Here is a 69,278-nt window from a genome sequence, read left to right as displayed (position 1 = left end):
ATGGGCCAAGGCCAGGGCTGCAGGCCCACGCGCTGGGCTAGGAGGTCAGAGAGCACCGAGGGGAGTCTCCAGGAGTCCACTCCAGCACTGAGTGGAGGCAAGGGACGCGGGGCCCCGGGCTGGTCTGCTTCAGCGAGCTCGGACAGGAGGCCGAGAGAGGCCCCAGGAAGGATGACCTGAGATGACCAGGTGGGAAGCCCAGAGGGAGGGGGTCCAGGCAGAGAGAGTCCTGCCTCCTTCATGGCACCCCAGAGCCTCCTTGCAAGGGCTGCTGGGACAGCTCAGGGAGCTGAGCCAGATGTGTCAGGCAGCTGCGTTCCAGGTCCTCACCCCAGCCCAAGGCAGGAAGAAGGCCTCCTGCCCCTACACAGGGGTGGGGCTTCCTCAACTTGCCAAGGCCAAGTAGCACGGGGGCTGAAGGCAGGGGATGGGGCAGCCCTGTGGCAAACCCAGGCAGAAACTGAGCCCAAGCACCTTGCTCTTGGGGCTGGTGCTGCCTGCTGTCTCCGTGGTGGGGGAGAACTGGGCTTCCTCCTTACCTCCTGAGGCCCACCCCCTGGCCCCAGGCCCACCTGGGCAGAGGCCTCGAATGTAAGGCACTGAAGTGGATTGAGGGTACACAGGTTCCCTGCTGTCTCCCTTCATCTTATCCAGGTTGTGGGGTGGGGGGAGGAGGTGGAGGTGGCAGCCAGGAGGGACCTGGAGTCTCCAGCCCCCCCGAGCCCTCCCTCCTGTCCTCCCCATCACAGTTGGGCCCCGCATCACCTCTGAGCCCCAGTCGCTGCTCGTGGACCTGGGCTCCGACGCCGTCTTCAGCTGTGCCTGGACCGGCAACCCATCCCTGACCATCGTGTGGATGAAGCGCGGCTCCGGCGTGGTGAGTGTGAGCTCAGACCACAGTGTCCTGTGGCCGCGCTTGAGGCACCTGCCTTCCAGGGCCCTCCCACTGCCAGACTGCGGACGTCAGCCTGTGGGGGCTTCAGCATGTCCCCGACACTGGTGCGGTGTCACTGTCTGCGTCCGGCGCTTTCTCCTGCCAGCTACCCCTTGGCTTCTTTTTCCTTCCTTTATTTTCATTTTTATTTCAAATTCAGAGAATGAAAGTGAGACAGGCAGACAGAGCTCTTCCACCCGCTGGTTCAATCCCCAAATGGCCACAACAGCCAGGGCTGTGCCAGGCTGAAGCCGGAAGCCTGCAGCTCCCTGCAGGTCTCCCAGGCAGGAGGCAGGTGCCCGTCATCTGTGTGGGATCAGGGGAGGGGTCCCAGGCACTGTGCCATGGGAAGCAGGCATCCCAAGCAATGTCCCAACTGCACACCCCCAAGTGCCCTTGGCCTTGACTGCGGTGCTGGCAACAGTCATCCACCCTGGGTCTGCCTCCAGGCCCTCTGGCTCCAAAACACAGTGAGCTTTCTGCTCCTCTTGGTGTCTAATCCTCACCGTTCTCCTAGGTCCTGAGCAATGAAAAGACCCTGACCCTCAAATCCGTCCGCCAGGAAGATGCTGGGAAGTACGTGTGCCGGGCGGTGGTACCCCGGGTGGGAGCCGGGGAGCGTGAAGTGACGCTGACTGTCAATGGTAAGACCCCCCCTCCACAGCGGTAGCCTGGGTGGGAGGCAGGGGAGAGGGACCCAAGGAAGCTGTCACTGGTTCTGGGCCTCGTGGTCCCCCTCAGCTCTGGGTCAGCAGCCGTTACACCCACCTCCTGGAGTCCCTGTCGAGGCCAGGCTGGCTCTCTCCTGGCTAGCTCTCTGCCTACCTCCTTCATTCCTTGCCACCTTTGAAGGGGGCTCAGCTCCACGGTGGTAACTGAGGAACCTTATCCTGGCCAGGAGAAAGGGGTCCAACATAGATCCCTATGTACCCTGAGACCACCCACCATGACAGTGGCCATGGGGTCCAAAAGGGGCCCTTTCCCATGGCATCAAAGCCACACAACCAGGGACACCTGTCCCCATCCCCATGAGACCCAACGTGAGGTCCCCTTGAGGGCAGGGAACGCATCTTGCTATAGATGATAAAGTCAGTCGGGCAGGAGAGAGTTCGCATAGTGGTCAGTGGCTGACGGTTCCGGGAGACAATGTCCTGTGCCATGGCATGGGTGAGGCCACCAGGCCTAGGTGAGGGCATCTCGGTACCAGGCATTGCCCCTGGCACATAGCTGCTCCTGGAGAAGCTGGGACCTAGCTCAGGTCTGCCTCAAGTAGACTGCAGCACCAGGACAGAGATCCCCAGAGAGAACAGAGCTACAGCTTAGAGAGAGAGAGAGAGAAAGAGAGAGAGAGAGAGCCCCTGCCCCCGCCATAGTCTGCCTCAGTCTAAGCCCTGAGCCCAGACCCCTGTTTGCAGGGCTTCGGGTCCCTGTCCCACAGCAGGCCCTAGCAAGGGGCTCCCTGGCCTGAGTTCTCACAGTTAGCCCCGCTCCCCTGAGGAAGCCGCCCACAGCCAGCCTCATTTGTTCTCCCCTGTGCTAAAGAAACATCAGCAGGTGATGGCACCCCACCTTCCCCTCCACTGTCCCCACCAGCCTACACCCCTCCCTTCCTATTCCATTACTCTCCACTCCCCCAGGGGTGCCAGCCCCCAGGCCCCAGAGCCAGTGTTCAGGGAGCACGTGCCCTGCACAGAACCCTGACTTGGAGCCCTCCTGCCTTTCCTGCGTGTCCCCAGGACCCCACCAATAAATTGGCACCGCAGGGCTAAAAATAACAGCATCTGATCGCACCTCCGTATATCCATGGCAACGCGGCTGCAGCCTTTTCCTGCCGAGCCGCCGCTGTCTGACACTCGGCTCAGCCGCCAGGCCACCGCTGCCCGCTCTGGGGAGGGCACTGGGGAGTTGTCTGTCCCTGCCCGTCCCTGTGGCCACCAGCTGGGCCAGGCACCCTCACATCCATGGGGTCCCTGCCCTCCAGGGCCCCTGAGCCTGAAGGTACTCCCAGAGCATCCTCATTTCTGGGCATGAGGGTGGATGAAGGAAGGGCTGCCATCTGGCTGTCACTTTAGACATTCCAGCGTTTCCCAACTGAGATTAAAAGAGGTGTCTTAAGTTGAGAACGCCCCCTGGGGAACGCATGCCTAACAGGGACATTTCTCCCCAAGGCAAGGGACAGCCTGAGCCCTGGCATCTCCCCAGGGTCTAATCTGTGTCCCCAAGGGGTTCCCATCCCCTCCTGTGCCTCCACTCTCCTTCAGGAGCTCCCCCAGGTTGCCAAGCAGAGAGAAGCCGGCAGCATCGAACCAAGTCAGGACACTGCTCTTGTATTGCTGCTGGACTGGGGCGGCTTGGCCCTGAGGCAGGGGCCTGGATGCTGTGGCCCCAGGGAGGGTAACCTCCCAGCCCCCACCAGTCTGTCCCTACTTTGGAAGATCAAGTGGGCAGCAGTCTGGCACCATAGCCTAAGGTGTGAGACTGGTCACCCGCCAGCGCCCTCTAGGGACGTCTGCGGGCATAGCTCTCACCTGAGCTGCCTCCAACCAGGCTTGAGCAAAAAGATGCACTTCCCTTTGTCGTGCTTTTTGTTTTCTTTGAAGAAGCCCGTGAACGCCCAGACATCCGCTGATAACTTGTGGAATCCTGAGAGCCCCTGGGGAATTCCCAGGTCCCGGGACGGGACGGGACGTGAGGGGCAAGTTTGCGTGGTGGCGTCACTTTTCAGCCTGGCAGCCAACCACAGCACCACGCTCAAGCATCGAGCCCTCAGGCCTCAGCCCACTGTTGGTGCCCTCTGCAGGCGGGCGGCAGTAGCCCTTATCTTGGCTGTCACGTGCCTCTTCAATCAGCAGCAGTCGCCAGAGTGTCTCCCAGGACTTTTCCTCCACTGGGCTGTGAGCTCCTCGTAGGAGCTGCAACAGTGCGTTCATGAAGGTGGCTGATAAACAGCACTGAGGTCTGAAGTACCTTCTGCTTTGTTCCCACCTGATTCTGCCTCTTCTCCAGACCCCCTGCGCTCACTCTGGGTGCTGCTGTCGGAGCATCCCACCCATCACCACGGGCCCTGAAAAGGGGCAAAAGCTTTGCATCCCTCCTCCTGTCCCTGCAGCCACCCAGCCCAGCCAGGAGGTTAGCAGAGTAAGTGGCTACGCCAGCAGCTCCTCCTGTCCCCTCTCACTGCCAGGGAACACTTAGGGTGGGTAGCAGGCAGAAGCGGGCAGGAAACGCTATAGGACAGTCTCCGCTCCAAGTGGACTCTCTGGGCTGCCCAGTGTGGCCAGCGAGATAGGCACACTCGGAACCTGATGCCCATGAGGTTGGTATGGGAATGGGGTCGGTTTCGGAGCCGTGGTCTCACCGGGGCTATCTCATAGGTGAGTGCATGTGGGCAAGGAAATGGACTTACTAAAGGATCTCCCGCAAAGGCACAGGATAAAGGCTGCAATTGTGCAAGGGCTTTCCTCCCAGGGAGGGTGATTCCAGTTTGGGTAGAGAAACATCACCATTCCTCTTCCTGATTGGCCTGCTTCAGCAGCCACTCAGTTTGTTAGGCAAGAGCGCCATCTGCTGGACGTCTTAGAAATGACTTGCGAGCCCGCGGGCGGCTAAGGCGCAGATTTGGTAGCGAAGCCTTGCTCCCAACACCTCCCCCACCCCGTTCCCAAGCTTACCACCTCCCCCACACAGAATTATTCTCTCTCCATTGAAGTCGGTTAGCACTCTCTCTGCACCGCCTTGTGGTGCTAACTCTCGCCACCTCTTATTACCGTTATTTATTTTTCCTGGGACTTGAAAGCATTCACTCAGGGCTCCTTGAGAGGTTTACGGCAGAATGCCTAATTCATCTTGGAGTCCCCTACCTTGCACTTCACCTTGCACACACAGGCTTTGCGTAAACATTGACTGAATGCAGAAACCCCGCAAAGAGGGCGCCAGCCAGGGGCCCACCCTTACCGGGTCCCTGACATGAGGCTGTCTCCCAACAGGACCCCCCATCATCTCCAGCACCCAGACCCAGCATGCTCTGCACGGCGAGAAAGGCCAGATCAAGTGCTTCATCCGGAGCACACCGCCGCCCGACCGCATCGTGAGTGCCCGGGGAGGCTGGGCCAGCGCCCCACCCCCACTCCCGTGGGCTCCTGACAGCAGGGCTGGGGTGGGGGCAGGCAGGCACACCTCTGAGCCTACTCCTCCTCTGTGGGGAAGACTACACCTGCTTGCCTCTCTTGGAAAGGTGTAGTGAAGACACAGTACAGCAGCTCCTGTCTCAGGACAGGCTGTGCTCACGGCCCTGAGCTCAGACACCAATGGTTCTAACCCGAGTCTGCACGCCAGGGGCAGGCATGTGGCCAGGGCAGCAGAGGGAAAGGCCAACCATTTCTGCCTCTCCTGGGGCCAAGCCGGTCTCTGGCTCCATCTTCAACAGTGCCAGTTACAGCTAGCAGCCCCGCTTCACATCCCCACCCTAACCCCGAGATCCCTGGCCATCCCAGAAGTCCAGCCTCGTGGATCAAGAGTTTCCAGGCTCCCTCCCTTCCTCCAAACTGGTATCCCTGCGGTTTGTGTGCAGCTGTGTGCGTCTGCATTTTGTAAAAGGGGGTCTTGCACTGAAATCCATTTGAAACTGGCAGAAATTCAAGCATGCAAACAAAGAAAAGTGAGCGTTTCATAGCACTTACTGGGGAAAAAATTATTTTTCATTCTCCCCAGTACCTGGACACTCCTGCTGGGGGGAGCCAGGCCGGGGATGGTGGGGGCTGAGCACCCAGAGCCTGTACACACTGAGCTGGGATCTTGTCAGAGTGTTGTTGCTGTTAGCCACTATATCGGGTGTTTGTTCATTCACTGTCTGGGAGATCCCTAGAAACACTGCAAGAAGTCAGGCCTCCAGTGAATGCCTGGGCCTTCCTGTGTTTGTATGTTACAACAATAACGGCTGTGAACCAGTTCACACCACCCTTCTCCCATAGATCTCCAACCCTGAACTCATGGTTCTCAACTGGGAGCAACTTCGTCCCCGGGGACACCCGGCAGTGTTTGGGGCCGGCGGTGCCACTGGGGTCACAACCGGGAAAGGCCAGGGATGCTGCCAGTGTCCTCCAGGGCACTGGCGGGGCCACTGCGGCCGGTCCTGAGCCCTGGGCCCCAGCCTTCACGGCCGGCTTCACACCGCATGTCCCGGCGGGGCTGGGGTGTGTGCAGTGCAGTGTGCCGGGGGCAATGCAGGCACACTGTCATCCTTGTGAACCAAGCACAGGAAGACATCACAAGTGCGGCTTGAAGGACACTCCCACGAACAGGAGCAAAGCCAGGCAGGGTCCTGGGGTGTGCAAAGAAGGCGCAGTACCAGGCACTGCCAGGTGTAGCGCCAGAGAGCACCTGTGAGGGGTGCACCTGTGAGCGGTGCACCTGTTGAGCGGTGCCTCCGCCAGGAAAAAAAAAATTCCTAGGGCAGACCTACCTCCGTCCACTTCTGGGGCGGGCCCAATCTGTGTGTGCGCGCGCGAGTGGACGCGTGGACCCATGAGGTGATGTCTGTGTTTGTAGCATGTGGTGTGCATGCATGTATCTGAGCCTGCACTTGTGGATGGGTGTGTGTGTTGCATGGACAGATGTTCGTGGGATGTGTGCATATGTGGTGCTGTCTGTGTAGGTGTGTGCAATGATGTTTGCAGCGTGTGTTGTATGTGTGAGTGTGTGTGCTGGTGGCGCGCGGCAGCGGGCGGGAACCTGGCCGTGGGCACCTGGGCAGGTGGTGGCAGCACTATGGTCCCTTGTGGGCGGCTCTGGCGGGGTGTTCTACTGATCTGCGCCACCCACCCCCCACTCCCCCGGCAGGCCTGGTCCTGGAAGGAGAACGTGCTGGAGTCGGGGACATCAGGGCGCTACACGGTGGAAACGGTTAGCACGGAGGAGGGGGTCATCTCCACACTGACCATCAGCAATATCGTGCGGGCCGACTTCCAGACCATCTACAACTGCACTGCCTGGAACAGCTTCGGCTCCGACACGGAGATCATCCGGCTCAAGGAGCAAGGTGAGGACTGCAAGGGCTGCCAAGGCGACAGGGGACAGCAGGGCCCCTCCTGGCCCAGGTCAGCCCCGGGGGTGCAGCATGCCAAGAGCACCCGCCAGCAGCTAGCGGGCAGGGCAGGTCCCGAGAGCAAGGCACAGGGCTCTGCCTTATTGGCCACACAGCCGTAGCCAGCGGGCTCTCTGCAGAGGGAAAGGACACTAAGCTCCACCAGGAATCCAGAAGGGGAGGGACACCGCTCGGGGTGATGGGCTCCAGGGCAATGCTGCAGGTGCAGCCGGGCTCACGGCAGGAGAAGCCACCCCACAGTCTTCTGTGCCTGCTGCCCTCCCTTGTGGGCCCTGGCCTGGCACCCAGTGAATGCCCTTAGCGGGTGTTCTGCCCAAGCAAAACGAGGACACACTAGTATGGCTGTGTGGGATCCTGACCCAGCTGGTCACCCAGAAGTCCCTGGGAAGATGCTCAATCGAAAGCTAAGGAGGGTGCTAGCCCGTCTCACTCCCTGGTGCAGGGCGCTGCGCTCCCAAGGAGCCACCGCCAGAGGGCAGCACTGGGCAGACAGCCGCAGAGCAGCAGGTGGGTGAGAGGGAGGGGCCGGAAAGAAGCCACAGGCCGCCGTGACCCCAACTGCCGACTGTCCCAGCTCCTGTCCAGGGAGATGCCGGGAACGCCAGTCTCTGGCTCAGAGTTCTTGGGCACCTACTGAGAGCCCATGATTTGCGCAGGGCAGAGAGACTCGGGAGGGGCGCAGAGGAACACGGCGAGGGGAGGGGCGGGCGGGGCTGGTCTCCAAGGAGCTCTGCCTGTCGGGGCTGCAGATCTTGCCCCTGGCAGGCAGGACTCAGCCAGGATGGACCAAGGATTCGTGCTCAGCGGGGCCTGACCCTCTGGACAAGAGGTTGTGGGCCGAGCGGGGGTCCCACAGGGATCACACTCATCTCCTAACACCTCCTCCGGAATGGGCTCTGCTTTGCATAACGCTTTGCACATAATTTGCATAACATCATCCACACATCATCCCAGACCCTCCCTGGCCCCCTGTTGCCTACCCTCCTGTCTTCCCCTCATCCCCCCACCGTGCCCTCCCCTCGGTGTTCTCGCCCCACCCCCACCCCTGCTGGAGTCTCTAAGTCAGCCTGAACCAACTCCAAGCGCAGCAGCCGGGCGAGCCTGGATCTGCAGGGTGGTCCCAAAGACGGGACTGAGGAGGGAAGCCCACCCCCACCCCACCACAGCCCCTCCAGGGGCCGATCCCCCGCCCCGCCCCGGCCTGGCCAGCCAGGCTCTGGCTGTGGACGCTTGCTTTATTTCCAAACAGGTTCGGAAATGAAGTCGGGAGCCGGGCTGGAAGCAGGTAGGGAAGGAGACGATGAGAACTGGCCCCTGGAGGGGGGAGGGGAGGGACTTCTTGGCTAGTGGGGGAGGGGACCCCAAGAGGGTAGGGAGGCCGTGCAGATGCAGGCCCCTCTGCCTTCCCACGGTGCCCGTGCTGAGGGTTTAGTGCAGTCAGAGCAGCCGGGAGAGGGGCTCCAGCCAGGCGGGGGCCTAGGGACCCCAGAGACCCGGCTGTTGTCTGCTGCCATGGCCCAGGTCTCCCTCTTCCCCGGGTCTCCCTCTTCCCCGGCCCTGGTTCCTGCACCTTTCTCTCAGGAGCCCTGGGTCCTGGCCCTGGCCTGGCCTCCTCTACTTCTGGTCTCTCCCTGCTTCTCAGCATCTTCACAGCTTGGCATTGGCTCCCAGGATGCTGCCTGCTTGACCCCCGCATGCCCGCTCACCCAGCTCCACTCCTGCAGCTCACCCCCTGCCCCAGACTGGGGCTGCTGGCAGTGCCTCTCTCCCCAGGAACAGGCACAGCACTCCCTGGTTTGAATTGCTCTGGCCCCGTGCCCCAAGCAAAAACCCAGATAAAGAATCAGGACAGAGCCAGCCAGATTCGGGGGGCACACTAAGGCCAAGCTGAAGACTTGGGTGTCTTCTGCCTTGATTCTCCTGCCACGCGGAGCCCTGGCCCCTGGGATCCCCTTGAATAAGCTCCATGGGGGACCCCTACCCCACCCCTCTGCAGGGCAGCAGTGCAGGACGGGGCCACACAAACAGTTGTCAACCCCTTGCTGTGTTCTCCCAACTCCCCTGGTGGCCACCTGGTGCCAAGAGGTGGCATGTCCCTGCCGTCTGCATTTCATGTGCGTCTGCTCACACTCATCCAGAGCTCCTGACACCTGCTTCCCTCCGTGGCTCAGAGTCCCCGCCTTGGATGGTGCTCAGAGTCCCCGCGCCCAGTGCCCCCGCCTTGGATGGTGAGGAGGCTAAGCAAGGGCAGCCCTCCCTGCGGTCCTCCCCAGGGAACGTCCAAGGTGCTGTGCTCAGGCAGAAGCCAGGCAGGGAGGAACCACACTGGGAACTGGGAAGGGAGGCTACTCCAGGCCCAGCTGCCCAGACAGCTTCCTCCCCTACCCCGCACCCTCCCCTGTGCACCTGCTGCGGGCCAGTCTCCAGCTGAGACCATGCCCCTCCTGCTGGCTATGAACACCTGGAAACGTGGGTTCAAGGTGTCAGGGAGCAAAGTATCCCAGACCTATACAGCTGCTCCAGCTCTCTGGTTTTCAGATGGGCCAGTGAGGTCTGACAGTTAGAAACTGTCCACGGCTGTGATTTGGCCCTGAGCTCAGCTGAGACCAGCCCCCAGTTTTCCCAAGGAAACGCTCTAGGAACCCAAGGAGAAGCTGAACCAAACCCAAACTGTGAACACTCGAAAGCGTAGAACAATGAGCTTCCAAAGCAAGTTCCTTTCCCAGTGGAATGAAACCCAGAGACAGAATCCCCTCTTTACCAAAGGAACTCAGCCGAGGGCAGGTCCCTCTGCTCGGTGCTGGCCACTGAGGCCAGCCCAACGCCGCTCCCTCCAGTCCTTGAGTATTGCCTCCTCTGTCGCCCCCTCGATGGCCTTGGCCACCGATAGGTAGGTTACAGGTGAGCTCGGGTGAGAGTCCTGGGGTGGCAGGGGGATGACCCAGTGTCATCACACACAGCCAACCAGGGGCCGCCGGCTCTCTCGGGCAAGTGTCCCCTCCCACGCCGCTGACACCTTCTCTCAGCAGCACCTCTAGGCGCCAGGGTTTGAGGGTTTCTTCCTCTCTTTAAAGGAAGCAACATTGAGAGGCTAGCCCACAGCGCCAGACCAGATACCTGCATGTTGCACAGGTCATTGTGCTGATGGCCATGGGGTGGGGAGGGGAGGGCGCTCAATCGTGCAAAGGATCTTTCCTCCTTTAAGGATTTGGCCTGACACAGCTCCCCCATCCCATGTGATACCCAGAGCAAAACACATTTAAATAGCGCAGGGTACCAGGTTCTCTTCCAAGGCCCTTATCAGCTCACTCATTCCACTCACCTGCAGCCCTCTGGGGAAGGTGCCATCACTACCCATGTTACAGAGAAGAGAGGTAAAGTAGGTCGCTCAGAAGAAGTGATGGAGCTGAAACCCAAACAATCGGCAGCCTGGGCTGCACGCGAGCCTTGGAGGATGCCATGGGACACAGTGGATGGCACCGGGCAAGACTGGAGAGGGCAAGCAAGATGGGTGGGAAGAGTAGGAGGCTGGCTGGGTTTGCCCTGACTCTACTGCAGCTGTGTGCCCTTGGCCATGTCTCTCGAGTTCCCTGGACTCCCTTCCCTCTGTGACGTGGGAGATTTGGACTCGGTGGCTCTCAGCGTCCCCCAGCCCCAGCACTCTCTAGTTCTACTCCTGGGCTCCAAAGGGTGTGCTCAAGCCCCCTGTGCAGCCACAGAAGGGCCAGGGCTGTCTGGTGCCCATCACCCTCCCCAGGGCAGGAGACAGAAACTCGGCAGGGAGTGAGGCCTTGTCCCTCTGGCTTGGGGAGGGGTGCCGGATGTTCAAGGGGCTAGCCTGGAAGAAGGAGTGGGCTGGTGGGGTTTCTCCCTAAAGAGACGGCAGTGGGGGAGCTGTACTCTTGCGCCCCCAGTCCCTGGGACATGGACGCCTGGGGGCTACAGCCCCTGATGCCCAGCAGGCCCGAGGAGGAGCTGCCCTAGAGCTGAGAGCTCGCCCAGCGCCAGAGTGCCCGTGCATCCCCCATGCACCTGGGGAAGGCAAGAGCAGGAAGCAAACCCGACAGGCAGGGCAGGGGCCTCAGCCATTTCTCAAAGAAAAGCCAGGACGTGCGACTCGCCAGCCACTGCGTGATGGGACAGTGCTTGGTTAACCCCAGAGGCGGCCAACTCGTGCCCGCCTCCCTCCTCATCTCCAGTATCCCTCTCCCTCGGCCCTCCCTTCTCTGTCTCTGCCCTCTTCCCCCAGTTCCTCACGCCCTCTGCTCCACCCCGTGTCCTCCACCCGGCTCTGCAGTCCCAGGAGACCTGACCCCTGTTGGACTCTGCCTGTGCCTGCCCAGGCCCCACCCAGGAATCTTCCCAGGCGGGCCCCCTGTGGCAAGTGGCCTGGCCCCAGCTCAGCAGGGACTGCACCTGAGGGACCTGGGCGAGCTGTCCCATTCCCTCACCAGTGTCTGTATCTCCCACAGAGTCCGTGCCGATGGCCGTCATCATCGGGGTAGCCGTGGGAGCCGGCGTGGCCTTCCTCGTCCTGATGGCAACCATTGTGGCCTTCTGCTGTGCCCGTTCCCAGAGAAGTACGAGAGGGAGACCTGGGATCTCGGGGGGAGGGGGGGCGGGGGGGGGGGACAGAGAAGAAGGCCAGGCTTAGGCTGCCCCGGAGAGCAAGCAAGCAGGAGTGAGCGAAGTGACCAGCGCTGTGCGCTCCGGGGGAAGGGATGGGTCTGAGGCACTGGGGCATCCGCGGTGCCCACGGGATGTCTGACAGCGAGTGGCCACTCAGTGGATGCTGACCTGGGCTAGGATGACCTTCAGCCTGCAGGGCCGCCAGCCAGCGCTTGGGGCCAAACTTACACTCTTGACTGGGAACCGTGCAGAGAACAAGGAGGGGGAAGGCTCGCCTTGACCCTTGCTCTCCTGGAGTTGCTGGTCTAACCAGAAAGGCAGGGCACCCACCCAGGAGGGAAGGCATTTAAGGAATCGCTTTGAACAGATTTTTAAAGGTCTTTAGTCATCCACAGTAAAACTCTAGTGTTTGCACGCTCTTGACAACTGGTGGGTAGCCAGGACTCTGATGTTGCAAGCCGTAGACACACATGTGCAAGGCCTAAGTTGGGTGGCAGAGTGGAGGGGACAGTGGAGAGACCTGGTCTCCCAGTCCCACCTCTCCTGCCATGTGACCCTCAGCAAGCGGCCACTCTTCTGGGTTTGTGACGTTCTGTGAGCTCCGTGCACACGAGGAATCAGTGGTACAAGTCTGCTTCTTTTGTCCTGCAGCCCTCAGGGGTCATGTGTGTTCCCTGGCATATACTAGGCAACCCTGGCTCCAGAGCCTGCCTGCAAGATGTGGTCTCCAGGCCCCCTCCCTCACAGCCCCCCCCCCCCGATCGGTGGAAATTACTGGGAAATGCATTTTTTTTTCTTTTTTACAGGCAGAGTTAGACAGTGAGAGAGAGAGAGACAGAGAGAAAGGTCTTCCTTTCCATTGGTTCATCCCCCAAATGGCTGCTACGGCCGGCCGGCGCACTGCGCCGATCCAAAGCCAGGAGCGAGGTGCTTCCTCCTGGTCTCCCATGGGGTGCAGGGCCCAAGCACTTGGGCCATCCTCCACTGCCTTCCCAGGCTGCAGCAGAGAGCTGGACTGGAAGAGGAGCAACTGGGACTAGAACCGGCGCCCAACCCGGAACTGGAACCCGGGATGCCGGCACTGCAGGCAGAGGATTAGCCAAGTGAGATGCATATTTTAGCAACACTCTTCCAACACGCCCTCCCACAGGAAACGGGCTGCAGGAAAGCTTCTGTCATCTGCGCACAGACAAAGCCACTGGACCCCAACGTGTGGGCTTCTGCTCTGGGTGGGAGGTTGGCCGTGGGGACCGTGAGGTCCTTTCAAACAGTGACATTTGTGGTTCCATCGATGGAGAGCCCAGAGCCTGAGAGAGTAGGTCAGAAGAGACTTCTAGAAGGAAGTGAGAATTCTGTAAGATGAGAAGGATCTAAGTCACTACAGTGGACAAACGGATGAGGACAGCCTCTCCAGCCATGGATGAGTGGCTGAGCCACGGGCAATGAGGAGCCAGGCAGCCCACGTGGTTGGCCTTGTCTGAAGCCCGTCAGCCCCAGCATACCCAGGAGGGTGACTGACTGGTTGGGGCAGGGTGGCATATGCTGAGCTCAGGGGCTGGCAGGTCCACTCTGGGAGTGATGGGGTGAGAGGGGCCGGGGGGCTGCTGGGCAGCTGGACATCTCAGGCCCAAGTGCCTGAAGGTGACCACTGAACTGGTCATCTCCACATTCCTGCCTTTTGTCCAGATCTCAAAGGTGTCGTGTCAGCCAAAAATGACATCCGAGTGGAGATTGTCCACAAGGAGCCTGCCTCTGGCCGGGAGGCTGAAGAGCACCCCACCATCAAGCAGCTCATGGTGAGAGTGCTGTCCCCGTTCCCACCCTGCCCCGGGCCCCTGCTCCTGGACGGACTTGGGCCTAAAGGCTTCCCGATGTTAGTGGAGCACCTGTCACCATGTACCCGCTACCATAGGCCAAGCACGCATGCCCAGCCACCGTGTGCCTGCTCCTCTGGCCTGGGTGTTCTGGGAGACCCAGAGGCACCGGAGTTGCAATCCCAGGTTTCAGGGAACCTGACTCCCCAGTAGGGAGAGAAGACTTATGCACACATCGCCATACTGTGTTGTCACACAACAGAGGGCCCAATGTACACACAGCCACAGGGACGATAGCAATCCAGCACATGGCTCTGTCTCACCAAAGTCTGCAGGTGGCAGTAGGCTCCCCAGCGGGGCCCCAGATAGCTCACCCGAAACAAAGACACCCACTCTTCCTCGTGACCCTTCATGGGCTTAACTCACTCAGCTGTCCCAGCAGAAACCTAGACATCTATGCCAGGAGCTTTGGGTGCCTGCCATACGTGGTTGGGATATACGCTGGAGTAGGGGCTACAGAGCAAGGAGTGAAGAGCGTGCGCTTCTCTGAGCCTCAGTGCCTTCATCTGTGAAATGGGCATGAAAGTGATAGCATACAGGGTCACAGCAAGGGGGAAATGGGTAAAACCCTGAAGAGCTTGGAGCCTGCAGAACAGAATAAATGCTCAAAAAAATGTCAGCCACTCTTGCTGCTCTAAAATCCCCCACTAGATGGCAAGCAGCGCACCAACACGGGCCCTGGGGGGCACTCGCAGATGTGGACGGAACCGAACTGCCCCCCCCCCCACTATGCTCTCTCTATCCAATTAATTTTAAAGGCCTGTCAATTCCACTTCAAAAACTGTCTCAATTCTGGGGGGAGAGGGGGTCCCCGGTTCTCCTCCACTGTCACTTCCTAACTCCCCTGGACAACAGCTGCCTCCTATGGGCCTCATCATGCTAGACCATTGCCACCTTTCTCAGTCCACCCTCCAGAGCCCTGCAGGGAGAGCCCTTCTACAGTACAGAGCCGGTCCTGTCACCATCAGCGCTCCCCCCCACCGCTTCTGCGGAACGCCCCAGGGCCCGGCGTGCCATCAAGGCCCTTCGCTGCCAGGCAGTGCCGCCTCCCAGCCAGAGCCATCTGGCCTCCCAGACGTGCCAGGGAGCTCGCAATTTTTTTCGGCCCTCAAAGGCCTGTGCACGGGCCCTTCCCGCCGCCTGTTGATGTTGTCTGTTGAATTTCACATTCTCCTGTAAGAATCGGTTCGGATGTCAGCCACCCCACAACTTTCCGGGCACTTGGGGCTCCCCATAAGCACTTTGCACAGGCCTCTCCTAGACAACAGTGCTCTCCGTGCCTGTCAGACCGCCCCCCCAATTCCAGCGCTCCTGCTGCCTCGTGCCCCCAGGGCTAACATGGATCCTGATCAGTAGAGGGAGGAAACCACAGCCCAGCCCCAGGAAGGAAAACGTGTCTGTACTTAAGCTTTATCACATCTGTCCTTCCTTCCCCTTGGGACATCCTGATCACCCAGGCTGTGCCCAAGCATCAGGAGACAGAGGGGTGCTGAGGAGTGGGGTGAGAGCAGGGGCAGAGCTCCCTCACTGGCTGAGAGCTCTGTGGCCAGCCTCCCCTTGCAACATCTTCGTGCCCCCTGACCCGACATAGCCCCATCCTCAAGGAGAGGCTGGCTTAGAAATGCAATCTGGGGAGAGAGAAGAACTCCAGCCAGACAGAGCCAGAGCAGGTATTGCAAAATGAAAACCAGCTGTCTCATTAGTGAGGCGGTAATGGGAGGTGTGGGGTGACCCTCTGGCTGCTACTGTGGGGCTCCAAAGAGACCAGGAAAGGGAGTCACAGGGTGGAGGTGCTTCTCAGTCCAGAGACAGGGACCTGGCGCAGACCACGCAGTTAGCAGAAGTGACTCACGGGTTACAGGCTAAGCACCGCTGTGGTTATGCAGATTAACTCACATACCCTCTGTGTGCCTTGGTTTCTTGTCTTACAGCTCACTGTTACTGTCAGTGGTTAGCACTAAGCCAACTCCTTCATTCATTCCCCACAAGCATAACATCTGGAACAGCCTGACTGTACCGGGCACTGGGCTAGGCCCTGGCAGGTCACAGAAGGAAGAGGTTCCATTCCAAAAGCTCTCTGATCCACCTCGCTCTCTGCCAGGCACCAGACCAGGTGCGGCGGGCACCTAAAGAGAAGGAGGAAGCGATCCTCACCCTAGCGCTCTTTGGTATCTATTAAGGAAAATAACTCCAGGCTTCCCGGTGGGTCCAAGTCACCGCTGGGAGTGACAGGTGTGGCCCATACGGGCAGCACCTCACGTCATTATTCCTAGCAGTTCCTTGTTGAGGCCTTCACTGAGCCCCAGCACTGGGTGACTGGTGGCTGGGAGGAGCCCGACCCGTGCCCAGAGGTTGGCATTTTACGGCTTTTTATCTCTGGGTCCATCTCGCTGCTGCACAGAGCTGGCTGCACCTTATCATGTCTTAATCTATGTAACCCTGGCCAGAATTTTACAAAACGTGCTCAGTGGCTGGAGTGAAACCAGATGAGTGAGATCTCTGGAGGTGATGTCCTGACCCGAATGCAGGAAGTATGGCCTTAGAGACCTGCCCCAGCCCAAGCCACACACACGCCCACCCCCGCCGCCTCTCCTGGACCTCTCTGTCTCTGGGGCAGTGGGGACCAGAAGCAAGGATTCGGTGTGAAGTTCACGGGGACGCTTTGCCTGCTGTCAGTGGCCCAGAGGTGGGAGGGGTGTGAGTGCATGTCCCCATCTGCTCCTTGGGGGCAGAAGAGGCCAAGGCCACCTCCTCCCCCCACTGAGTAGCACTGTGGGTTGTAGATGGACCGCGGTGAATTCCAACAAGACTCGGTGCTGAAGCAGTTGGAGGTCCTCAAAGAAGAAGAGAAGGAGTTTCAGAACCTGAAGGTGAGAGCCGCCCAGGTGGCAGGACACAGCCGCTGGCCGGACACAGCTCCCGTGACCCAGCCCCACTTCCGGAGACAGAATGACAGCCACTGGGAAGAAGGGCCTGTGGCCAATGCAGGACAAGTTCATGCCCCCTCCCTGAGCTGGGCCACTGCCTGTCCAACCCAGAGGAGGCTGAGCGAGTTAAGGCCGCGTTCCCACAATAATGCTCTTCCATAGCCTCCTAACATTAAATCAATTAAAATTAATTATTCATGTTCAGAACAATAAAAAAATAATTTCAAATGATCTTGCCATATCCTAACACAAGCCCAGTCAGGGGCCTCTGCTTACCGCCTCCCATAGCCCAATTCCACCTGCCCCCAGCGCCCCCCCCCTACCGTGCACCTGCCAGCCCTCCCCTCCTGGTGTCCCCACCGCTAACCCTCCCCCTCCCCGCCTCCTGTTCCCTGTCTTTGTGGCCCTCTCATTCCTCCTCAGCTGCCCCTTTCCTGATCACCCCGCCCTCAGTAACTCCAAACTCAGCTACAGCCAGGCCAGTGCTGGCTGCACCCGGTGACGCCTGTCTGGCTCTCCCCCAGGACCCCACCAATGGCTACTACAGCGTGAACACTTTCAAAGAGCACCACTCGACGCCGACCATCTCCCTGTCCAGCTGTCAGCCAGACCTGCGCCCTGCAGGAGGCAAGCAGCGCGTGCCCACCGGCATGTCGTTCACCAACATCTACAGCACCCTGAGCGGCCAGGGCCGCCTCTACGACTACGGGCAGAGGTTCGTGCTGGGCATGGGCAGCTCGTCCATCGAGCTGTGCGAGCGGGAGTTCCAGAGGGGCTCCCTCAGCGACAGCAGCTCCTTCCTGGACACGCAGTGCGACAGCAGCGTCAGCAGCAGCGGCAAACAGGACGGCTACGTGCAGTTCGACAAGGCCAGCAAGGCCTCCGCCTCCTCTTCCCACCACTCCCAGTCCTCTTCCCAGAACTCCGACCCCAGTCGACCCCTGCAGCGGCGGATGCAGACTCACGTCTGAGGATGACACGCGGCGGCGCAGGGAGCGGGGAGGCGGCCGGGGGCCCGGGGGGCCCGGGAGCCGGGGCTGGGGGCGGGGCGCGCTCTGGGTCTCCAGGGACCAGGGGTCGCTTTGCCGCGGGACCCCAGAACTGGTCGCCTCCGCGCCTCTGCCACCACCGTCCTCCAAAGCTCTGATCAAGCACAAATCCGGGTCCCCGGCTGCAGCGCGCCAGAGGCAGGCGGAGGGGCGGGGAACCTGACGGAGGAGGCCCTGAGTGCTCTTCGCTCGCTCGCTGGACACACTCGACCCGGCCCTTTCCTGGAAGGCCCCTCTTCCGCCTGCTCTCCCACAGGCACTAGAGGCAGCTAGAACTTTGCTTTCATGAAACTGCCGTCCACTCTCCCCTCTCCCCGGAGCTCCATCCCTTGCTGCCCTAAGCTCTGCCCCGTGCCTGTGCTCCTAGACAACCTGGGGAGAAGAGACGGGGGTGGGGGGGTGGGGGGGAGTTCCTCCCAGCACCGAGCGCCCCCAGAGACCCCCAGCTCACCCCACCTGCTCTTGCCCATACCTTGGAGGCTGAGAAGCCCCAAATGGCCCTGGCCAGAGGAGCATCCCTGGCACCTCGCTAGCCGGAGCCCACCCCCAATTTGTTTGGTGTTTTGTGTCCATACTCTTGCAGTTGTGTCGTTGGACTTGATGCCTCTGAAGCCTGGCTGGGGTAGGACTGGCCCCATGAGAGCCTGGTGTCCTCTGGGGAGCAGAGGGGGAGGGAGGGAGAGTGTGCGTGCTTGCCCAGACAGCTCCACCGCCTCCCAGGTCACTGCCCCCTGCTGCCTGTGTACCGCCCCTCCCCCGCAGCACAACCGGAGTTAACCTAAGGAGTGTGAGCGCCTCTCTGGCCAGGGCGCTTTGGCGGCTCCTTGGAGAGAGGATGTATTCTGGGAGGTGCCGGGTCGAGGGGCTGGAGGTTTAAGATGAGACTTGCGTTCCCCGACGACCAACGCAAGGGACGATGGCCAAGTTCTCTGTAAGATTGCCTGGCAAGAGAGCCAGCGTATCTGCACCTCATTTCTCCAAGTCACCACGCGAGAATAAACCCGAGGGCCGATACTCCAACTCCTCCGTGCTGTTCTTTTACGCCTGCACAGGAAGAGGTCAGGGACCCCCGGGGGGGGGGGGGGGGCGGGACGGGGCCCCAGGGCTGCCTGCCCTCCTGCGGTCTTATTCTCCTGAAGATGACAGCAGTTGGCAGGGCTGGCTGTGCTGCTCACAGCACCTAAGGGGAAACTCCTCTCCTTGGCAATGGGCCTGACCCACGGGGACACACACGGTCAGGACTTGCCACCCACCCGACTCACGCTAGACACAGCTCCCAGGCAAAGTGGCCATGCTGGACAGTAGCCAGGTCACACTAAGCCTTCCCTCAGTGGGGGTGGGGGTGGGGGAGCTCCTTCTAGGGGTTCTGGGGGGGAGGTCCTCTCGATGAGTCTAGGCTGCCAAGCACCGTAACAGTCCAGTGAGACTCAAATCACCGAGGAACGGCCCTGTGTGGCGGGAAGCTTGATGTAGTCATGGCAGACGGGCTGGATCAAGAGGGGCAAGTTCAAGTGGAACTCTGAGGGTGGGAGGCGCTGTTCAGCTCTGGACCCTTCCTCTCCATCCCCGTCTGCAGTCCTTAGCCCTGGTGGGCACCCCACCTGGGCAGTCTACTCTTCTGTCCGTACATTGACTCCCCAGATCACAGGTGCTATACGCAGCCTCTGTAGCTTTTCCACACAGGCGACTCTCCCGCTACCATCCTGGCTCCTAGTGCTTTGAATTCTCTGGGCTCCAGGGATATCTTCCACTGGTCCAGGGGGAGGGAGTAGAAACTGATCAAGAAACTACACCCCAGCCCCAGGTTCCGCTCCTGGGACTGTTTTGGCCTGGTATCGTGCCGGGATGCCGGCCTCTGCCCTCTCTGTCCCTCTTTTCATGTTAAGTTTTCCCTTTGCCAATCGAGAGCACAGACCTAAGACCCTGTGTATGCAGCATGCCTTAATGTGGTAGAACAAGCAAGAGAGAGGAGCACTTGGGAAGATCTGTCCATTATTTTCTCTCGGTCTTCCTTAGAGGTGGGTGGACGGTCTACCTCCTGATACTCACTGCACCCTGCCTTGGTCCGACACACATACACACAGAGCTAACAGGATGGAAGTACCTGTTTCTTCCCAGAGTTCAGGGTTATACAGAGTAACTGAAGCATGCGGAAGAAATCTTGTCCTGTAAAACAGAATGAGCCCTTCCCCTCTCTGTCCTGGGCACTCCTGGGGCAGGAATGTGGGCGATCGTGGGAGACGGGCAGAGAGCACCAGAGACGCCGCAAAGACAGCGCCTGACCCCCTGAGTTTTCTCCAATGCACAAATATGGCAAAGAACTGTCAAACGGACACGACGTTGCAAGCATGGGCTTTGCAAGACAGAGGAGCATGCTGGGAGGAAAAAAGCAGGCACAGGGTGCACAGCCTCAGAGGAGCCAAGTGTACAAAGCTCTGCTCACTTCTTGCAAAGGAGTCAGGGCACAGAAAAACCAGGAACGGGAGGGCCTTAAATCAAAGGCAGTGGGAAGCCCTGAATTCCCCTGGGGTTGATGTCTCATTAAATGACGTGAGGGGTTTCCCTTGTGATTCCATTTCACCTCCACTCTAGAAAGTATCCCTATTGTCTCCAGTTGTGGGAATGAGGCTTTACAAAGCCAAAAGGCTTTCCCAAGGTCACGGAGCTTACAAGTGGCAAGTGCGGATTTAAACACATATGCTTTCCACCACACAGGATTTCCAGCCCTCACTGCAAACACAAGGCCTCTGTCATCCTCAGATATGAGGGAAGTGGCTAACAGGAAAGGCCCTCGGCTTGCACCGGCTCAGGGGCTGCCTGGGCAAGGATAAGCCCCCCGGGAAGGTGGGCCTGGCGTGCTCCACAGTAAGTCCCTAAATGACCCGGGAAGCCCACAGCTCGCTGGGAAACAAAGCTGTTCTGTGTATCCAATCACCCCCACCCCTCCCAAGGCCGGGATCCAGTTTTCTGATAGCTTTAAACTTCATTATTGGCTCAGGTCACTGGATGGGAGCCCAGTTTCTAATTCTCAGGCCCACTATCAGTCTGCAAAGACCCGGGCTGTTTCCACCACTCCTCAGCTTTCATGGAACAGGAAGTGCTCTCGCAAGAGGAGCTAAAACGCCACCTCCAATCCATTTCTGACGGAGCCCATCTAAACACAGCCTGTAAGGCGTCGGGCCTCCAGGCCGCCATGGAGCTTCCTGACCAGAAAGGACGGGAGAAAGGAAAACAAACACTACGCAGTCCTTGGGAGAGTTCTCAGAACAGGAGAAGGGAGCCGGCTTCTCGCTTCCTGAGGCTAGGGTATTGGCGACTAAGGGCTCCGGACTGAAACTGCAAAGTATGCATCCACAGCTTCGTTAGCCCTTCCAAATCCACGTGTGTTGCCTGCACCGGCAACCAGAAAAAAAAAAAAAAAAAAAAAAAAAAAAAAGACAAGAGGGAGTCCTGTCATTTGTGTCTTCTCTAGAAACTTCCCCTATAAAGCAAGCATCCAGATGTAAATTAAAACTACCTTCACTGGCATTTAGGTTTCTAATCAAAATACCATTTAACAGAAACATTTAGACAGGGACCAGTGACACCTCAGCCAACTCTTGAATTTTACTTCCCCTCCAAAAGAGAGCTTTTAAAAGCCTCTTATCAAAGTTGTTTTTAGGAGCTGTAACCACATACCAGCCATTGCAACGTTAGCATCAAAACTAACAGCAGTCTCTGGGAGACGCTGATAAAAGGGCTCTCTGGCTGATAGCGGCTTTCTCATTCCCAGTGAGGCTCCAACTATCTTTTCCCCAGCCTCTGACCAGGTCATAAACTGGGGTGGGAACCAAGAATATTTCTTTCTAAAAATACAGATTCGTTTTCCTGGATGAATACATGTCTGCTGTAGGACCATCAATTCCTTCCTCCTCTAACTGCTCGTCTTCCTCAGTGCAAGCCCGTTCTGCTCCGACAGCTGGTCTTTGACTCACACCCAAAGCTCTCATTACTACCAGCCCTGTAGTTTGACTTCTACCACAGCCCTCCACTTTTTTTTTATTTAATTTATTTGAAAGGTAGAGTTGCAGACAGAAAGGGAAAGGGAGAGGAAGAGAGGAAGGGAGAGACAGAGACAGACATACCTTCCACCCTCTGGTTTACTCCCCAAATGGCTGCAATGGCCAGAGCTAGGCAAGGTAAAAGCCAGGAACCAGGAACTCCATCCTGGCTGGGCCATCTTCCACTGCCTGGCCAGAGGTATTAACAGGGAGGTGGAGCAGCAGTGGAGCAGCTGGGACTCAAATTGGTGTGCTTACGTGATGTAGGTGTTGCAGGCGGCGGCTAAGCCTACTGCACCAAGACACCAGCCCCAGCCCTGCTCTATCAAAGGCCTTGGTGAATGTTCACTGTGCATGAGATATGCTGAGTCCAACTGTGGTCTCCATTTATGCCTCTGTCTGCATCTGCCCATCACCCCATGTTCCTCGAGCTCTTCTCAGAGATGGCTGCTTCCACTGATTCCCAACCTTAGGGCCCTTAGCAAGACCCTGGAATGCTGTGAGAACATTCAAAGTGTGTGCCTTTCTTTTTTTTTTTTTTTTTTTTTTTTTGACAGGCAGAGTGGATAGTGAGACAGAGAGACAGAGAGAAAGGTCTTCCTTTTGCCGTTGGTTCACCCTCCAATGGCTGCCATGGCCAGCGCGCTGCGGCCGGCGCACCGCGCTGATCCGAAGCCAGGAGCCAGGTGCTTCTCCTGGTCTCCCATGGGGTGCAGGGCCCAAGCACTTGGGCCATCCTCCACTGCACTCCCTGGCCACAGCAGAGAGCTGGCCTGGAAGAGAGGCAACCGGGACAGAATCCGGCGCCCCGACTGGGACTAGAACCCGGTGTGCCGGCACCGCTAGGTGGAGGATTAGCCTATTGAGGCGCGGCGCCGGCCCAAAGTGTGTGCCTTTACAACCACTTTCTCCTAGGATGAATCTAATGTGAAGGAGTGAAAACAAGGCCAGGGGAGTCTCAGGAAGCTCAGGTCTTCAGTGAGAGACTTGGGGTCTTCATGAAGTGGGGCTTTTTAAAAAAGATTTATTTATTTGAAAGTCAGAGTTACACAGAGAGAGGAGAGGCAGAGAGAGAGAGAGAGAGAGAGAGAGAGAGAGAGAGAGAGAGGTCTTTCATCCAATGGTTCACTCCCCAGTTGGCCGGAGATGCACCGATCTGAAGCCAGGAGCCAGGAGCTTTTTCTGGGTCTCCCATGTGGGTGCAGGGGCCCAAGGACTTGGGCCATCCTCCGCTGCTTTCCCAAGCCATAGCAGAGAGCTGGCTCAGAAATGGAGTGGCCGGGTCTTGAACTGGCGCCCGTATGGGATGCCCATGCTTCAGGCCAGGGTGTTAACCCGCTGTGCCACAGCACTAGCCCCAAGGGACTTTTCTTAAATCTATTCCCAGTTACACCAAAGGAAAAGTTCTACTTGGGACAGGGGCTGAACAGAGGAAGTGATTCATCCCCTTAAAGATCACCCCCAATTAGGCCAAGACCAGTTCATGGTGGACTAAGTTAAATATGTCCACCTTCACCACCTCCACAAGGAAGTTCAGGAACCAACACTCTGTTAGTGGATTGGAAAGTCTATTCCTGGGGGCTGGCACTGTGGTGTAGTAGGTTAAGCCTCCGACTGTGCTGCTGACATTCCATATGGGCACCGGTTCAAGTCCTGGTTGCTCCACTGCTAATCCAGCTCCTTGCTAATGTACCTGGGAAAGCAGTGGAAGATGGCCCAAGTGCTTGGGCCCCTGCACCCACGTGGGAGATCTGGATGAAACTCATGGTTCTTGGCTTCAGATTGGCCCAGCTCCAGCCATTGTAATCATTTGGGGAGTGAATCAGTAGATGGAAGATTCTCTGTCTCTCTCTCTCTCTTTCTCTCTCTCTCTCTCTCTGTAATTTTACCTCTTAAAAGTCTATGCCTGACACCATCAGGCACTGCGTTTCCCGGATACACTGAAAGGTGGCAAATAGAGAACAAGGGATGTAGATACAGATTTGGGAATTTCAAAAACAGAATTTCCAGATAAGGACTTCTACCTGGGTTTTGACTGTTTCTCTAGCTCTCCTGCCATGCAAAAGGGCTACATCATGCAGCATAAAGCCAGAGAGAAAAGAGGACATGGAACTGGAGGGCACCCCCCTACCACACTCCACCTCGGACTCTTCTCAAGGAGAGCAGCTCTGGGCTTAGTAAGGAGAGAGACACATTTTTCGCAAATGAAGACACTGGGCAAGTGTTAAAGTCGGAGATGTACGTAAACAGTATTTTGAGAAGCCTCAGAATAATAGATGGTTCTGGAATAGTTTAGTTCAGTAATTCCAACTTTGATCCCCTACGGCTGTTTCAACATCTGAGCCTTCTCTCATTCTTTCCACCCAACTCCACCCTCCCAAGTCCTGCAAAGCTCTTGGGAGTAAGCAAGTCTCTGTGGAGGGGCTGGTGTATTTCAAATTGCATCTTCCCTGGGAACCAGAAATGGGGCAAGAAGTAGGTCTCGCTTCCCCAGGTCCGTTTCTTGCCCTAAAGACTTCTGTCAAACTCCCCCGCACTCCCGACACTGGGGTCTCTCCCGCCTGCCTCCCACTCTGCAGCTTCCTGAAGTACAGCCTTGAAATACACGTGGGCTTGCGCTCCCGTTGCTGTGGCCCGTCAGCTGTCGCCCCTCGAGATCTCCTGGCAGCTCGTGGTCACTGCCAGCATGGGAGACACCATCCTATTTCATACCGCTAGCCTGGGAAAAGAGCAACATTCAAAACTTGAAGGATGGTTTCAACCAGAGGCACGGTGCTTTCGCGCCATCATAAAGTCAGAAATCCTAAGTTAAACCTTTGTAACTGGGGGACCACCTAGCTATCCCTCCTTAAAATTTTAATTTGGAAGGTCTGATTTCCTGGAACCATGAATGTAGAGTTTAAGGGTGCTCAAGACTAACAGTTTTCTTAAGCTGTAATTAAGACTTCAGTAAGGAAGGCTGGAGGGCTTATGTCTCAGCCTTTGTTTAGGGACTTAGGGTAAGCCACATGCCATTGAAATGCATGATGCAATGGATACTGTCTCCCCAGAGACCACTTTCTCCAAGAACCCCTAAAGATGTCCAACTTCAGCTTGAAAACCGCTGCTACCCATCTCTTTGAACTCACTGCTCCTCTTCTGATTATGCAATGTGAGCTTGAGTCATTCCACTGTCCTACCGGCCCCTATGTAGCTCAGCAGGTGACTGGAAGACAAAGACTTTTCCGCGAAGGATAAGCATTTGGCCCCACGAACCCATCTCACCGGGGTGATGCGCTCTCTATTTTCCCACCATGCCCTGACAAACACATATCCCAGTCTATGCTACTTTACAGTCTACAAAATGTCTTCACGATCATATTCCTGTCAGCTCCTAACGTCCTCACTGTGAGACAGGCAGGCGCGATCACTATTTCCAGGAGGGGAAGCAGAGGTTTTTCGGCTCATTAAAGCAAAGCCGCGAGTAGGAGGCATGATCCAACCGTCCACGTTTTGTGTGCACTACACCTGCCTGCCTCCCAGACAGAACTCTGTAAGCTCCAGGTTCTCGTAGTCTCGGGAGGAAAGCAGCTGAAAGTACTTAGGTCCTAGGCAAGTGTAAGTAAAAGCCTACAGGGTGCCAAATTAAGGCACCCATGTGACACCAATACACAATAGCATTTAAATGTGTCCCCTGGGCTAAAGACCTCCGCTCTCGGCCTGGCCGACAGGTGGAGAGGAGGAGACACGTGCAGCGTCTCTGTCGGGCGGCGCAGAGCTCTCCAGTCGCCTAGAAAGTGAGGTCGGCTTCACCCCGGCTTTTGCAAGGGACTCAAAGCAGGTCATACGAGAGGAGGGGCGCAGAAGGGCACCCGCACACCGGGGGAGGCGGCGCGCCCCGCGTGCAAGACCCGCGCGCAGCGGCGACGCCCCCAGCCCACCCGACGCCCGGCCTCCCTCGGCAACAGTCGCCAGCCTCCGAGCTGGTTGCCAAGCCAGGCGCCGGCGCCAGAGTCCCAAGAGGCCCCCGCGGGCGTGCCCGGCCTCTCCCGCGACGCATGCGCGGCTCCGCCCCCGGCGAGCAGAGCCGAGCCGAGCGCGCGGTTCCTCCCGCGGCGCCCACCCGCCCGCTAGAGGAAGCTGCGCGTGCGCCTAATTAGCACGGCTCAAGGGCACGCGGATTAAGAAGAGCTGTACACGCAGAGCCGACCGTGGCGTTGAAAGAGGCCAATGAGCTCATCCTGGAGTCTAGACGGCTAGAGCAGTGATTCTGGGTGCTTGTTAAAATTCCAAATTCCTGGGCCCCATCCCCAGCGGCCTGGGGAGGAGCCAGCAGTCTCCATTCTGAAATCACCCCAGATAGCCCCTGTTGGCTGGCGCAACCCTCCAGTTTCAGGGCATGCAGGGATGGGGGCCTATTCGAGGAGAAGCAGTTGGCCCAAGATGGTGCGGAATTAAGAGGCAGAACTCAGCCGTCCTGCTTCCACCCAGCCGGCCCTCTTTTCAGGGCAAAGCTTAATCAGTACCAGGCAGGCTGGCAGGCAGCTCCTCCACATTGGTTGGGCTCACTGAAGGCTGAGCCTCTTTCCCAGAACACCAAAGAACCCCATCCAACAATCCCACACCAAAGCTCCACTCCCAGCTCCGACCCTGTGCCAGTATGGCCTCAAACTGGAACACCCTGGAGAAAGCAATGCCTGCCCCCCTACCCCCACCCTGGCCACACACACACACACACACACACACTCTTCTCTGCAGGTGATCACAGGGGCTTACTGCATATGGAATCACCAACAGCGCCCAAGGCTAATGTGAAATGCTGGTGTCTGCGTGTGCATGCGTGCGTGCGTGTGTGTGCAGTTGGAGGGCTGACCTGTTCCTTTGTGTTGGATTCTGGCTCAAGTTTAGGCACGTTTAGTAACAGACGGTGGCCTCGGTCCAAGACAGCTGGAGCATGTATGGAGACAGCCACTTTGAATAGCCCTGGATGGGGAGAAGGACACTCCCTCACATACTCTCCCCTAAGAACCTGGGGCCAGCAGAGCTGACAGTCTCCTGCCCCCACCCCAACCAACACACACTCCCACCTCTGTCGGGGTCAGGACAAACTGTGGAAGACAGAGGAGAGGTCCTGGGGGCTTTCAGAGCCCCCCTTCCCCAGGGAGAGAGCAGCCAGCCAAGCGTTGGCCTCAGAGAGAGCAGGCAATGCCCTCTCTGGGAAAGTCCTTGGGACTGTGTGGGATGAGGTCGTGTGTTCGCCAAGCCACTCCAGCACTGTGGAGACCCGGGTCATCCTCCTCCTTCCCTCTCAAATCGCTGCCCCTCTTTATCCGCCCTGTCCCAGCCTGGCTTGTCTCAAACTCACAAGGCTGCGACTCTTTCCGAGAAAGCCAGGAACACAGCTGCGAGTCTCATTCCCCATAGGGGACTTCCAGCTCTCCCTGCTGGCTCCAGATGTAAAGGAACAGCTGTGGGAGTGGCAGGAGGCCCAGTTGGCAGCCAAGGCGGGAGACAGGCAAACGGCAGGGCTGTTCGAAGTCTAGACCCGGGACAGAAACCACCCTGTCCCGCAGCCTGGCCACTGGCTGGGGGACTCTGCCAGATCCTCCGACACTGCCCTCCAGCCCTGCCCACACCCATGCTGACAGTCCAGGCCTTCCGTAAACTCCATTATTATTCCCACTGGATCTGAGAAGGAAAACTTGGCTTTCTTTGTCCGTCCCCACCTCTGAGCTTGAAAGACACACCTCCCGGCACGAGATTCAGATAAGTGAAGCTTGGGAAGCCAGAAAGACGGGCAAGGATTCTGCCCCTCCCATGGGGCATCTTTTAGTCCCCAGCCTCTCTGGGAAGGAAACCAGGAGGCAGGACACCAGGCTGGGTATCTGCAGACAGCGATGCGCTGGGCACCACGTGCTTGCCCACTGTGCCAGAGAGATGATGCACGGCCGGGCACCAGGCACCGCACTTGACAGTAAGCATTCCACGAATGGCCCTGCCCGGCTCTGATGGGCCTGCCACCGCCACACCCCCATCAGCATCCTCCCTGATCTGAAAGAACACAGGCCTCACCTCTGCTTCCGTTTTAGGAAAAATAGTTTAATGATAGGTTTGAAACCTCTTTTCTAGGTGAGGTCCCTTTCTGGATAGAACCCCCATACCAGTGCTTTTCCCAAGCCTGTTGGGAGGTAGCAGCCGCTCTCTGGAGGGCACCCACCCACCCCAGACGCCCCTGCCCCCCTGGGAGGCTGGCTCTGGGTGGGCTTTGGTGGGCTCATGACTTAGGTTTTTATAAAAAGTGGGTGGAGCACTGTGCTGTGCCCCTCTTCTGATGCCGTGGGACCAGCCCACAGCGCTTTCCTACCCCGTACTTAAATAGCCCATTAAATAATCTCTTGGTGCTGGCAGAGAGAGGCTGCCACAGCAATAAGCCCCCTGCCTTGGCCAGGCTCCCACGGCCACAGGGCCATCACCCTGACCGGGGATGGACTCCACAGCAGCAGCCAGGGACATGGCCTGAGGTCAGGCCTGGCCAGGCTCGGGACTCCCTCCCCAAATGGGGAAGTCGAGTTCAAGTGGTCCTGCGGGCCCCAGGCGCCCCACAGCCATGGACGGGGTGCCCCTGGGAGCGGCGTGGGCCACCGACGGGTTACAGTCCTTGCCCAGGTCAGAAGTACGTGAGGTTCTTGACGGCTCCAATTTCTAGCATCCGCTTGATAGCCAGGGCCTCTTGGGACACGTTGTGGCCTGACCCCTGTGAAGACAGCCAGGGAGGCAAATTGAAGGATGCCAGGGGACCTCTCTGCCCTTCCCCTCGCCCCACACCTCTTGGGAGCTCCCTCCCCTGTGCTGGCTCCTGGAAGAAAGAATCCGAGAGGCAGAATACGGGGCACCTGGATGCCTCAGTTCCAGTCCTGACTCTGGATGGCTTCACGGGGAGCGCCTCGGGGACCCCAGCATACTTCTCTGTTGCCCAGTGAGCCCGCCAGGCCCCCAGGCCCATCTGCCCACCCCGATCGTGGGCGGGGCCACTTACCGCCATGGACTTGAGTGTGATCTGCTCATAGTAGTGGATGGTCTGCTTCTTGTTGTAGGCATCCGGGTAGCCAAAGCCGGCGATATGCACCAGGTCGCAGAGGTGGAGGGCCAGCGTGATGGCCAGCAGGCCTGTGGTGGGCTTCTGAGGAGCAGGGGCAGGAAGGTGTCAGAGCAGCGTGCTCCTCCCCCAGGGCCAGGGCTGGCGCTCTGCGGGGGAGCTGCCTGCAGCCCTGGAAGTGCTCCACCAGGATGGCCACGTGCCCACTGAGCACCTGGCTGGATCACTTTATTAAACTGTAAGGAGCTGCACCTTAAGTGTCAACAGCCACACGTGGCTGGCATTGTGGCATAGCAGGCTAAGCCTCCATCTGCAGCGCCAGCATCCCATATGGGCGCTGGTTCCAGTCCTGGCTGCTCCACTTCTGATCCGGCTCTCTGCTAATGCACCTGGGAAAGCAGCAGAAGATGGCCCAAGTGCTTGAGCCCCTGCACTCATGTGGGAGACCTGGATGGAGCTCCTGGCTCCTGGCTTTGTCCTGCCCCAGCCCTGGCTGTTGCAGCCATTTGGGGAGTGAACCAGTGGATGGAAGATCTCTGTCTCTCTCTCTCTCTCTGCTTCTCTTTGTATCTCTGCTTTTTAACAAATAAATACATCTTTAAAAAAAAAAAAAGCCCACCCACCCTGCCCAGGAAGTGGTCCCAGACTGGCAGTAGGCAGCCACAGGGTGGGCATCTACAGCTGAGGAGGGCGAGGTTGGCCAGGTGAAACTGTCAGACTGCCCATCCCTGAGGAGGAATGAGGGGCGGGGGAAGCAGGGTCCCCATCACAGCCCGAAGCGGGGTGGGGTAAGGCCTTGCTGTCCCCAGTTTGAAGAAGGGGAGGGCCAGTGAGCATCGAGCCCCCAGGTCTTCTGAATGAGGTGAGGTTCTTCAGACGGGAGGGATGATCCCTTCCCTTCCCTTGAGGGAGTTGCTTAATATTTGTAAGCCTCAGTTTTCTCATCTGTAAGATGGGGCTAACAAAGTACCTACTGTCGAGTGTTTTTTAAAGGCTGGATGAGATAATGTATTGTGTGCGGTCAGAAATTCTAAGGGCGGGCCTCTTAACACTCGCTTTCACCTAGCATCCCTTTGGAGCTCTGCTGTCTTCTCATTTTCCACTCCCTGCCTGGGCCTTGTGTTCACACTGGTTGCTTTAACCACCCTGGACCCCAGTGGAAGCACACTGCCCTTGCCTGCTAGCCATCTCTGCCTGGGCGCAAGCCCCTTATCTCACCAGCCTCCTCTTCTTCCCTGTGGTCTCTGTGTGTGATGCACATGATACCATCCACCCAGCTGCCCAAGCTAGAAACCCAGAACTGGTCATAAATCTCTCAGTGCCACCCACACAACACAGGCGACAGAAGAGCATCGCCAATGGCACTGGCCCTTTTATTGCCTCCTCCTGTGGCAACCCAGGAGGAGGGTGGAGTCTATTACATTGTGTATGTCACATGGACACAGTGTCAACTGTAAGAGGGGCGACTGTCCTGACAAGCTTGGCCCAATCAGCTGCACCTTTTAAGTGTGGGTGTCAAGGTCAGAGATGGAGGAAGTCAGAGATTTGTGGCACAAGGAGAATTCATCACACTGTCCTTGCCTTGAAGATGAAGGGTACTGTGTGGCAAGGCAGGCAGGCAGCCTCCAAGAGCTGAGAGTCCCCACTTAGCCCAGGCTGACAGCCAGCAAGGAAACGGGGACCTCAATCCCACAACCACAAGTGCTAAATTCTTTCAACAGTACCACTGAGCTTAGATGAGGCCTGTGCTGTGATGCAGAGGGTTAAGCTAGCACTTGTGATCCTGGTTCAAATCCCAGCTGCACCGTTTCTGACCCAGCTCGCTGCAAATGTACCTGGGAAAGCAGTGGAAGAAAAGTGCTTGGGTTCCTGCACTTCATGTGGGAGACCTGGATGGAGTTCCAGGCCCTTGGCATCAACCTGGCTCAGACTTAGTCATTGTAGCCATCTGGGGAGTGAACCAGCAGATGGGAGATGGATCTCTACTCTCCTTCTGACCCCACATGTGTGTGTGTGTCCCTTACTCTGCCACTCTGCCTTTCAAATAAATAAATCTTGGGGGGGAAAAAAAAAGAATGAGGTTGGAGGGCGGGTGTTTGGCACAATGTTTAAATCACTGCTTGCGACTCCTGCTTCTATATCAGAGTCCTTGGTTGGAGTTCAAGCTACTCTGCATATGATCCAGCTTCCTGCTAATGTGCACTTCGGGAGGCAGCAAATGACAGCTCAAGTATTGGGCCCTGACACCCATGTGGGAGGCCTGGATGGAGTCCCAGGCTCCTGGCTTTGGCCTGACCCAGCCTTGGCTGTGGTGGGCATCTGGGGAGTGAACCAGTGGATGAAAGGTCTTGCTCCATCTGTCTTGGTCTCACTGCCTGCCTCCCTCCCTTCCTTTATTCTTTAAGACTGATTGATTTATTTGAAGGCAGAGAGAAGGAAAGACAGAGAGACAGAGAGATCTTCCATCTGCTGGTTCACTCCCCAAACAGCCACAAGATTCAGGACCAGGCTAGATCAAAGCCAGGAGTCAGGAGCTTGTTCTGGGTCTCCTACATGGGTGGCAGGGGCCCAGGTACTTGGGCCATCTTTGCTATTTTTCCAGGCCTCTAGCAGGGAGCTGGATTGGAAGTGGAGCAGCTGGGACAGAAAGTGGTGCCCATAAGGGATGCCGGCATCGCAGGCAACGGCTTAACCGGCTATGCCACAACACTGGCCCCCTCTCTGCCTTTCAAATAAAATGAAAATAAATTAAAAAAATTTTAAAAGTATAGCTTCCCCTTGCATCTGCTGGTCTTCAGAGGGAAACTCTATTCTTGTGATCAGCCTTATGATACTGTAGACAAGAACCTTCAGGCCTATGAGTCAACATGGGTATTATTTTCCACCTCTAACTTTGTGGCCTTGGACAGATAAGGACAGAAACTAATACAATGTGACAAGTGCTTATGAAGTCCTTCCCACTGCCGGGACTGGGTGTAGGTCCTGAACTTCTCTTCCCTTCCTCCCCAGCCTTCGCGTTGACACCCTGCCTGACCCATACAACTCCTTGTTGTCCTCAATGCCACTCGCAAACAGCATGACTCAGTACGGAGGAGCCCTTTGGTCTTGCCAAAGGGCCCACCATTCCCCTTCCAGACAGGCTGCCTTCCAGACAGCCCTCAGCAGAGCTGTGCCCCTTCCTCTGCCACCCCACAGCATTCGGAACAGTTTTGGCTTCTCATTCCTCCATAGGGCAACCTGCGTGTTTATTCTGCTAGAATGAATTTCCTAAAGGCAAAGACTACATCTCGCTCACCAAGCATGCAGATGTGGGCAGTCATAAAAGCAGGCAATCAACATAGGAAGTTGAAAAACAATAGATACTGAGTAAAGAATGAAATTGTCTATTCTGAATTCGACACATATTTATTGAGCAGGCACTGTGTACCAACCTCTGTGATAGGCATTGTGCTTAGTTATCTCTTTATAAAAGGCCAGCATGAATATTAGCCCCACCACAGTGACAAGCGAACCGAGGCTCAAAGTGGCTGACGTGCCAACGCCACCCAGGAAGGAGCACAGCCCAGAGTCTTCGCTAAGTCTGCCGCTTTCCCTCCTTGTGCACGCCTCCACCGAGCCCCCAAGAGCTTCCCAGACATGGGTGGAAGTACTTGAGAAGCTGCAAGGTGGAATAAAACCCACCTGCGGAAGACCACCAGGGCACTGAGTGCTGAAATCAAAACCATAACTCACAAAACTGTACCGTGACTCCCCAGATCAACACATGGCACCAAGCCATGACACACAAGACTGAAGGTTCAGGGCAGAGTTTTTAACTCAATTGGACCAATGTGTTCCCAGATAAGATCACAGACTAAGTGTCTGATGGCAATGCTACACAGGCCCAAGCTGTTCCAAAGACAGGTCCACTGGCTGTTCCAGCAACTCCCTAGCACCTGCTAAAACCATCCTGGAACTCCAGCCCCCAAGCTCAGTGCAGAACCTCTGTCACTCCCCTCTATGGTAATGCCCAGGATTCTCCCCCAGCACCAACAGTGCCCTTGCTGCAGATAAGAAACCTCACTTTAGTGTCAGGCGTGTCTGTGGGAACCAAATGTGAGCCACTGTGCCTGTTTCTCTCTCCCACTCCCAGAGGGGGTCCTCCATGGCTTCCCACTCCAGGACCCCAGCCCTCGGGCCATCACCTGCTTGATCCTGCGTGGCTGCTGCATGGGCAGGCTCAGCAGTTTGTCAGCGGTGATCTCCATGAAGAAGGGGTTGAGGATCCGAATCTGTTTGGGGTTGACGTCCCATATGAGGGGGGGCTGTTTCCAGAAACCCTTTCGCACCTAGGAGGATAGCGTTGGAAGACAGAGACGGGAGAGTGGGTGGAGACCTGTTTCTCAAGTCCACCAGCCCGTGACCCTCAGCCATGAGAGGGCTCCCAAGTGACGGTGGAGGCCCTCAGGGGTGCAGGGAGCAAAGGAGGGGCGGTGGAGCCTGCACCAGAGGAAGGCAGACCGGAGGGTAGTAGTCCAGCCACTGCCCACTCCTAAGGTCTCCCACACAGGCAGGAGAGGCTCATGTTTTAGGCTGTCTAAGCACTTGGCAAACTTGCCTGCTTGGATGACTCAGTCTCTGACCAGATAGCAAAGGGAAGGAAGGGACCCCATCTGTACGCCATCCGGGAGGGCAGGGGCCCCACTGTCCCAGCCTGCCCCTCCCACAAGCCTCCCTGCCTCACAGGGCTCCTCTGCCCCCACGTCTCTCTCAGGAGGCACACATTCCGCAAGCTTTCCTGTCCCACATGGCTCTTGGGCGTGGGGTGCCCTTGGCTGCCGTGTCTAACTCCTACAGTGTCCCGGTCCCGATGCTGACCTCCTGGGAAGCCTGCAGGCTGACCGACGGGCACCTACTCCGTGTCCTCCCCTCCCCCGCCAGCTCTGCAGACCTGCAGGACTAAGGTCCCGACTCCACAGTGTCCCCGTCCCCAGGCCTCATCGCCTAAGCCGTCCCCCCCACCTACCCGTCTCTTATCGCTCAGGATGGTCTCAATCCAGTGGAAGTCCATTGCCTTGAAAGCCACAAGGACCAAGAGTGTGTCCGGGTTGTTTTCCACTTTGGGGTCAAAGTGGGCAGATTCGGGGTAGAAGAGACGCATGGTGGTCTTGGAGCCCACGTCACCCTCATAGCCAGCCACTGGGGCATTGTTCAATCTGGTGGGGAGAGGAAGATGCCGTCACGGGAGCCCCTGGGCCTGTCTGCAGGGCCCTGTCTGGGATGTCAGATGCCAGTCACACACCTGATGACCACGTCATACTTGTCGATGGTGTCTCCCAGCGAGCTGTTGCGGAGCCGGCTGCCGTTCCCCACCACCACGCAGCGGCGGCACTTGAGACTGTCACAGGGAGAGGAGCAGTCAAGGCCAGCAAGAGCCCTGCACCTGCCCAGGCCCGTCTCAGGATGGCTCCCCAGGCTGCCCCTCGGGCCCCCTCCTCGTGGAGCACACAGCGCCAAGGGGTACTACTATGGCCACTTTGGTTTTGCAGCCCTGGGCCTTAAAAAGAGACTGAGCAGAGCAGGCAGAGGGAGGAGAAGGAGGGGAAGGACCAACCAGAAACCCCACTACCCAGCCCCCTTGCCTGCTGCCTGCCTGTTGCCATGGTGATTCTTGTCTGTTCTGACACCCGGATGCCCAGGCCAGATTGCCGTGGGGATCCGTGTACCTGTAGCCCCTGGAGACAGGCAGGCTGGGAGGGAGGTTAAATTGGCCCCAAGAGACCAGCGGCTGGAAGGCTCAGGGGGGTGGCGCTGGGCCGAGATGATTTCACATTGGGGCAGGAAGAGGAGAAGGGCCAGAGCTCAGCAGGAGGTGGCAGGGGGGATGGTATCCTTACCTCTGGATGCTGTCGGGTATGGAGTAGCTAGTGATGGCCAGGACCCGGAGGAGCAGGTCTTCTACAGGAAGATTGGAGGCAAGGGCCTGAGCCTGCAGTTTGTACTCTAAAGGCTACACCCTGACCCCCTCCACTCCTCCCCCGACCCCACAGAACAGGCAGCAGCACGGCCAAGGCGAGCCATTGCTCCTGCTGGGCCAGGCGGAACCTACCACTCCCCTTGGTCCCATAGGGCAGCTCATAGACAGATGGTGTCTTGACCCAGAAATAATCCTTAAGCTGCAGGAACACGGGCTGATCTTGGGAGTAACTGCACAGGTGGGGTGAGACGGGGATTACTCTTGATTCCAGAAGCAGGGGCAGGCCTCTGACTCATTCTAGAAGGCCCTTCCTGCCCTCACTGGCATCACTGAACCCATGCCCGGCAGCACGGTCCCCTCCCGCCAGCCAGCACTGAAGCCCCCATCCCGCGAACCTCTCTCTCCTAGCTGGCCTGCACCCCACTGCCCCAGCCCCTATCCTCCTGCACCTACTTGCCAAAGATCCTAGAGGCCTTCCGCTCTGCCTCGCCCTGTAGGCATGGTTCCTTCTTCTCTGGGATTGGAAAATAGAAACTGGAGACAGAAAAGGAGAGGAGACTGGAGCCTTGGTCAGACCACAGGGCCCTGGGGCCAGCATCCCACCTTCCCCTCTGACACCCAGGTTCAAAGCACTGCAGGGAGATTTGCAGGATGGCATTGTCCCGACATAAGTTCCACTTCCAACCCCAATCAAGGAGGGTCCAGCTCTTCCTGCTCCTGCACTCTCTGGGCATGCGCACCAGGGAGTCACTCAAGACCCCCATCCCCATTCAAGACCACCCCCATCTACCCTCACAGAAGGGTGGGGCCCTGCCCTGGCTCTCGAACCCTCCTGCCCCAAGCCCCCAGCCCTGGCAGGAACCAGTGGAAGGCCATAGAAGATGCACTCACAGCTCGATGTACCTGTCCTCTCGGGAGATGGAATACCACACCATGAGGACCAGGACCAGAGCCAGCATGGCCAGGAGCCTCCAGCCTGCAGGGCACATGCACAGAGGAGCTGGAGGCAGAAAGAGGCAGGTACAGCTCCAGTCTGCCTTCTCCCCTGCCCCATCCTAGCCCTCCCACAACCACCTCCAGCAGACCCCCGTCCCCATCCTCTCCTGGCCCTAAAGCAGGCCTTGGGTCTCCAGGTCCCCATCGCCCTCTAGGAGGAAGGGAGGAGCCCCCACCATTCCTGGATGCTGCAGAGGCTGGCTTCTGCAGACCCTCCATGCTGTGTGTGTGTGTGTGTGTGTGTGTGTGTGTGTGTGTGTGTTGAGGGCGAAGGGCTCCTGGCCGTACTCACGGGACTTGCTGATCATGTTTCTCAGCAGGTGGGCTTCCTGGGGGGAGCTGTCATCCCGGCTGCCTCGGGCCACCTAGGAGGTAGGAGGCACAGGTGTCTGTCCGGTCGGCTCCACAAACACTCTCACCTAGACCCAGAGCAGGACACACCCACGCCAGCCCCTTCCCTCCTCCAGGCAGCCAGCTGGGCCCTGCCCCAGAAAGGGAAACCAGGGCCCCAGCCCTCAAGGATTAGGTCCAAGCTGGACTCGCCTACTCGCGCTTCCTCTGTGTGGTCTCCGTTACCGACTTCTTCTCCATTTTGACGGAGAAGGGTCAGCTCCAGGGGGCAGATGGGGACCTCTACCCACTGGTGATCTGAAGGTCAAGCTAACTGTCCCAGGGCTTGATTCATGCTTCATTGATGTCCACCGGCTACACTCCCCAAGGCGTGCCCTCCTGTCCATTACCCATTTCCTGGGGCTCCAGCCAAGCTGCCTGTTCAGGCCACTGGCTGGGCCACACAGTGGCTCTCGTGGGGCCCCTCCAGCCTGTCTGGACTCTGATGTCTAAGTGCGCCACCCAGGACGTGAGCCGCGAGGGTCTGGGTGGCCAAGGAGGAGTCAGAGATGCTTCTAGTAAGGGCAAAGGCCAGCGAGGTCAGGACCAGGCAAAGGAAGTGGGGAGCTGCCCAGTGCCCTGCGCCGCCAGCTCAGCCAGGTCCATGCAGCTGAGTCCTGGCAGGGGGAGGCTCTGTGGCCTCCACAGCCACAGGAAGAGGCACAGGACACTAAGTGCCACGTTTTCCCGGCCATCAGCTGGCCATCTGCTAACCACACACATTCCGAAGCCCTGTCCCGGAGCCGGCCTGGGGTGGGCCTGTGACGGGCATGTCACCAGCTGCCCACGGGTGATCTCAGAATTGATCAAGGAAGGGAGGGAAGCACCAGGGCTGGGATCATCGGCGGATGCACAGAAAACCTTGGAGTATCTCTCAGGGGTGAGGGGCAGCATCGAGAGGAGCGCTGGTTTTATCCATCAAAGTCCTGAGCACCGTTCTGTCATGGAGTCAACACTCTGTCCCCCAACGAGGCATTCCCCAAGCTCCACTCCAAGCCCCAGAGGGGTTGGGGGCTGGCCCCGGCCGGTAGGTGACATAAACACTGGTGCACAAAGCAACAATCTGAGGAGTTAAACCTAAGGGTTTTTTATGGCTTTTGTTTTTTAAGGCAGAGAGATAGAACAAGAGAGATCTTCTATCCCTGGTTCAATCCTCAAATGTCAGCAACAGCCAGGGCTGGGCCAGACAGAAACCAAAAGTCCGGAACTTAATCTGGATTTCTCACTTGGCTGGCAGGGATCAAGTATTGAGTCATCACCTGCTGCCTCCCAGGGTGTGTATTCCCAGGAAGCTGGGGGCCGGTGCTGTGGTTAACGCCCTGGCCTTGAAATGCCAGCATCCCATATGGGTGCTGGTTCGAGCCCTGGCTGCTCCACTTCTGATCCAGCTCTCTGCTATGGCCTGGGAAAGCAGTAGAAGATGGCCCGAGTCCTTGGGCCCCTGCACCCGCGTGGGAGACCTGGAAGAAACTCCTTGCTCCTGGCTTCAAGTCAGCACGGTTTCAGCCATTGCAGCCAACTGGGGAGTGAACCATCGGATGGAAGACCTCTCTCTCTTTCTGCCTCTCCTCTCTCGGTGTAACTCTGACTTTCAAATAAATAAATAAATCTTTAAAAAATCAAAACAAGACAAAAAAAAAAAAAAACAGGAAGCTGGAGTCGGAAGCACAGCTGGGACTCAAATCCAGGCACTCTCTCTTAACAGGGGTTTTAACTGTTGCACCAAATGTCTGTGCCAGCCCACTCTTCCAGCGGAACTTTAAAAAATTTAAGAAGAATGAAAAAAAAATGCATGCATTTCAAAATTTTTTGCAACAAAATAAACTGACCTTTTCTTTCCATTTTCCACAAGTTTTTGGAAGTAGCCTCTTATACTGGGACCTGGGCCCCAAGATTTTTATCTAATTGGTTAGGAGAAGGGCCTGGGCATGAGCAGTAAACAGCAAACAAAATAAACAACAACAAAATGCACCCTCTCTGTGATTCTGACACTCAGCCAGATGGAAGCCACTACCCCAGAGCCCGCTCCACAGCAGCCGAAACACAGACTCAGTCCCTTGTAGGATGGACCGGGTCGGGTAAGAGACTTTGACATGCAGACGTGAGCAGCGTGGACCAGTCCCAAGCCACAGGACAGCTAGCCCTTCCCAGGGCTCTTTCTAGAACAGTTCTGTGTTGCATGTCTTTATTCCAAAACCATGTTGCTACTGGACTACACTCACTGGCCAGTCCTAGGACATGGGCCAAGGTACCCTATCTGGGAGCCACTGAACCTATGCCCCTGTTGGTCAAGTCCAGCCAAGAGCACTGCTCAGTGGCCCTGGGTCCTCCAGGGGCTCAGTCTCACTGGGCTAGCTGCTCCTCGGGACAGTGCAGCCTTCTGGCTGTCCCCCCAATGTGGGCCTAGCCCCTGGGTATAGAAAAAGGTGAGAGAAGAGTCACAGTAGGGTGCCTGGGCATCAAAGTCACACCTGATGCATTCCTGTCTGAGTGTACCAGCCTCTGCCTGTGACCAGCTGCCGAGACGACTGGCTCACCCAACCTGCTGGGCAGAGCTGAGCCCAGGCAGAAAGTGGTCTGCCCTCTTGGTGCTCTGCCAAGAACCCTGGCTGAAGTGAGCCGGTGGATGCCTGCCAGGGAACTCGCCCCAGGGCAGAACGGGGGCCACAGGGTGAAGAAGTAAGGCCTAGTGGGAGTGGGAACCCTGCCTCAAGCTGTACCACAGCTCAGCCTGAGCCCCTGGACCCACGGGAGGGACATGGTTTAATGTTCCAGAGAATGGGTGGGGAAGATCAGTGGGGACAGAAGCCCAGGGGTTCCTTATTGATTCTGGGATCCTGAGCGAATCACTGGAACTCACTGTCCCAGCTCTGTAAGGAAAACCTGGAGCTGCCTGACTTTCATCGACGGCCTTACCTCTGAATCCTTCCCTCAGGTACCCCCGATGCATTCCAGAATCATCCCCAACCAGTGACCCTTTGTCCTGTATCTTCCAGTGTCCTTTCTTCTCCACTCTGACTTATAAATACACCTGCATCCCCCGCTTTCTAAAATCCATCCCTCCCCTCCCGCGCCCCTTCCCCTTCAACAGCCAGACATCTTTCTCTGCACTCCCTCCCTCTGCCCGTCCACCTCTCCCAGTGCCCTCATTTTCGTGCTGCCATTGCTGCTGCCGAGAGCGTCGGTGGCCTCCTACATGGCCAAGCCTGGGAAGGGTCCGTTCTCCATCTCCATCATTCTCTGAGGCTCTGGATGCTCCTGGCCATGCCTTCTCCTTGGCTTCTAGGTTCGGTCCACAGGTTTACCTCCTCCCTCCAGGCCAGTCTCCTGGCTGCTGGTGCTCCCTTGCCCATCAAGTGAACACCGGCGTTCTCAAGGGATCTGTCCTTGAACTTGGCCACACATCTTCACAAGGGCAGCTCATTCACTCTCGGAGACTTAACTGCCATTCATACACTGAAGATTCAGGTTCTTTCTTGTTTCCACCCCTAATTCCTCTCCCAGATCCCATCTTAATATTTCTAATTTTCTACCTGGATGATTTTAAATTCTCCTATCTGTACATGTCCAACACTGGACTCATCTCTCCTTGCTCTCCCAACCCCCTAACATCAACAACCAGGTCTCCCAACACTTACCCTCTCCTTCACGGCCCCTCCCACCTGGCTACTAAATATTATTGATTATTTCCTCCACCTGCTCATTCCAGCAAACATTCGCTGAGCTCCCTGCCCTATGCCTGGTATCACAGGGGACACTGGGGATGTCAAACTTTATAACAGCCACAGTCCAGACCCTCAGAAAGACTTCAGACTACAGCCTCCACTCCCCCACACCACCTTTTTTTTTTTTTTTTTAAAGATTTATTTACTTGGAAGAAAGAGAGTTGGAGGTTGGGGGAGATGCAGAGTGAAGAAGAGATCTTCCACCTACTGGATCACTCCCCAGATGGCCACAAGGGCCCAGGGGAACTCCACCCAGGTCTCCTACATGGGTGGCACAGGCCCAAACACTTGGGCCAATCATTTGTTGCTTTTCCAGGTGCATTAGTAGGGAGCTGGATAGGAAGTTGAGCAGCTGGGATTCGAACAGGTAATCAAATGGGATGCTGGCATCACGAGCAGCGGCTTATCCCGCTGTGCCACAACATCAGCCTCCCCCTCCCCCACTGCATCCCCTTTCTGAGTCACAGCCTGATTCCAGATCCCACCCCAAGTTGTGTGCTTCTAACTGGCCGCTTGACCACAAGTCTTTCCGCTCTCAAGCCACTTCCTCAGATCAGCAAGCGTGGTGCCTTTCTAGGAAGCGATAGAGATCAAACCACCCTCTTGCTTCCATTGCTCCTGTTCCTTAAATGAAAGCCAAGCCTCAGGGCTACTGTTGTGGAACAGTGGATTAAACCACCACCTGCGATGCCGGCATCCCATATGAACGTTTGTTGGAGTCCCAGCTGCTCTGCTTCTGATCCAGCTCCCTCCTACTGCACCTAGGTGAGCAGTACATGATGGCCCAAGAACCTGGGCCCCTGTCACCCATGTGGAAGACCCAGTTGGAGTTCCAGGCTTTTGGCTTCAGCCAGACCTAGCCTCAGCTCTTGTGGCCATTGGAGGGTGAATCAGTAGATGAAAGGTCTCTCTCTCTCTCTCTCTGACAATATGCCTTCTAAATAAATAAATATATTTATTTATATATATTTAAAACTAAAACAAAATAAAACAAAAACCAGCCAAGGCTCCTTAGCAGACAACCAGAGCCCTTCAAACTCCAGCCCCAAGCCCTGCAGACATAACTCCTAATGGGGCCTCTTTTCCTCTCCACACCCTACCCTTGCTCATCCCCACCTTGGCCCAGGTTCTCCTGCATTAGGATTCCTGCTACGGCTTGAATGGGCCCCCAAGTTCATGGTTTGGCAACTTGATCCCTAATGCAGTGGTGTTGGGAGACAGGACCTTGAAGAGGTGTTTGAGTCACGAGAAGAGACTCAAAGGATGTGGCCACTTGGTGGTGGACCTGCCGCCTCCAGAACTGTGAGCCAAATAAACTTTTCATTATAAATTACCCAGTCTAAGGTATTTCTGGACTAAGACAGAAAATTGGTGCCGAGACATGGGCATGGCTTTAGAATTGGGCAATGGGTAGAGGATGGAAGAGCCTGGAGGCACAGGCTAGGAGAAGCCTAGACGGCTGTAAGAAAAGCATTAGGGGAAAATCTGAAAAGGGCCCAGAACGGCGGAATGTCTAAAACTCCTTAGAGACCATTGAGTGGTCACAGCCAGCATGCTGGTAGAATTATGGACAGTGAAAGTCATCCTGAAGAGCCATCTCAGATGGAAATGAAGAACAAGGAATCGGAAACTGCAGGAGAAACCATCCTTGTCACAAAGTGGCCAGGAGGGCAGGTGTTTGGCACAGCAGTTAAAAACCTGCTTGGGATGCTTGCTTCAAGTCCCTGCTCTGCCTTTTAAAAAAAAAAAATTTTTTAAAGATTTATTTGAAAGAGTTACAGAGAGAGATCAGAGAGAAATCTTCTATCAACTGGTTCACTCCCCAGGGCTGGGCCAGGCTGAAGCCAGGAGCCAGGAGCTTCTTCCCGATCTCCCATGTGGGTGCGTGGCCATCTTCTGTTGCTTTTTTCAGGCCATTAGCAGGGAGCTGGATCAGAGGTAGTGCAGCCGGGATGCAAACCTCCAACCACATGGGATGCCGACGTTGCAAGCACCGACTGGCTTTATCCTCTATACCACAATGCCAGCTCCCCCTCCTCTGCTTCTGATTGCAGCTTCCTGCTAATGCACACCATACCAAGCAGTAGGTGATGGCTCAAGTACTTGGGTCCCTGCCACCCACATGGGAGATCTGGATAGAGTTTTGGGCTCCTGGCTTTGGCCTGGTCTAGCCCCAGCTGTTGCAGGCATTTAGGGAGTGACCCAGCAAATGGAAGATCTCTCTCACTCTCTCTTTCCAAATAAAACAAGAAAAGAAATTTAAAAAGTTACAAAGAATTTGGCTGAAGTGTGTCGGTAGCCTAATAATTTAGAGAGGGCAGAACTTCAGAGGAATGAACTAGCATGTTTGACAGGAGAAATCTCTGCGCAGCAAAGCATTCGGGCTCCTGTGTGGCTTCTTTTAATTGCACACAGGAAAATGCAAGGAGAAAGAAATGATTTCAAAATGGAATTCATAACTAAAAGGGAAATGGAACTCAGGGATTTGAAGGATTCTGCTTGGCCAAGCAGAAAGCATGAAAGAGAATCTTAAGAGGCATCAAGGGTGTGGTAAAGCAAGGCCCCGGGTGGATAAGATTACTCTGGACACAAGCAAGCCAGGTGCAATGGGAGAATGACTTTGAAGACATCTGGGAGAATGTTGGTGAGTCCCTCCCATGGCAGGTCTGGAATGCAAGCCCTGGGGGAACGTCATAGAAACCTAGGGCACCTTCAAGACACTGGGGCTTGCTGCCCACGAGCAGCCTCGCCTCATCCCCCTGAATTTGGGTGCAGGGCTCCTCAGGCACCAGGGCCATGGCTCAGGTGTGCTCAACCCAGCACTACAGAAGGTGCAAGCAGTAAGCCTTGGTGATGTGCATGCAGGTGCAGACACAAGGCCTGTGGAGGCCCCGGCTCCCTCCACTTGGATTTTAAAGGATCTCTCAGACAGCACTGGGGCCCAGGTAGAGCTGTGTCCAAGAGGCAGTGCCACTGCTCCTTGCCTGCAGCAGGGTAGAAGTGTGGGGTCAGAGCTCCCAGAATCCTCTGACTCTGTGACGCACTGGGACAGGGCCATCCCTAAGACCTCAGCTCTGCAGATACCAGAAGGCAACACCAGCCTGGAAGAGCTGCAGGCCTGAGACCCCAACCTGGGAGAGCTGCCCCGTGGGCTGAGTCCAGCAAAGCAACAAAGACAGGGTCACTTGAGGCCTTGGGGGCTTAACCCAACCCCAACCCCTGTATGTTTGCAGGATGGGACATGGCATCGAAGAAGATCATTCTTAAGACTTAAGGTATTGTCCTCCTTGTCAAGGTTTTGACTTGCTTGGGGCCAGTTACTCCTTCCTTCTCGCCCATTTCTCTTTTAGAATGGGCCTGGATAACTTGGTTGATTTCACAGGTTCATGGCTGCAGGTTGAGCCTCACCCATATCTGCCAGGACTCATACCAGGCACTCCAATACGGGGTGCAGGCATCCCAGCTGACAATCTTTGCACAAACGCCCACCTTCAGGAAGATTTTCTGACATTTCTCAACAAATGATGTTTTTGCTTCCACAAAATACTGTTTTTACCCTGATTTTAGCACTTGGCAGGTAACAGAATTTTATATTATATAATTCCTGGTTTTACATCTTGCCCACTATGCCCTGACCTTTGCATTTAGAGACTTATTTCTACCCAACGTCTTTTAGAGTACCTGCAATATAGATGTTTTATTATACACAGTAATTTGATATTAAATAATTATATATTTTCTTATCTTGCCCAAGAGACCATGACCTCTTAGTTAGAACTTCCTATCTCCAGAGTCTACGATAAGACATGGATGGACTTAGATGTTTCTATAAATGTTTGACAAACAAGAAACAAGACAGCAGAGATATAGCATAGGTCTTATTAAATAAGGGAAGTATATTGTACACTTACTATATGTGAGACCAGCAGCTTCAACCTCTGCATCTCTGATTTGGGGGGGCACATAGTTCATTGTTGTGGGGTCACCTTGTGCACTATAGCATATTTAGCTGTGTCCTTGGCCTCTACCCACTAGGTGCCAGTAGGGCACCCACACCCATGTTGTGACAAACAGAAGATCTCCAGACATCATCAAATGTCAAGAACTGGTATGCTAGACACTTTGAAGGGTTGTGCAAATTCTTTCTTGAACCTAAGCGTTCACACTATAATTATCTTCGTTACAGAGGCAGGGCCCTTAAGGGTGACAAGAGTTAACTATATGCCCAGGTTGTACAGCTGGAGATGAGTGCAGCCAGGCCTGGAACTCTACCCACGTTTGCTCTGAGCCCCACGATTAACCTCTGTGCCCCAGCGTCTCTAATACAACCATCCTGTGAAGGAGTGGCTCCCTAAGCCCTGAAATCTTTGAAACAACTACGGAGCAAGCACAGGAAGTGGCACTGCTGGCACAGCAAAGCCTTCTAATGCTTCCAACTGTTGGAGCCCTGTCTCAGGCCGGCTTTCTCATGAGGCACGGTCTGCGGCCCCCAGCCTGGCACTCCTCTAGAAGCCCTCTAGATGTGCACACAGCTACAATCATGGCTGCCAGCTGGACACCAGACTTCCACAAATGCTGTCGCTCTCTCGCAGCCACGTCACGCTAAGGGCATGGCACTGGACCCTTCCACTGGTAAGTCCGGTCCCGGGAGCATGGCTGCCCTTCTGAACCCAAGCACAGGCCTGCAGCCACCCATTCGACCAGCCTGTCGAGGCGTGTGGTCCGGGTGGTGTCAGCTCATCCACAGCAGTTCCTTCCATGTCTCATGTTTCACGTCCACTGTCAATATTCCAAAGAGGACTCAAGCTGGACTACAAACTGAATGACATGAATATACCTGCTAGGTAAGGCAAGAGCAGGATCAAGGCCATGGGGATTCTCCCATGGGGTCATAATCCACTTGATCAACTGCTCTTGGCTAGAGATGATTGATTAAACGCAACTGCCCAGAGTGAATCTGTTATCTCTGTCATTTCTTGACTCAAAAATCCCCATGGGCTCCCATGGCCAGCACCTTTCTTCCCCTTTTCCCAACTTCCCCTCTTGTATTCCACACCACTCAAGCCACCACACCTTGATGAGGCTGGCAAGGTACATCCAGCCCTCCCCAGGGCCCTTGCACCTACTGTTGGCTCAGTCTGGAATGTTTCTCCCACAGACATGGACTTGCATATCTGTTTACCCAGTTCCTCACTCACCTTCTCTGCTTCCCAGCAATTCCACACATACCCAACATTGCAGATCCCGCCCTGGCTGCTGGAGGAAAAAAAAAAATGTTTTGTTGCTTTCCTAGCTGCTGTATCAACAGTGTCTATATAGTTCCTGGGACATGGTCAGCTCACAATGCAAACCTGTTGAATTAATCAGGGGACCTATTCACTGGGACATCACTGCCACAGTGCAGGTGGAGAAAGAGGGCAAGAGGCAGTGACGATAGGCCAGGTCCCCTCCAGCCCTTCCGGGGCAGTCCCCAGCTGGACATAGCAGCCTCCTGCCACCGCTGAACACTCCGACCACAGCATGCCTGGGAGAGGGCAGCTCTGTCTCTCAGGCTCATTAGAGACGGCAGACGGCAAAGTCATTGACCAGCCGCCTCAAGGACACAAGTGGGAGGACAGGGGCGTCCCTGCAGCCTTCTAAGTTCAGAGAAAGAACACCGGACAGGCTTCCCTCCCTCTGCAGCGTGCAAGCTGCCTCTTCCCCACCCTTGGGCTCCACAGCTTCCCCAGCTGGGCACTGCAGACTCCTGCGCAGAAGCACTGTATCATCCACTCCATCAGCTGCCAGTCACAAGACTCCGAGGGAGTCACTTGAACATCATACTTCTGGGAGGGTCAGCCGCTTTGAATTCCATTCTGGGGTGAGAGAACTAAAGCTGCTGTGATGGCCAGGAGCCCAGGGGACAAGCCCAGGAAACACAGAGGAGAAATGTGGACCTGCCCGGGGTTGTGATCCATCAGGGCCTCTGGGACAGGTCTCCCTCTTACCTCCCCTGCAGGAGAAGCACTGCACTCACTCCAGGGGTCTGGAGTCTGGGGCTAGGCCCCAGCTCATCACCAGCACAACCAGTTCCCTACCTCCTCTGGGGTCCAGACGCTCATTGGGTAGGCAGCGGGCTGCACCTGCCTTGCCCTAGCCCTGTGATGGCCCCAACCCCAGGTGCCCATTGAGTACTAGCAATGAGACGGAGCCACACTGACAGGTGCTCTAAGTGGAAAACATGCATTGGATTTCAAAGCTAGTATCACAAAAAGAAAAAGAAAGGAAGGAAAGAAGAAAAAGAAAAAAACAAGTAAAATGTCACCTTAATCATTATTTTACACTGATCACATGCTGAAATAATACCTTGGCTACATAAGATTAAATATTAAAATTAACTTCACCTCTTTATTCTTTTGAAATGTGACCAACTTGTGTTAAAATTAATTTGAAAATTACATATGTGGCTTGCATTTGTGGCGCCCATCCTACTTCTGTTAGAGAGCCCGGGGCTACACAGTTCCTCTGATTCCTCCAGGCTCCAGCTTCCCAAGACTGGAAGGCAGAGGTAAACACCCCTGAATGCCCACTGGAGGCCCCTGGGGAACTGACGGAGCCTCATTCTCTTTCCAGACTCCACTTCAGCAAAACTCAGTCAACGAGCCGGCGCCGCGGCTCACTAAGCTAATCCTCTGCCTTGCAGCGCTGGCACACCGGGTTCTAGTCCTGGTCGGGGTGCCGGATTCTGTCCCAGCTGCCCCTCTTCCAGGCCAGCTCTCTACTGTGGCCAGGGAGTGCAGTGGAGGATGGCCAAGTGCTTGGGCCCTGCACCCCATGGGAGACCAGGAGAAGTGCCTGGCTCCTGCCATCGGATCAGCGCGGTGCGCTGGCCACAGCGGCCATTGGAGGGTGAACCAACGGCAAAGGAAGACCTTTCTCTCTGTTTCTCTCTCTCACTGTCCACTCTGCCTGTCAAAAAAAAAAAAAAAAAAAAAAAAAAAAAAAACACCTCAGTCAACGGCACCGAGACATCTGCAGAGGAACCTGGTCATCTTGATTCACAACCAAGGTGAGCGCTGCCCTGAGGTCTTAAACATGTCAGAGTCCAGAAGACGTCACTCTCACCCCTGCCTCAGCTCCTCTCCTCCCGGGCTCTCAGGGTCCTGGCTTAGGGAAGCACAGTTCAAGGGGATGTTGCCCTGGTCCACAGCCCCCACTTCCACTCTGCCTACACCCAGCCTCTTCCTGACCTTGCATCTCGCCCCAGTGCCAGCCTGCAGGGGGCCCAGCCCCGCAGCTCCCTGGTACTTTCTCAGAGCCCACCCAGGGGGACACCCACCGGGACCTTGGCTCCTCCCCTAGCCCCCAGGATCAACCCCTGCCTCTGCCATATGCAAGATGTGTGACTTTGGGGTGACTTAGCATCCATACCCCCTGGTCCCCTGGTGTGTAAAACAGGGATGGTCTGTAGCACAGCATTTCATGGCGTGGTGAATGGAGAACATCGGAGGGTGCACAGGAAACGCTCCTATCCGTCTATAACCGAAAGCACAGAAATGCAGCCTGTGAATCTCACCCTATGCACAAGCGGCCGTCCTTGAACTTACCCAGAATTTTAGTTTGCATGCCACCTGCAATCTCCTGTTACCACCCCACACCCAACCCCCTCCCCCCCAAAAAAATACCCAATTTGAGAATGGAGGCTGGGCAGAGCCTACAGCTTCAACTTGTCAGGGCAAGCAACTGTTGACCGTGTTATAAATGTTGAGGGATCTGGAATATGTGGTTGGGGCCCAACTTCCCCCCAGCCTCCCCTTGTCCAGGCCACAGCTTCCTCCCTGAGCAGGGGCCTGACTACCCAGTGGAGAGGAGCCTTCTCAGTTCCCATGCCGTCTCCATCTGCACATCACCCTGCTCTGTGTCTTGCATGGCACTTAACACTATGACACTGGCAGACCACATGCCCCCAGAACATGGCCTTCCTGTGTTTCACAACACCTCCAACACCAAACTGAATGCATGAGGCAAGGTAGGGAACTGACGAGGATTTCAATAAATGGAAGTCAGAATGAATGAGCAAATAAGCTTACCAGCCATGTGACAGAAAGTTTCATCAAGGGACGGGCATTTGGTACAGTGGTTAAGATACCCACTAGAGACGCCCACATCTCATGGGAGTGCCTGGGTTTGAATCCTGGCTCTGCTCCTAATTCTACCTTCCTGCTAATACAACATCCTGGAGGCAGCAGGTGATAGCTCAAATGCTTGGGCCCCTGCCACTCATGTGGGAGACCTACACTAAGCACCTGGCTCCTGGCTTCAGCCTGGCCCAGCCCCAGCCCCAGCTGTTGCTGTCATTTGGAGAGTGGACCAACAGATGGGAGATTGGTTCCTTCCTCTCTCCCTCTCAAATAAAATAAATAGAAGTTTTCTAAAAAGAGAAAGTTTCATCAAGTTAGAACATTCCCAAGCACTTCTTTTAGGAAGACCTGGGCACCCAAGCTACCCAGGGCTTGCTAAAGGCTCACCCTGGAGGCTGGCAGAGCCAGCAGGTGCCACCGCACTGTCTGACAAACACAAGTCACTCTGCTCCCAAGGGCACACTTACCACCAGCTAGCTATGACTTCTACAGAGCTGCCCACTGCCCCCTTCAACTCCTCTTGGCCACTACCAGCTCCAAGGCGACTGGACCGCATCAGTGGCTGACGTCAGAGAGCAAACTCTCTGCTACAGACTAAAAGGTACTAGCTAGAGGAATCTGCCCTCTTCCTTGCTCCCTGATAGGGCCTGGATTAAACCTCAGGACCCAGCCGCAGGGGGTTCAAAGCATCTGCTGGGGGCAGTGGAAAGAGGTATGGACTCAGAAAGACCTGAGTTCCTGGATGGAGGGCCGGGCCATGGCTTCAGCCTTGCCCAGCCCTGGCTGCTGTGTGCATTCGTGGAGTGAACCAGCACGTGGGAGATTTCTCTTTCCCCGTCTCTGTGCCTTTCATATAGATAATAAAATTTATTTAAGGACAGACCTGAGGTCCCAAGCAGTCTCTGCAGTCAGAGAAAGTGACACCCACAAGGTGCTTATCCAACAGAGCTCCAGGTTCCTCCTGTGCAAAATGGGGGAAACAAAAGCAAGTTCCCAGGGGTGCTGTGTGCCCTGAGACACATCCCAGTCTGTACAGTCCACACACAGCCTCAGTACAGGCCTGGCACACAGCAGGCACCTGGAAGGGGACAGTGACCCCAGGCCCTGGACCCCCCACACCCCTTCTCTACTTGAGGTCTGCCCCAGCCCTGCCTGCTCCCAGCTGCACTCACCTCTCCTCCTGATGCTGCTTCGACTCTGCTTGCCACGCAGGACCCTATAGCTGTCCAGAGAAAGGGGAGGAGCACTGCCTCCCAGACTCTGCCCTGCACTAAACGAAGACCCACCTACTGACTCACAAGCAAGAGTGCCCTGCTGGGGTGGGGTGGGGCTGCAGGTAGGCAGCCACGGAGAAGTCTGACTGGCTGTGGGTCTCTCTCTCTGTAGAAGCAGCACCACCTAGACTTGGTGCCCAGGCCCCTGATCAAATCCCTCTCCCAAGCAGCGACCCCTCCAGAACAGGCTCAGTGGTGCACAGAGCTCAGGAGTCCAGGCTGTGAGGAAGTCAGACAATGTTCATAATCCACTAACACTTAAACACAACAGTACTCCCACTCAGCAAAAGGGAACAAGCCAATGAACCCACAAGAAAAACAAAGAACACACTATGACCCAGCAAGTCCACTCTGGGTATTTATCCCAAAAGAGTTCAAGATCTCCAAGAGATATTTTCACCTGCATGTACATAGCATCAACATTTGCAACAGCCAAAATGAAGAAGCAACCCTGGGGCCAGAACTGTGGCACAGTGGGTTAATGCCCTGGCCTGAAGTGCCAACATCCCATATGGGTGCCGGTTCAAGACCCATCTGCTCCACTTCTGATCCAGCTCTCTGCTATGGCCTGAGAAAGCAGCGGAAGATGGCCCAAGTCCTTGGGCCCCTGCACCCATGTGGGAGACCTGGAAGAAGCTCCTGGTTTTGGATCGGCACAGCTCCGGCCGTTGCAGCCAGTTGGGGAGTGAACCAACAGATGAAAGACTTCTCTCTCCCTCTCTCTGCCTCTCCTCTCTCAGTGTAACTCTTTCAAATAAAATAAATAAATGTTCAAAAAAAAAAAAAAAGAAGCAACCCAAGTGCCCATCAAGAATGCACAGGTACACACAGTGTGATACATACACACAACTGAATGTTAGTGCTAAAAATCCAGAAAATTCTGACACATGCCACAGCACGGATGAAACTTGAGGACACTAATGTTAAGTGAAATAAGCTACTCACAAAAACACGAGTAGTTGGGTACTCAAGTGCAGGGAAAATAGAATTAAAAGAGAAGTTTATTTTGGTTTAAGAAATTTTGAAATCCATGCAGTTCCTTTTACACAATATGTATTTTTCATAAACTTTTTAATGAACTCATGGATACAGGAATTGCAAAAAATTTTTACAACAGGGGGCCAGTGCTGTGGCGTAGTGGGCTAAGCCTCCACCTGCGGCACTGGCACTGGCATTCCATATGGGTGCCAGTTTGTATCCTGGCCGCCCCTCTTCGATACAACTCTCTGTTATGGCCTGGGAAAACAGTAGAAGATGGCCCAAGTGCTTGGTCCCCTGCACCCTCATGGGGGACCCGGAGGAAGCTACCGGCTCCTGACTTTGGATTGTCTCAGCTCTGGCTGTTGCAGCCATCTGGGGAGTGAACCAGCGGATAGAAGACCCTTCTCTCTGTCTCTCCCTCTCTCTCTAACTCTACATCTCAAATAAATAAATAAAAAATCTTAAAAAAAAAATTCGGAAACCCGACAAGTTCAGCAGGTGCCAACAGGCTGAGGTGCACTGCCCTGGCGGGGAGTAGGAGAAAGTGCACCTCCCAGTCCCACAGTGGAAGTGAGAAGCAGGGCACCCCTCTGGGAAGGGCAGTGTTCATCTCGCCCCTTTCCTCTGCGGATTCCATTGCCAACTTATTCCTGTGCCTACACGGAGACCTGTCTATCAAGATGTTAGCCACAGCACTTTTTATAACAGCGAAAGATATGAATAGTTTGAAATCTGTCCATAGAGACCTGCATAAGTGCATCCTGCACAACAAAACCCTATGTGGCTGTGAAAAAGGGATGCAAATCCATGCGTACTGCTATCAGGTCATCTCCAAAGCATGTGTTAGCTTTTAAAGGGCAGGAGACCAGATACAGTCTGTGTATCTCCCAGTCCACTTTCCACCAAGCAGTTACGTGCACACAGAGATAAAGAATGCAGGAAACACTAAGGTGGTCTCTCAAGGGCAGCCCTGCAGGCAGGGGTCTAGAAGGGGAGAATTTCTTTTTATCATGAAGGTACTTTTCAAAAGTTCACAGGAAACCAAATAAAAATTAAAAATTTTTTTAAAAACAAAAAGTTCATGAAAAATGAAAAAAAAAAGTTCTCGGGAAAACAAAATGAAAAGTTAAGTTTATGAGGCATGAGCTTGGCATAGTAGTTAAGATGCCACGTGGGATGCTCACCTCCCGTATCTGAGTACCAGGAGTCCCAACTCCACTCCTGTTTCCAGTTTCCTACTAATGTGCAACCTGGGAGGCCGCAGGCAATGGCTCAAGTGCTCGGGAGTAGGCCAAGCAAGTGGCAGACCCAAACTGCGTTCCCAACTCCTGGCTTCAGCCTGGGCCAGCCTTGACTAGTGTGGGCATTTAGGGAGTGAACCAGCAGATGGAAGTGTGTTCTCGCTCCCTCACTCTCTGCCTTTCAAATTGAAACAATCAATAAAAAAAATTTGATTTAAGGTTATTTTGGTACAAAAAAATTTAAAGCCACTTTTTCCCATGAACTTTTAAATTTTTTAAAATTATTTATTTGAAAGAGAGACAAACACAAGGATAGCCTATCTTCTGCTGCATTCTCCAAATGTTTAAAGATCTCTCATGTGCATGGATTTCAAAAATTTTTTGTGCCAAAATAAAGTTATCCTTCAATTGCATTTTCCACAAACTTTTTGAGTACCTTGTATATCTTTTTGTACTGTTCAGTTTTTTTAAAACTGGTAAATGTGACACACTTTCAACTTAAAACTTGACAAAAACAAAAGAGGAAGAAGAGAAAAGGAGGAATATAATGTTGGAGTCTGACACACCTGGACCCGAGTTCAAGCTCGGGCATCAGACAGATGAGTGTAGCCAAGTCAGCTCTCCAAGCCTCAGCTTTTCTGTTGGGTTACTGAGAAACATGGTGCTATCAGGACAGGGGTTTGATCTAACAGGGCGCCAGTCGGGATGCCTGTATCCCATATCAGAGTGCCTGTGTTCAAGTCACAACACTCCTCTCAAGTCCAGGGGCAGCAGGTGACGGCTCAAGCAGTTGGGGACCTGCCACCCACATAAGAGACCTGGATTGACTTCCTGAGTCCTGGCTTTGGCACAGCTCGGTTCTGGCCATTATGGACATTTGAGGAATGAGCCAGAGATGGGAGCTCTCTCTCTTGTCTATCTATCTGCTTCTCAAACAAGTAAATAAAAATTACAACACACAGACACTATGTCAGAGTGGCTGGACACGCCAGCTGACAGTGACTCCAAGGATATTATTGGAGAAGTGGAAGCAGCTGATGTCAAACCTCAGAACACAAATCACCTGCCCCTCTCACCAATGCATGCTTCTCAGCCTTCCTTGAGGCCCGCTCCCAGGAGAGGCCACTCACAGCAAGCACTTCGGGTATACCAACCTAACCAGGGAGGTGAGTGCAGCTGCCAACCTCTCCCTCTGCCTGCACACCCCAGCGCAAGGCTGTGTCCACCCCAAGGGGTTCCTTTATTCTCATTTACACAAAAGCTCTGCACCGACTAGCAGCAAGACCATTTAGAGCAGTTTACTCTCTTCTCTCCAGGTTACAGACAGCCTCAGGCCAAGCCTGGGTGTGTACAGAGAGCTTGCAAGAAGTACCCCCGGAGAAGCCTGCAGTGCAAGCTAGTCTGTATTTACCACTCTGTCTGTCATTTCCCCAAGCTCACAAGGATGTCCTCGTCATATACAGGTGTGGTTTCTGTGGAACCGGCTCCTGCCACCTGTGGTCCAGCCATACCCACTTCCTAATTCTAGAGCAGCTGCCCAGGGTTCCAAAGTGAAGTCACTCAGAAGGTTCACCCCATGTACAGAGAAAGGCACCTCCTTTCTTTTTCACAGAAGTCTGCAATAACACCCCATTCCAGAGCAGGCTGCAGCCCCCGAGGCCTCCAGGGACAGATTGAGAAGGAGCAAATGGCACAACCAGGAGCCGCCAGGGACCACAGGCCTACAACATGCAGGGGACACTCTCAGGCCCTGTGACGGAGCCATACACCAGATGACAGGCCTCCACAGGGAGTTTACAACTAGCAGGGACAGATGCATGACAAACATTATGATGACGTTACCAAGATACATCCTATTTGGCCGTCGGCACAGGGCAATGGGGCAGAGTGTTGGGGCTGCACCTTGGTGATTACATAGCTGGGCCCAGCCCTCTGAGGAGCTGGCAGCCACGTGCAGAGAAGCATAACGACCCGGGGCTTATTGGTTGTCAGGGACAAAAACAAGGCAGAGGTGACTGCTGCAGGTGGCACCGATATAGTTAAGGGGCAGTGCCCAGATTAAGGTATCATAGGTTTCATAAAAAAGTCAATGAAGGCTATTAAAAGAGGAGTGACACCACTAGATTTTTTTTTTAAAAGATTTACTTATTTATTTGAAAGGCACAGTTACAGAGAGGCAGAGGCAGAGAGTGAGAAAGGTCTTCCATCCAATGGTTCACTCCCTAAATGGCCACAACAGCCAGAGCTGCACCAATCCAAAGCCAGGAGCTTCTTCCAGGTATCCCACATGGGTGCAGGAGCCCAAGGACTTGGGCTGTCTCCTACTGCTTTTCCAGGCCACAGCAGAGAGCTGGATTGGAAGTGGAGCAGCCGGGACTTGAACTGGAGCCCATTTGGGGTGCCGGCCCTGCAGGCAGCGGCTTTACCTGCTATGCCACAGCGCCATCCCCGCTTCACTTCTGATCCAACTCCTTACTAAAGCACCTGGGAAAGCAGTGGAAGATGGCCCAAGTGCTTGGGCCCCTGCACCACGTCGGAGACCCAGAAACAGCTTCTGGCTTTGGATAAGCCCACTTCAGCCATTTGGGCCATCTGGGGAGTGAACCAGCAGATGGAAGATCTCCCTGCCTCTCTTTCTCCCTGTGTAACTCTGCCTTCCAAATAAATAAATAAATCTTAAAAACACATAAAAAGGCTGGCGCCACGGCTCACTAGGCTAATCCTCTGCCTGCGGCACCGGCACACCTAGTTCTAGTCCTGGTCGGGGCACCGGATTCTGTCCCGGTTGCCCCTCTTCCAGTCCAGCTCTCTGCTGTGGCCCGGGAGTGCAGTGGAGGATGGCCCAAGTTCTTTGGCCCTGCACCCGCATGGGAGACCAGGAGAAGCACCTGGCTCCTGGCTTCAGATCAGCGCAGTGCACCGGCCGCAGCGGCCATTTGGGGGGTGAACCAACAGCAAAGGAAGACCTTTCTCTCTGTCTCTCTCTCTCTCACTGTCCACTCTGCCTGTCAAAAATAAATAAATAAATGACATCCTAAGGGGGCAGGCATCCAGCCTGGTGGTTAAAATGCCTGTATCCCCTATCAGAGTATCTGCGTTAGAGACCCAAATCCAGCTGCTGACCCCAGCTACCTGCCGATGCAAAGTCTGGAAGGCAGCAGGTGATGGCCCAAGTGACTGAGTGCCTGACTCCCTTTTCAGAGACTTGGATTGAGTTTCCAGTTCTCAGCTCCAGCCCAGCCCAGCCCAGCCCTGGCTGTTGTGGGCATTTGAGGAGTAAACAGGCAGATGGGAGTTCTTTCTGTCTCTCTGCCTCTAAATACATACATACACATATACATAAATACATCTCCAGGATGGTGGGCATTCGGGACAGCAATTAAGATGCCACTGTGGAGGCAGGGTGGGAGCGTGGGGGCAACGTTGTGGCACAGCGAGTTAATTGACGGCCTGCAATGCCAGCATCCCATATGAGCACCGATTCAAGTCCCGGCTGTTCTACTTCTGATCCAGCTCCCCCTTAATGCGCCTGGGAAAGCAGTGGAAGATGGCTCAACTGCTTGGGCTCCAGCCACCCATGTAGGAGACCCAGATGAAGTTCCTGTTCTCTGGCGTCAGCCTGGCCCAGCCCCAGCTCATACAGCCATTTGGGGAGTGAACCAGCGGATGGAAGATTTCTCTGTCTCTCCACCACTCTAACTCTGTCTGTCAAATAAAGTGGAGAAAAAAAAAAAAAAGACCAAGGTTCTCAGTTCCAGCTTCCTGCTAACACACAGCCTGAGAAGCAGCAAGTGATGGTCCAAGTACTCAGGTCCCTGATACCCACATGGGAGAACCAGCCTGAATTCTAGACTGCCAGCTTTGGCCTGACCCCAACCTGGCTGTTAGAGTGTTTAGGGAGTGAACCAGTGGATGAAAAATCTGTCTGTCTTGGTTTTGCTCTCTCTCTCTCTCTTACCCACACACACACATATAGACACACATACAGACATACACATACACACACAGCCTTTCAAATGAATGAGAAATACAATAAAAATTTTAAAGCCATAACAACACTAGGGCGATTCTGCAGCTACTGTGTGTAATGTGGTTTAATTTTTAAACTCTTTTATGGGGCAATAAAGGAAAATACCACTTACAGGCAGGCTTGTGTCTTCCTGCCAAGAAGGAACTGGAAGGATCAGACTCCAAAACAAACCACAACACCATCCCTTCACCTCTCACCCTAAAACACACCAAAGCCTGACCAGCTCACCCAGCCCTGCTGGGGCGGGGAGAGGCAGGAGGTCCCACTGGAAAAGTCCCACAGGACGTCACTCTGACTCCCTCTCTCTCCAGGGGCAGCATTCCTCAAAGTCAGCACCCAGGACCCTGACTAGCTCCATCTAACCCAGCCATCCCAGTGAGGCTCGGACACAGATCCTCTTGCTTTAAACTAGATGTGCAGCCTTCTCCACCATGCACCTGCTGTCCATGGGCAGTCCGCCCACACCCAAGGGCAGCAGACATCCCCAAAGCCCCCATTCAAGGCATTCAAGGCAGTGGAGGGCAACATCCAGCCCTGGGAGGCCCACAGAGGTGGTAGCCCAGGCAGGCCAGCCGGCAGCCGCGCTGCAGATTCCCTGGGAGCAGCGAGCATGCAGGCATGGAAGATTCTCTCTGTGCCCTCCAGTTTCACTCTTCTAGGAGTTACTCCCTCCCCTCTCCAGAACACCTGGCCAGCACTGAGATGGGCCAGGGACTCAGGAGCAAGGTTGTTTCTGGACACCGGCAAGGCAGGGTCGGCTCCTGAATCCCCATTTGGAACCCAACAGGGTCTCAGGGGCTGAGTGTGGGAGAAGTGAAAAAGGCTGGGCCAGAGAGGGATGCAGTGACTGTTGGGGTGGGGTTGAGGGTAGGGGGTCCCTGGGAGAGAAGTGAAGGAAAAGCAAGCCCTCCCCTTCCTGCAGCAGCCAGCCCACCCCGGGGGAACAGAGGAGGAGGTAACACGCCTCTCTGACGTAGCTTGGGAACAGAGGAGGAGGTAACACGCCTCTCTGACGTAGCTTCACAAGACCAAGACTTTTAAACCAGTCAGGTACAGGAAGGGACTTCAAAAAGCTGGAGGGAAAACCAAACAAAAACTAAAGTGCCGTGGACATTTGGTGCAGCAGTCAAGACGCTGCCTGGGTTTGAGTCCTGGCTCGCCTGCATCTGATCCAGTTTCCTGCTGATGCACACCCTGGGAGGCAGCAGGCGATGGCTCGGGGATGTGGGTCCCTGCCACCTACGTGGGAGGTCCACACTGAGTTGCAGAGTCCTCGCTTCAGACTGGCTGTTGTGGGCATTTGGGGAGTAAATCAGCAAACAGAAGATCCCCCTCTGTCTGTCTGTCTCCCTCCCTCTCTTTCTCTCTTCTCTCTCTCTCTCTCTCTACTTTTCAAATAAAATGAAAATAATTACACAAAAATATTTTAAATAAAAGTTAAAAATCTGAAATTCATGCATCGCTTTCTCAACATACTCATGTCCCATGAATTTCTCAAAAATCCCACATATGCATGGGTCTCAACAATTTTTGCACCCAAAGCAGCTTATCTTTTAATTCTATGTTTCCACAACATTTCTGAAGTCTCCTGTCTACGTGATTCTCCTCAAAGTCAAAGAAGATGGTGAGGGGAGGGAGGGGCGGCCGGCCTTGTGGGTGCTGCTGGGGGAGACCCACCACTGCAGCATCTGAGAAACGGTCCCTCTGGGTGAGCACAAGGAATGCTGAGGGGACCTGACTGATGGCCAGGTTATCGGAGATAAGCTGGGGCCCCCTCTCGCCCATGGCTCAGCCAGCCCCAGTGGGAGGCCAATGTGTGGGTGACTGAGCACCCATGGCTGTAGCCCTACACCATGAGTGTACAGAGAGCCCCCAAGTCACCCCTGCTCTGTGCCTGTGACCACACTCACACACACACCCCTCCCTGGTCGATAACCTAAATACCCTCCTCTGTGCACAAAAACCGGTGCTTACACGGAGCCACAGTGACCCTTCCACACACAGACGCCTATGTACACACACACAGCTCCCTCAGTACTCCTTCCCACCTTCCCTCCCCACCCCCAACATACAGCTTCTGGGGCCTGCGGGCCCCCCTCAGCCAGGGCGTCCTCTTCCTGCATTGCTGCTGCAACGTGGGAGCAGAGTGGGGTGCTGCGGCTGCTCCTGCCTCCCCTCCAGCCCACTGGGCTCCAATTTGAGCCCTGGCTCTGGCTGAGTTTGTTTGTCAGGTTACAGGTCCCTGGAGCCAACGACCAGGGAGCCTGGAGCTCCAAGAGCCACGGGGAGTGGCTACGCCAGCCCTCTGGGGAACTCTTTGGCTCCAAAAGTTGGGTAAGAGAAGCCTTGAGCTCCCTGCCCTCTGCCACGTCAAGCTAGCCCCCAGGAAGAGACTCCAGCTCAGGATTAGCTGGGGGGACGAGGCTGCAGAACAGATGGGAGGATACCTAGCAAAGGCCCTGGACAGGAGCCCCAGCCACCCTGGGAGAGTCCTGGGACAGCCTGCGGCCGTGGCTAAGAACAGGGCTGAGGCTGCTGCCCAGCAGAGGGCACTCCCTGTCCCCAGGGCCACAGGGCACACACTCACCATCCTCGGCGCCTGTCCCAGCCTCTGTCTACTCCGAGTGACAGGGACGGACCTCTTGGCCCACAGAATGGAAAGTCAAAGAAGATGGTGAGGGAAACTCCTCCCCAGCCCATCTGCTCACCAGCCCAGACCTTCTGGGCTCAAGCCTCGAGGTTTTAGCAATTTCAGGATCAGCCTAGCACCCAGACCCAGGGGGAAGGGATGGGTGGCCTGGGGACTGAGGATTCCAGAATCTGGGCTTGTTCAGCCAGTCTGGGCGGTCCCAGCACGCACCTCCCCCTAAGCAGCCAGCCAACGGTCCCGTGGAATAGCCCAAGGTTAGAGACTCAAAATCAAAGAAAGTGGTGCCAGGCGTTGAGCCCAGTGCCCAGAACCCCAGCTCTCTGCCACCCATTAGGCCCCAAACCCATGTTCCGGATCATCTGTGGCCTTGGCCATGGCTCCTGCTCCCTGTGCATTGAGGACCTGCTGTGCTTAGGTGGAAGAGCATGGCTGACCGACCATGGCAGTCTGCAGTTAACCACCACCCTGAGGGCCCAGGCAATCAGCTGGGGCCAGAAAAACATTGCAAAAACCTCAGAAAGCAACCCCAGTGGGGGCTGGGCCCCATCTGAAGGCAGGAGATGCCAGAGGCCTTGTCAATCCTCCTGGCTGCTCCTGATCAGCTGATTCCTCCCGCCTGGGAGTAGCGAGGCAGATCAGGGCCCCAGGACACCATACCCTTCCCGACCCCACCCCAGGACACACCCAGGCCTGGCCAGCTCACCTGGCCTTGCTGGACTGTCAGTCCAGCTGTTCTGGAAGGGGTACATTTTCCTCTTGTTCTATTTGGACAGCTGCAGGGGTCGTGATGATGAGAAGAGAGGCAGATGGCTGGGAGCCTTGGAGGGCAGGCTGGCTGAGCGTGCTGAGAAGGGGCTGCTCCCCCAACCCCGCCCTACTGGGTGCTGCCCCATGGGGTGGCCCAGCAGGCGGGAACAGAAGCCAGAGGGCAAGGGAGGAAAATTACTCCTGATTTTACGTAATTTGCTCAGTCAAAGGTGAGGTCAAGAATAGACTTCAGAGGCCCAGCCCCAAACCCTACACTGCCTCACTCCCAAACAGGTCCCACAACCTTCCCTTTAGTTCCCCCAGGACTGGTGGGGTGGGTCCAGGAGAGGAAGTCAACACCCAGAGGCACGGCCCAGGGCCCTGGAATCATCCCCTTCCCCTCCTGAGAGGCAGGATGTGGAGCTGTGAGCTCAAGACCAACTCTACCCCCTCTCACCCCTCCTCTCAATGGTCTCTCTGGCTCTACCCCCTCTTCTAGCCATCCCATCCTGGTATCTCCCCGTCCCTATCTCCACCCTCCTGCTGCCTGCCTGCCCCCACCCCCGGGTTATGTAAGGGGCCTGAGAACACACAGAGGGAGCTTTGTTGTCAAACCAAATCCATACGGAGCCGATTGGGCCAACGCAGCTGTTCCCCATTCCCTCCGCCTTGGCAGCGCTGGGGCTCTGGGCAGGAAGCCCCTACACGCCTCCATTTTGGGAGTTGGGGGACAAACACTGGCCCCGGGGCCCCAGGCAGCTGAATGGGTGGCCAGGGATCAGTCATCACTGCGTGGGACCATGGCGAGGGACCAGCTGGCCCCTAAGATAGAACAAAGTCACAGCACAAAGCCAGGGTCACAACAGCCACAGAGAGCCAAGCTCCAGGCTAGGGGCAGGGCGGCACAGTGCCAGGCTCCAAGACAGAGAGGGTGCAGCTCACACAAGTGCACCCCATATTTTCCGTCACACACACACCACCCATGTCCTCACTCCCCTGCACACTTACAGGCACGTGCATGAACACACACCATGCATAGCCCAGGCGTGGCGGGCTGTCATGTTGCTCACCTGCAAGGGTTCTGAGCACAAAGTGCCTCTCCACTCTGACCAGCTCCCTCCATGCTAGCAGGCACCTCTGAGGGAAAGAGCTGCAGCTCTGGAACAGGAGGGGGCAGGGGGCAGGTCAGAGGCCAGGGAAGCTCTGTCCAGGAAGAACAAGATCCTGGCTACCCACCCAGGAAGAGGTCTGGGGAAGCAGGTGAGGGCACAAGGAATGATGCTAATGATCAGGGTGTTGTGAAATCTTGGCAGGCACCGTCCCTTCACCAAACCCAACTGCAGAAGGCTGCCGGCATTTGCAGCCCCCTCGGGCTCCTAATGCAGGCTCTGCTGAGCACCCCTGGCAATCCAGGGAGCCTAACCAGCCACCCCTGTGAGGCAGTCTGATTGCTGACACTTGGGGGTGGGCGGGAACAGAGGGACAAGGGGACAGAGAGAAAGAGAAGGCAGAAACAAATCAAGGGGGAAGATCAAAGCAAGTGAGTGAAATCTACAGGGGAAAGACAAGGAAGGCAGAGAAGGTGGAAGAAAAAGAGGAGGAAGGGGACCAAAGAGGGGGCAAGAAGGAGGGGAGGCAGTGAGTCCGAGGATCAGGCCACTGCTGTGCGGAGAGTGTCCCCACTCCATCAGCACACCCCATTCCTCAGTCCCTTGCACCTGACCCTTTCAACGGGACCAGTCTAGTCCATCCAAATGGACATTTGAGGCCAGTCATCTTAGTCCACCCAGTCCTGGCGCTCAGCATGCCCCAGGGGCTCCTGACTTCCAAGTCCCAGATTTGGGGGACTGCAGAAGACAAGATGAATGAGAAATGCAGGCGGGTGGTAGAGCTGGGGGTGCAAACAGAGGGGCAGAGGGAGCCAGGGTCACTTCTGAGGCTCAGCCCAGTGGGGCAAGAGTCCCCTGCCTCTTCCCTGCCTGGAATGAGAGACGCTGTGTGACGCTGTACAAGTCACTTTTCTGAGTTTCTGCTCCCTTGTTTACAGAAAGGAGGACGCATGGAACAGTTCTTGCATGCCAGGGCAGCGGTCCTACCCTCTTATGGAATGAGGATCAGCCAACCTCGGAGGTTCCCTCCCAGCTTGAAAACCATTTATCTCATCCGTGCATCACAGTCCTGTGTAATGTGTATTACACGTAACAGATGTGATGACGGAAAACCAACAAAGTCTGAGGCCTGCCTGAGATCACATGACTCAGGCATGCACAGAGAGGACACAAAGGATGTCCCAGCAGTCCCTGCTGCCTGGCCACCTGCCCTTGGTCCCCTGGGCCAGAAAGTAGCCACTCTTCAGGCTCATAGCTCCACTCTGGAGGCCTGGGAAGTAGACCACTTAGCATTTAAACTGTGAGAGCCCAAGCGCTCAGTTTATCTGGAATGACACCTCATTAAGAGGTGTTAATTTCTCGGAGGGAACAAAGTTAACAGCCTTCCCCCTGCCTCCAGGAACACAATCTCCTGGTCCCACACCAAGGACACCCAGGGGCACTGCCCCACAGTCAGCTGCCTGTGATTCAGCTTGTACCCCACTCAGGGCCACTCTGGACTCATCCTGGGCACAGGGTCCCTTCCATGTCACAGGAGCCAGACCTGTGTGGGTGAACTCTGTGGGGCAGGGGTGTGCAGGGACCGTGCTGGGTGAGCTGGGAAGACTTCTCAAAGCAGAGCCCTGCGCTGATGCTGACATTCACAATGTAAAAAGGTCATTAGCATTGGTGGGTAGCCAAGCCACACAGGGGGCTGTGGGGGTAACGGCAAGGAAGTGGCATGCCACTGGGAAATTTTTGCTACTTGGGAGTTTGCAAAAAAATCTTTTTAAAGCCAAGAAACCCTCTGCCCCAGTTTCAAAAGAAACAGTCAAATGGGAGTCCAATATGTATAAGTGAGCTGTCTGGGTCAAAGCAAATGAGGGTGAAGCCTCCTCATAAAAAGCCCCTGCCCCGAAGTGAGGCTCCTAGGGCAAGGTTGCTTCTCCTGGGCTCTGAATAAGGAGGGGACTGACCTAGGGACAGCCTGTGCAGGGGCCTGGAGCTTAGCGGGAAGAGGTGACAAGCACAGAGATGAGACGGGATGGTGGAATGGGGCATGCCCTCCAGGGATGGTGCTGAGGGGACAGACTTCTAGACATGCCCACCAGGGCACTTGCCTGAGGCCAGGCCCTTCTCTGGCAAACAGTTTACCTGGCAGGAGGGAAGCTCTCCTCCCTTTGTCCCAGGAAAGGAGGAAGCAGAGTAGGGACACAATAAAGACCAAAGCAGAAAATCAGGGGACTGCAAGCCTCCGTCTACAGTGCCAGCATCCCATGTGGGTGCCGGTTTGAGTCCCAGCTGCTCCACTTCCAATCCAGCTCCCTGCTAACAGCCTAAGAAAAGCAGTGGAAGATGGCCCAACTGCTTGGGCCCCTGCACGCATGTGGGAGATCAGGAGGAAGCTCCTGACTCCTGAATTCAGATCAGCCCAGCCCCTGCCATTGCAGCTGCTTGGGAAGTAGACCAGGGGATGGAAGATCTCTCTATGTATCAGTCCCTCTCTGTCTGTAACTCTGCCTCTCAAATAAATATTTTTTTTTTTAAATCTTAAGATCTGGGACGAGTGTTTGGCTCAGCAGTTAGTATGCCAGCGTCCACACTGGACTGCCTGGTTTAATTCCCAGTTCCGGCTCCCAATTTTAGCTTTCTGTTAATGCAGAACCTGGGAAGCAGCAAGCTCAAATGGTTGGGTTCCCGCCACCCATGCAGGAGACCTGGATTGAGTTCCTGGCTCCCAGCTTCAGCCCCTGCCCATGTAGGGCATCTGGGGAGTCAACCAGCCAACAGGGGAGCTCTTTCTCATAGAAAAAAAAAAAATCTGAAAATCTCAGAAAGAGTACACTGTAATAAAAGTGGCCAAAGCCACTCCACACCACAAACACGGCACAGCCAAAGCCTGCGGCAGCTCCCTCTGCCACGAATACTGGTGTGTGCTCCCGAGGTCTCCAGATGGCTATGTGAGGACTCTGCTGCTCTTTCCCGGCCCATCCTGCATCATCTCATGCTAAGGAGTCAACGTGTTAAAAGCACCCTTAGAACATGCACACTTTGCTTTCCATGAGGGCAAACTACACGACTGCTGTATCTCTCTGGTTCTGAGTCGATTGCCTGAGACCAAATGAAGCAAGTCAGCTTCATCCTCACATGCCCAGAGCTCCAGGGTCCCTACCCCTCCGCCCTGGCATCCCCTGCCTGGCTTCCCTCCCAGTGGGTCCCCAGCAGCAGGAACCCAGGTGTGCCCCTGCTTCCTTCCTGCAACCTATAAGGCAAGAGGGGGCCCCTGGGGCTGTCTGCTGGGCACAAAGGTAGTTCACCCACTACACTGGATGGAGAATCGGGTTTTGGGGGAGCCTCTCCGGCCTTGAGCCAGCCCAGAGTGGGCTGCCAAGGAGAGCCAGGCAAAGCGATGCAGAATCGGGGGATTCCAAACGCCGAAGTGGCCACCTTGGCTGGGCTCCTTGTGCTCGGATCTTGGCGGGGCCCCTCCCATTCCCCATGTGTCGCCCGTGGTTGCTGAAGGAGGCCTCGAAGCCATGTGGGCGGCCAGGAGCCGCATTTCCAAAGGAGTAGGGGCCAGATGGAAGCAATTACCGGCGGGAAAGCAGGAGGGTGGGGGCTGGGAGGGGCCGGCAGGGAAGCGGGGAAGAGGGAACGGGAGAGGAGGAAAACCCTGTCCTGCCCAGCTGAAAGCCGACCAGAGACCAGCGCAAGGCCTAGGCTCAGGGCTGGGCAGGGTGGGAACCGGGTCCAGGGCAGCACACAGAGGGCTGGGTTTGGGTTCTGCCTTCGTTATTAACACACTGTGGTCTGAGCAAGCCCCTTCACACCTCTGCATCCAGGCCCTCATTGATCACAGGATGGGGTGGGTAAGATGAGCTCATGGGAGCACTCAAGAACTGGGCTGAAAGTGCAGGTTTTGGCAACAGGCCTAGATCCAAGCCCCCAGCCCAGTTCCCAGCTGCTTATGAGCTGTGTGACCTTGGCCAAGTAATGCAATCTTTCTTCACTTATAAATGGGCTTAATCACACAGTTGTGCGAGGCTCCCATGAAATGATGCAAGTGTCTAGCACGTTTTTTTAAGGTTTATTGGATCTGGCTTTTAATAAGTGCTTGATTGATAAATGGTAACCTTTTGTGATTTGCTAAATCCCTTTTTATTATGACAGGAGTTCAGCCGAGCTACAGCAGGCAGAGGACACAGGGCAGACGGTGGGCACAAGAAGCATCGCTGCTGTCCTTGGCGCGCTCATCCTGGAGAACAGCCTAGACCCAAGGCAGAAACACAGTCATGTGCTGGCCCAGCACCCCCGACACTGATAGACTCTCCTAGCTGCTGGCCTCCAGACAGGAAGGCAAGATCTTGGAGTCTCTGACCCCCACGCATGGGACTGAAAGAAGCTGCAGGCAGGGAAAACAACTATCCCTCAACTCCAAGCGTGTCAGGGCTGCTCAGCGAGGCCTTCCGGTCCAGCCTGACCCCCACCTCATGTCAGTCCAAGCGACAACACCCTCATCCCCGCCAGCCCAAGAGCAGAACCCAAGGCTGCAGAGTCTAGAACCATCCCAGCACTTTTCCACACAGCAGCTTTGGCAGTGGGGTGGGAAGAGCTGGGGCCATGGCCTGGCTGTGGGGCTCCTGGTTGCAGGTGAAAGACCAGCCAAGATGAAAAGCAAACCCACAGCTCTGGACACCCACACCCTCCTGAAAAGCAGCAACCCAAGTTCAGTCCCCTGCTGGGCTCAAGGTCAATGGGAGGCCCCAGGGCACCTGGCTGGGGCCTGAGTGCCATGTGCTACATGTGACATTTGACCATGTCCTCTGGTCCACTTGCAGAATAAAGAGCACCATTCACACACACACACACACACACACACTCCCTGGGAACGCAGTGGGGGTTGGGGTGATCCTAAGGCCAGGTTTGGCCAGCAGCCCATCCAGGGGTGCTCAGAACATTTGCACACCTCTGGGAAGAGGTGACAAAGGAGAGAGGAGAACTCCTGACGATGGTCACCCATAAGCTGCCTGCCCGAGCCATTTCCTAAAGGAGACCCAAGGCGTCCATGCAAGGCCCTGGGAGGTGAGAAGGAAGGAGGGTCCCCAGGGCAAGGACAACAAGCAGCAGGAGCTATGCCACCAGCATCAGCTCACTAGAAGGAAATGGCTAACACATGGCCCCTTGCGACTGGGCAGGAAGGAGACGGGAGCAAGTGCTGGGGGCTCGGGGTGTCCCACCTCTCATCATTTGATTGTGCTGTTCTCTGCTGCCCAAGGTCTATCGCTGAGGGCTGGGCATGAGGATGGACTCTGGAAGCTGCCTGGATCACAATAATCTTGATCTTCAAAACCTACTGGAGGTCCAAGCTCCCCATCCAGCCCCTGCAGACTGTCCTCAGCCCAGGACCTGGGACCTGGCAGCACCGAACCGTCTCGTACTAGTGCAGGATGGTGTGTTCCCTCCCCTGCAGCCTACGAGTCCCTCGGAGAGGCATCCACAGCCTCACTGGGACAAGCTCTGGGGCGGCTGCTCTGGACGATGAAGAAGCCTAGGGTGGCCCCTGAGACACAGGCAGATGCCAGGCCCCCATGGGGTAACTCCAGGATGACCGCAGCGCAGGAGGGAACACACAGCGCAAGCAAGAGGCTCCGGCCTCTCGGCTCGTGCCTAGCGAAGGGAGGTCCTTTCCAGGACTTCTGACCATTCCAGTTCTTGGTTCTACGCAGGAAGCTGGATGGGTGAAGTCTAAAAAGGCTGGGGAGGGGGGTGGAGTAGAGGGGCCACGACAATGTTTCTGAGGAGTTGCCAGTGAGTCACAGCTTCGGGCAAGGGAGAAGGTGAGGGAAGGAAGGGGAGACAGCTCATACAGTGCCAGGGGCTTCCTGGGCCTCCACTCTGAGAGTGGTCCCTGAGCAGCAGAAGCAGGCTACTCTCCAGCTAGACGTACACTCAGCTCAAGCCCAGCAGGTGACTGACTTTTCTCCCCTCCCATTCTACCATGTTAACCAGCCTCTCTCTCTGCAGACACCTTTCAAAGCACGTAACGCATAATAACTCACTTCCAACCTGCCTTTGCAGATGCCAGGGCCTGAGCCCTGGGGGTGGGGGATACGGAAGAACTGGTCCCACACAGCTCACGAGACGGCAGCATGGGTCTGCGCCACTTGTGCCAGGCCTGTTCCCCAGGTTCCACAAGAGTAAGTCCTCCTGAACTTGGCTTCCACACTGTGCCTCCCTCCAGTGGCGGAAAGCACAGACTTCCAGAGAAGCTCGTGGGGGGTTGCCAGCCTGTGGGTGGCCATGAGGTCAGACAGGGTACAGCTGGGCCCCTGAACGCTGCCTATGTCTCCAGCCTTCTGGCAAAGGCCCACCAAGCCAGGCCCTGGGGACCCGGTCTGCAGAACAGAGGAATCAGCTACTCAGGCCTCACACGGGGCCAGATGGGGGCCTCCCCCCAAGACTAGAATGGAGGGGGCCGCTCCGGGCTGGCCAGACCTCTGTGCCAGCAGCAGCCTCAGGCAGGCTGAGCCCAGGGGGCTCTGCACCCTACTCCAGCTGACTCTTTCTCAACTCGGCTCCTCGGCACCGCCCACCACACAGGAAGCTCTCGGAGGCACCGTGGCCCTGTGCCCTCAGCGGGCAACCCTGACCTTTGGGCTCCGCTCGGCGACCTTGCGACTCTTGCACACACACAAACACACGCGCGCGCGCGCACCGCAAAGCCCGTCACCTCCAGCAAGGAGGGCCCACGTGTGCTGCACTCGGTCGGGTCAGCGACCCGGGCTCAGAGGATGCCGGCGGCGGCGGAGGACGCCTCTCCAGCCCGGGCGCACGGTGGGGACAGAAACTTTCCGGAGAGGACAGTCCTGTTCGCGCACTGCAAGGGAGCGAACAGAATCCGGCTTCCCGCGAAAACCTGGTCCAGGGAAAGCGACCCCAAGAAGCAGCTCCCCGGGGCCGGGGCCGCCCCACCCGACCCCGAGCCGTGCTGCGCCCACGTGCAGGGCCCGACACCGCCCCGAGCGGCGGCGCAAGGCTGCGGCCGGACGGCCCGGGACCCCTGGGCGCTCCCCGCCCTCCCTCGGGGCCCCGGCGCCCGGCTGCCGCGTACTCACCCCGGCGGGTGGAGCGGGGCGGGGCAGGGCAGTTCCGCGCACAGCTCCGATCCGCTAGGCGCACCGACCCGCGGCGCAGCGCTGGCGCAACGGCTCCGCTCCGCCCGGTCCCTGTCCCGGGCGCGGGGCCGGCCAGGGAGCGGGCAAATCCGCCTGCAGGGGAGGCGGGGGCCCGGGCCCGGGCCCGGGCCCGGGCTGGGGGCGGGGAAGGGGCCGGACACGCTTGCGCACACGGCCGGGGAGCCGACTCCCGGAGCGGCGGGGAGGAGGAGGAGGAGGAAGGGCGGGGTGGAGGAGGAGGAAGGGCGGGGGCGAGGCGGCGCGCGGGCGGGGCGGGCTCCCACCGCAGGCTTGGGACGGCTTGGACGCCTCCGGGGCTCGGGGTGCGAGAGGCGCTGGGCGGCGGCAGGGGAGCCGGATGGGGTGAGGACAGAGCCTGGGCAGACGCTGCCTGTGAGCCGCGACAAGATGAATGTGCCCGGTGCAGCCTCCCACACCCTCCCGGGGACAATGAGACCCAAGAAAGGGCTTCTTGCGCTCCCACGCGCCGAACCGTGTCCTTGCCTCCCTGGGGAAACCGAGGCACGGAGGTGGGAGGGCCTTGCACCGGGAGCCGTCCTGCCTCTCCCGCGTGCACGCGCTGGGCGCCTCTACCCGAGTCTGCACCCGCCGCCGCCGCCAAGCTGCTCCCTCCCCACCACTCCCTTGCAGACCGGCTCACAGAAGACCCCATCAGACCCCTGGGGCCCAGGCAGTCTCCCTGAAGGTCTGGACACGGCCAGCCCCAAGAACAGTCCAGAAGTCACCCCGCTGGAGGAGCTACAGCCCCCCACACCGGTCCCTCTCGTGGATCAGCAGTGTTCTGACCCCCTAGTGGAAACAGCAGGTGCTGTGTCAGGCTCAGTCCCCTACCTGTCCCCAGGGGGCCGAGGTTCCAGCTCCAGAGACAGGAAGGCAGGGCAGGATGTGACTAAGTGCAAAGCGTAACTGACAGTGGGTGCAAGGTGGCCGTTGGCTTCAGCTGGAGCTCAGGGCTTATCTGTGGGGAAGCTCTAACTCAGGAAGCTCCAAGGGGGAAGAGTGGGCCTCCAGTCACCCTTCCCAAAGCCCCTGGGCTGTCTGGCGTTTGACCAAGGTCTCACTTTGAATGGTGCCTTTGGCTTTATCAGTCAAGCACTCATTCAATAAATACTGCAGATCATCTTTGGGCCTCAGCCTTAGCTGAGCATAAAGAACACAATGACCAAGTCTTCGACCTGGGCAAGCCTAGAGAAAGAGGGGAGGCCCTCGTTTTACCCATAGGACAGCTAGCTCTGAGAGAGTAAGGCCGTGGCCCGAGGTGATTCCCGGAGTCTGGTGGAGCTGATCCAAGAACCAGCCTGGCCACTAAACTTGACCAACTCTTTGATGAACCAGATCGTAATCTATTTTGCAGTTCTTGCAAGAACCATGTAAACCTGACTGTCATAAAGTGGAACTTAAAAACCAGCTGCTGGGGCCAGCGGGATTGTGCAGCAGGTTAAACCACCACCTGCGATGTTGGCTTCCCTTATCAGAGCGCTGGTGTGTGTCCTGGCTGCTCCCCTTCTGATCCAGCTCCCTGCTGATGTGTGTGGGAAGGCACCAGAGGATGGTCTAAGTGCTCGGGAGACCCAGATGGAGCTCCTGGCTCCTGTTTTCAGCCTGGGCCATTGCAGCCATTTGGGAGGGGAACCAGCACATGGTTTCTCTCTCTCTCTCTCTCTTATTGCTCTGCCTTTCAAATAGATAGTAAATACATAAATCTCAAAGAAAAAAAAAAGAACCAGGTTTTGCTTCTGGAGACCTGAGTTCCAATTCTTTCTCGGCCACTAAATAGCTTTAGTTTTCTTACTGGGGGGGGGGGGGGGGATGGAAGTAACTGGCTTATTGAAAGGGCTATTGCTGGTATGAAACCAGACAATGATGTGAAGGTGTTTGGAAAGTGTAACGTGCTGTATACAACTGTGTGCTATTATTGTGTGGTGGAACACCTCTTGTAACCTATAAACTGCACTCAGCTCTCTCTCTCTCTCTCTCTCTCTCACACACACACACACACACACACACACACACAGCTTACCCCAGGCCCAGTTGTTCCTGGGTGCTCAGAGGCAGACTGTAATTCTGATCTCCTCCCTCTGGGCCACAGTGTGCTTACTCGTGGCCTCTCCCCTCCAGTTTCTTAAGAATACAGCCAGAAGCTTAAGTTGCTGCCCAGAACCCATCTGTGAAGCAGGAGGGGAGCAATTCTGGTGCTTTTTGATCCCAGCCTCTCCCAACTCCACGGCACCCTGCTGGCCTGTCTACAAGACA

The 69,278-nt window shown here is 56.1% G+C and overlaps 2 protein-coding genes across 39 annotated transcripts in view; one reads left to right on the top strand and one right to left on the bottom strand.

Moving 5' to 3' along the window:
* KIRREL3 (kirre like nephrin family adhesion molecule 3) overlaps window positions 1-17,554 on the top strand; it is a 576,600-nt gene extending 559,046 nt beyond the window's left edge. For 3 of the 4 annotated variants that reach the window (XM_051818702.3, XM_051818695.3, XM_051818705.3), the window contains 9 exons: window positions 750-877; window positions 1,452-1,578; window positions 4,921-5,021; window positions 6,773-6,971; window positions 8,287-8,322; window positions 11,510-11,617; window positions 13,353-13,462; window positions 16,324-16,410; window positions 16,992-17,554. In XM_051818702.3, the coding sequence (XP_051674662.1) occupies window positions 750-877; window positions 1,452-1,578; window positions 4,921-5,021; window positions 6,773-6,971; window positions 8,287-8,322; window positions 11,510-11,617; window positions 13,353-13,462; window positions 16,324-16,410; window positions 16,992-17,438 (1,343 nt within the window). In that variant the 3' untranslated portion in view covers window positions 17,439-17,554. The remainder of the gene's footprint in view (window positions 1-749; window positions 878-1,451; window positions 1,579-4,920; window positions 5,022-6,772; window positions 6,972-8,286; window positions 8,323-11,509; window positions 11,618-13,352; window positions 13,463-16,323; window positions 16,411-16,991) is intronic. The other variant, XM_051818703.3, reaches the window with a different exon arrangement.
* A 10,059-nt stretch (window positions 17,555-27,613) lies between these two features.
* On the bottom strand, window positions 27,614-68,006 carry ST3GAL4 (ST3 beta-galactoside alpha-2,3-sialyltransferase 4). 35 transcript variants are annotated; one of them, XM_089327555.1, is made up of 14 exons: window positions 66,945-67,095; window positions 59,812-59,899; window positions 48,702-48,779; window positions 47,109-47,213; window positions 35,876-35,948; window positions 35,479-35,587; window positions 35,041-35,121; window positions 34,720-34,817; window positions 34,508-34,568; window positions 33,913-34,008; window positions 33,637-33,826; window positions 32,816-32,959; window positions 28,572-28,715; window positions 27,614-28,289 (listed from the first exon to the last, which is right to left on the bottom strand). In XM_089327555.1, the coding sequence occupies exons 4-14, from the start codon at window positions 47,154-47,156 to the stop codon at window positions 28,203-28,205; spliced, it is 1,131 nt and encodes a 376-aa protein (XP_089183681.1). In that variant the 5' UTR covers window positions 47,157-47,213; window positions 48,702-48,779; window positions 59,812-59,899; window positions 66,945-67,095; the 3' UTR covers window positions 27,614-28,202.
* Window positions 68,007-69,278: the final 1,272 nt, after the last annotated feature.

This window comes from Oryctolagus cuniculus, chromosome 1, assembly GCF_051225735.1.
Source record: "Oryctolagus cuniculus isolate XC-2025 breed Fujian yellow rabbit chromosome 1, ASM5122573v1, whole genome shotgun sequence".
Lineage (NCBI taxonomy): Eukaryota > Metazoa > Chordata > Mammalia > Lagomorpha > Leporidae > Oryctolagus > Oryctolagus cuniculus.
Note: the sequence above shows the minus strand (reverse complement) of the source record. Positions and strands in the feature narration are given on the sequence as shown.

Bases quoted from the DNA above. Each gene is read 5' to 3' on its own strand.
- ST3GAL4 (XM_089327244.1), bottom strand. From the start codon at position 57,467: ATGCAGGAAGAGGACGCCCTGGCTGAGGGGGGCCCGCAGGCCCCAGAA. The intron at 33,827-33,912 runs GTGTGTGACTGG...TCTCCCCACCAG, and splicing joins AAGTATGACGTGGTCATCAG to ATTGAACAATGCCCCAGTGG. The intron at 28,290-28,571 runs GTAAGTGGCCCC...CTGTCTTCACAG, and splicing joins TCACACTCAAGTCCATGGCG to GGGTCAGGCCACAACGTGTC.